The following is a 72,089-nucleotide window of genomic DNA, read 5'->3' as shown; positions in this document are numbered from 1 at the left end:
ATGAATATATAACTTCAAGACAGAAGTGATCAACTTTGCAGCAGGACGAATAGTCATAGATCATAGATCATGGGCGCGATTCTCTGCTCCCAGGAAAAATCGTGAAGGCCGTTGTGAACTCGGCCGAGTTTCACGACGGCCTTGGAACCCGCTCCTCTCACCGAATTCACCCCCACCCGGGGGTCTAGGAGCGGCGCTCCGTTATTCTCGCCCGCCGGGCCTTGACGCTTGTGTCAAGGCGGCGCGCCGAGAATGACGCAACGGCGGCGCCTATGTGACGTCAGCCGCGCATGCGCAGGTTGGCCGGCTCCAACCCGCGCACACGCGTCTGACGTCACGACGGCTGACAGCTCAAACCCACACATGCGCGGTGGCCGTCTTCCCCTCAGCCGCCCCGCAAGACGTGGCGGCTTGAACTTGCGGGGCGGCGGAGGGGAAATAGTGCGTCAGACACCGGCCCGACGATCGGTGGGCACCGATCATGGGCCTGTCCCAGCCCGAGCACAGTCGTGGTGCTCATTCCCCACCAGGCCCCCTACAAGCCCCAAAACGGGCATCTCACGGCGATTTCACGACGGCAGTGACCAGGTGTGATTGCCGCCGTCGTGAAACGGTGGCGAACAGCAGGCCGCTCGGCCCATCCAGGTCGGGGAATCGGCGGTCGCCGTGAAAAATAGCGAGCGCCGATTCTTCCAAGCGGGGGGTGGGAGAATCGCAGGGGGCACCTGGGAGTCGTGAAATTAATCGGGGGGCCCTCCCGCGATTCTGCCACCCGGCGTGGCGAGCGGAGAATCGCGCCCCATGGACTTTACAGTGTAGAAAGAGGCCATTTGGCTCATCAAGCCTGCACCGGCCCTTGAAAAGAGCACCCTACCTAAGCCCACACCTCCACCCCTTTAACCCAGTAACCACACCTAACCTTTTGGATACTAAGGGGTCATTTAACATGGCCAATCCACCAAACCTGCACATCTTGGGACTGTGGGAGGAACCAGAGCACCCGGAGGAAACCCATGCAGACACAAGGAGAAAGTGCAAACTCCACACAGAAAGTGACCTGAGGCCGGATTTGAAGCTGGGTCCCTGGAGCAGTGGTAACCACTGTGCCACCATGCCACCCGCACAATGAACAAAGAGGACATCAGACTCAATAATGGGCCAATAGCTGCGCACCTAAGAGTGCTTATTCAATCACCCTGCCTGAACAGGGATACCTGTTTATTTATGTTAATAAATTTAAGCCTTGAAGGGACAATAGAACTCAGGACAGGTGTGTGTGTATGTGTGTGTGTGTGACAACCTGGGAACCCCCAGGAGCAAACTTTACAGAAGAGGGACCCTGAGCTTGGAGCTCAGAGAAGAAGATATTCACACCGAGTGATCGTAGCCTGGCCAGTCTTCTTCACTATTATTGGTAATACCTAGAACTCAGCTGTGAGTCTCAGTGATACTCTGTGTGATCCAATTTGATGACTGTAATACCTAGATGATATAGAGTTACATTGAACAGTGTGTATTTTCTTGTGCCTGCCTAAGCTGATCGAGAAGGGTTTTCTCGGTTGACACTATAAATATTTTGAGAGGTTTAAAGTAGTGACATTGCTTGAATTACTAACCATGTTAAAGCCCACTAGGATGGGACAAAGACTTATGGTTGGGTTCTAAAAATGCATCCAGCACTTCTCCCAAGGTTAGTTCATGTCCAGCATTAGAAGGAGGTACTATATTAGATTCTGGGTAGTGAAGATAAACAATAAGGGAGGAGAACACTTGAGGTATAATTAGTAGAAATAAATAAGGCTGACAGTCACAAATCACAACTTAACACTGGACAATCACTGGAATGATGTGAGGCAGATTCTAGTAAAGGTCGAAGTTCCATCCTGTACTTAGCACTCAAGTGAAGTAAAACCACCATGGTGCCAGATGACAATAAGCTGTTTTTGTCTTTGAAGGGGAGAGCTGACTAGTTGTGACTTAACCTAAGGATCAGCATACCTCAGGCAAGGTTGAAAGGCAGGGCCTTCATGAATAACCTCTGTCAATACAGGAATTGAACCTATGCAGTTGGCTTTTCGCTATCATAAATTAGCTGTCCCGCCAACTGAGATAAACAGGCCAAGTGGTTACCTTGGAAATGCCCTCTAAAATGATCTAGCAAGCCATTCAGTTCAAGAACAATTAAAAGATGGGAAATAAATCCCGGGTTAGCCAGCGACACCCACATTCCATGAAAGAATTTTAAATAAACACACACCCTGAATGTCTGTGCAATGAACTAATTTCAAAAAGATAAAACTGGTTGTTTTGAAAGGGTAGATTTGTTTCATTTCTACCAAATAGCTTTTAAAAATACTTTTGCTTTGGAAATCCTGAATTCTCCATTCCTGATACTTAATGTTGACGTTCAAGTTGACGCTGAGTGTAGACGGCACGGTGGCACAGACCCAAGTTCAATTCCCGGCATGGATTACTGTCTGTGCGGAGTCTGCACATTCTCCCTGTGTCTGCGTGGGTTCCTTCCAGGTACTCTGGTTTCCTCCCACAAGTCCTGAAAGACGTGCTTGTTAGGTGAATTGGATATTCTGAATTCTCCCTCAGTGTACCCGAACAGGTGCCAGAGTGTGCTAACTAGGGGATTTTCACAGTGTTATGGGCCAGGGTTTAAACATTCTAAAGTATATTATGGAGTTTACCTGACCTAAAACGATTTGTTGAATTTGGCTTGGATGAGCATAACAGCCTTCCCTTCAGGTGTGATTCAACAGTCTCCCTAGTCACTTTGATTTTAAAAAAGCGTTATTCTAAGAATTTAGTTAACATTTATATCAACACACACAGCAAGAATTTTTATCAATCACAAACATAAAGACCCCACACAGCTACAGTAATCTATGTATAACACTTAATGAATTCCCCCTTAACTGTTCCAAATCAAAAGCAAAATCCCATAAACCAAAAACCACTTTTCAAGGGTGTGGCCCAGCACTCTGTATTCTCACTTGAGTAAGACTGGCTTTCACTGAGACTCTGACCCCGTCTGACCAACAGGTTTAATCCCTTCCGGAAAGCAAACTATATATTTTAAGTTATAAAACAGCAGGTAGCAATAATCAATGTTTTTTTTACAGGAACACAAATTTAAAATGAAAATAGAGAGAAACAGGCCAAAACCCTTCTTTCTCCTGTCAAATGTGAAAGTGAAACCAAAAACATCTCATAGAGCCAGGGCCCAACTCCACCCACACAATGACATCACTGAAGCCATGAGATAAGGCAAAAACCTTTCTTAAAGGGACACTCACATGACAACAGTAACTTCATTGCAGTATCAATGTAAGCTGACTTGTGAAAATAAAGATTATTATTATATTATTGCGGCCTGGGCAGGATTCATGGACTTCTATGACAGCAAATTTTGCACCACACCTGGACCAATTCACCGACCGTTGAGGGGCTAGCTGTGCTATCACGCGGGATGGAAACTGACAGCCACTGCTGTTCGCCGGGCCAGGACACAGGTGGCAGAGGTCATCAGAACTATGGCCAACACTGTCTGGACCGGCCTGTAGTGGCACACATAAATGCAAGACCACCTTAGGGCGGTCAGGATGAGTAGGCAGTGTGCCCCTTGCACTAACCCCCACCTTTCACACCTGTAACCCCATAGACCCTCACCAACCAGGAGGGCGGACGAACCCCCAGCCTGCATCACATGCCGGCACCCATACCAGCTGTCATGGCTTGGTGTCCTGGCTGCTGAAGTCATCAGCCACACATCCCCTGGGGGGCTGCATGCGCGGACCGTATAACACTGTGTTTTCTGTTTTCCAACCTCCCCACTAGAAGGCTGTGAACAACTGTCGAGCACGCGAGAAGACTGGAGGGGGATCACCAGACTCGCAGCCCCTCACCAGCCCCTCAGCAGAACAGAGTGCACTGGATGTGCATCGGGTGATGAAGAGAGACCCCGATGAGTTGCTGTTCCCCATGGTATGTGTGTCACCACCGCCCCAACCCCACACCCATACCAATCCCACACCCCTTCACCACCAGCACCATCCCTACACCCTCTCCCACCACCCCCCCCCTCCCCCCCACACAGCTCCACCACCCCCACAACCCCCCAGCCCAATATGGAATCATGCGGCTTGTCTTGTGTCCTGCTGAAGCTGCTGGTGATGGTGCGGGTCCTTCTGGTGCCCCCCGTCCTGACCCCAGCCACAAACAGAACCCTATGTATCAACGAACGACGAGTTGTCCAGGCATCTTAAACCACATCTTCAAGATGCTGAAGCACTGCTCAATCGCTCTCCTGGTCATAGCATGGGCATTGTTGTAGCGGGCCTCCACATTGGCCTGTGGCCTCCAGATAGGGTCTTCAGCCACGCCCGCAGCATATAGCCCCTGTCGCCCAGGAGCCAACCCCTCCCCCCAGCTGTGTGTGGCACCTCAAAGAGGCCAGGAACCATCAAGTGTGCCAGGGTGAAGGCGTTGTGCACACTGCTTGGGTATTGGGCACAGACGTGCATGATGCACAGCTGATGGTCAAAACTGTGCGGCGCGTTCGTCGAGTGAACCCCTTTCAATTTGTGAAGATCAGCCTGTCATTTGCAGGTGCTCATATGATGACAAGCATCCTGTCGATCACCCCCTGGACCCGAGGCCTCCATGACAGCGCAAATGCACGTGAGCACCGAGCTCTGTGAGGTTCCAGGCAGATCCCAACCCCATGCCTGAAAGGACCCCTTGGCATAAATGTTCAGGGTGACTGTCACATTGAAGGCCACCAGGACCAGGTGTCCTCCCCCATTTCTCTACAGTGTCAGGTGCGCCATGATCTGGCAGATATATTACATGTTCCCTCTGCTAAGCCAGAGTCTTCAAAGGCATGCCCGGTGTGGTCCGGTAGCTTCTCGAATGACAGGTGCTGTTGGTACACGCGAGGCCTCATGCAGCATCTCCTTTGCACTTCCTCCTCCTCAGCCTGTTGGGTGGCTGGCTGTCCATTCTCACCAGCTGACTCCAGTTCCTCTGGGGCAGGCTCCACTGCTACAAAGTCCTCCTCGAGCAGCTCCAGCTTGCACAGCCACAGAGCATCCCTCAGGTCTGAGGCACTGGGAGGAAGGCCACCTTTGCTGGTTGTATTCCAACATACATTGCTTGCAGGGGATTAAGGGCCGACATGTGAGCATGGTGCATACCCCCATGCCCAACCAGGTAGTATTGGGCAGGTGGAGCAGGATTTGCGGCAAAGCAATACCACCATTAATAATAATTCAAGTCAGTGCCCTCAGACACTTAAAGCTGGTTTAAGGACAGAGATCAACAAGTTGTGACATGTGATTATTTTTCAGACTACAGGATGGCAGTGATGTTCCCTAAGTGTTAATGCGCGAACCAATCCCTATTTTATGTAAATAAATGACTTGGATCTTGGAATACAGAACAACGTATCAAAATTTGCCAGTACCAAACTTGAAGAAGTGACAACTGTTGAGGATGATAAAAATCAACTGCAGCAGGTCTGAGAAAGCTTAGCAGAATGGGCAGACAAGTGAATTTAGCAAGAGAACTGTGAGGTGATGCATTTGGCAGGAGAGATAGGGACAGGCAATATAGGCTCAATTACACAGGCCTGAAGAGTGTGCATGGACAGAGCAAATCTGTAGATTCATATGCATTGATGCATATATTTTAGGTTGATATATATCAAGTAACAATCACACCACACTAGTGCCAAGAAAATGTGGTGTCCAACAAGTGAGAATCTAACCGACACCACTTAATAACTAATAACATTACTATTGTTGAATCCCCCACTACAATTATCTGGGCGATTACCAATGATCAGAAGCTGAACTGGACTAGCCAAATAAATACTGTGGCTACTCTTCACTTGTCTGGATGAATACAGCTTCAATAATGCTCAAGGTCTGGAAAGGAGTCCACACCGAGCCGAACATGTTGAATCAAAAGGAAAAAGGTATAATGCCGCAGAACAAGAGTAGAGAGCAGTTACGCTACCACTGGAATCACTCACAGTTCATGGCCCTCCATTTTTATACAGGATGTAGAAGGGGGTGCCACACCCCTCAGTGGGGGAATGCGTATCCCCCATAGTTTGGGGAATATCAATCCCCCCATCTCATAAGTGACCCATGACCTGCTTAAGATTTCATCAGTGTCCCATAAACTGCTTAACCCCAGGTTATGACACGTGACCCCATCCAGGACAAATTAACCTGCTTGAGTGACACCCCATCCACCACCTTAAAGGAATGACAGTGAATAGGCAATGGCAAACATTCAAGGAGTCATGGAGGAGCTGCAACAATTATTTATTACTGTCTGGCACAAAGGTAAAATGGGAAAGGTGGCTAATCCATGGTTTACAAGGGAAATTTGCGATAGTTTTCAATCCGAGGACGAAGCATACAAATTGGCCAAGAAAAGCAGCGGGCAGGATTCTCCGTTCCTGAGACTAAGTGTTGGCACCAGCACAGGATGGACTTTTGCGACAGTAAAACTGCCACCACACCTGGACTGATTCGACGACTGTTGAGGGGCTTGCACCGGCGCCAAAGAAAAATGGTGCTGGATTTGCCGAGTTCATAAGATTGACACTCAGTAGGCTAACAAGCTGCAGCCACTTTAATCCCCACATGCTCCATCCCAGCCAATACGATGGCACTGGTTGTGCTGGAGCACGTCCATCCCATTGATGAGTCAGCTGGGGCCAGTGGGCACCTGGGGGGTGGGCTGGGGGCACACCCATATGACCCGTGGAACCAAGTTCAAACTGAGCAATCAGCGGTGTGTGCAGCTGCGTGGCTGCCGAGCAGGCTGCGGCAATAGTGTTCCATGTCCGTCCACCCTTCCTCCATAACCCACATCCTGGATGCCCCCGCTACTACCCCCAGCCCTGGCAGATGTCCCCCGGCCAGTAGCATAACTATCAGCACACTATAGCGATGTTGAACACTTTCCGTACCCCCTCTCTCCCCCTCAACAGCCACGGCTCCTGTTTCCCCGATTTTTACAAGCACAAGTGAACCTCGAGAATTCCCCTCAGTGGAGGCGCAGAATCATGGAGACCCTGGAAAATACCAGGATCAGGCCCACTAATTAAATGCAAATGGCGTTGTACGTGCACAGTGGAATGCATTAATGCTGTTGTCAAGGCACTGGAGAATTGCGAATTGGCATGAATTTGGCACCCGCCACAATCTCAGCGTCAAAATCGATTCTCCGTCCAATTGAATTCCCCGATTTTGTCGCGGCTGACGGAGAATCCTGCCCAACAGCTCTGAGGATTGGAAGCAGTTTAGAATTCAGCAAAGAAGGACCAAAGAATTGATTAAGAAGGGGAACGTAGAGTACGAGAGTAAGCTTGCATGGAACATTAAAACTGGCTGTAAACGTTTCTCTAGGTACGTGAAGGCAAAAAGATTGGTGAAGACAGTCAGAGACAGAGGAATGTACAATAGGAGTCAAAGGTGTAGCTGAGCACCTAAATACATACTTTGCTTCTGTCTTCACAAATGAGGACACAAACAAGATACCAGAAATGTTGGGGAACACAGTTTATAGAGAGGGATTCACCTGAAGAAGGAGCCGTGCTCCGAAAGCTCGTGTTTGAAACAAACCTGTTGGACTTTAACCTGGTGTTGTAAGACTTCTTACTATAGAGAGGGAGGAATTGAAGGAGATCAATATTAGTAGAGAAATGGTGTTGGGGAAATTGATGGGATTGAATATTGATAAATCCCCAGGCCTGATAATCTACAGGGTGAGGGTGTAAGGTGGATAAACCTGGAATATTGTGTGAAGTTTTAGTCTCCTTATCTGAAGAAGGATGTTCTTGCTCGAGAGGGAGTGCAGCAAAGGTTTACCAGACTGACTCCTGGCATAGTGGGACTGATGCATGAAGGGAGATTGAGTCGGTTAGGATTGTATTCGCTGGAGTTCAGAAGAATGAGGGGTGTCTCATAGAAACATCTAAAATTGTAACAGGACTGGACAGGGTAGATGCAAGAAGGATGTTCCCGATGGTGGGTGTGTCCAGAACCAGGGGTCACAGTCTGATGATAAGGGGTGGACCATTTAGGATAGAGATGAGGAGAAATTCTTTCACCAACAGGATGGTGAGTCTGTAGAATTTGTTACCACAGGGAGCACAAGTGAGCCTCGCTATTGGGAATTACCCCCAGTGGAGGCGCAGAATCGCGGAGGCCCTGGAGAATACCAGGTCAGGCCCGCTAATTATATGAAAATGGCATGTACTGGACATGCGGAGTGGAGCGCATTGACGCCTCTGTTGAGACACCGGAAAATTGTGTTTTGGCGTGAACCCGGTGTCCGCCATGATTTTGCTGTCAAAACCAATTCACCACCCAATCGCCTTTCCTGATTGATTCCAACCACTTACTGGGTTTCAGAACTACGAGGATATTGTTATGATTGCTGGAGGTCTCTTCCAGTAGACTGCTGAACAGTCGCACAAAAGGTGGCTCTGCCTGGAGAACTTCGAATTAGGCCCTTTTAATATAAAAATAGGACACCAAAACACCTGCTCCCTTACACTAAACTAATCCATTCTCCCTTCCCCTAAACTAACAACCAACTGAGGAAATACCCTCAAACCAGCCACAGAGCCAGAAAAATGGTAAAACCAACTAGAGTCAGGAGAGGAAGATCCAGACCGCAGACTTGCATAACGAAGTAGAGCAGGATATGACTAACTAAGGGGGATCGCCAGCGCAAACGCTGACCCACTCATCTACGGGACAATGGATGGAGCTCTTTACACAAGAACTCTAAGGCATAGGGACTCCATCAATGAGGACCTCATGGCAGCCATGAGGTCAGTCACAGAAATCATGCTGGCCCCCTTCAAAGAGGCGCGAGAACAATCGAGCGGAGACTGGAGACCCAGGAGGAGGCAGTGTGGGAACTGTAGAAAACAGCCACAGACCAGAGTGATTGGATCGCCTCAGTTGAGGCAGAGTGGCAAGGTTGGTGATGACCAGAGAGCGCTCAAGGGGAAGGTGAAAGATCAGAAGAACAGATCTCGCCACCAGAACTTAAGGATTGTCGGACTACCTGAGGGCACAAAGTCAGAAACCTGACAGAGTACATCGCACAGATGTTCGGAAAGTGGGTCGGGGGGGGGGGGGGGGGGGGGGGGCGGCAAGCCTGCATCCTGACTCTAGTTGGTTTTACCATTTTTCTGGCTCTGTGGCTGGTTTGAGGGTATTTCCTCAGTTGGTTGTTAGTTTAGGGGAAGGGAGAATGGATTAGTTTAGTGTAAGGGAGCAGGTGTTTTGGTGTCCTATGATTTCTGAATTGGGCAAGAAACACGTGGTCCTGTCAATAGGAGGGACATTCTATAGAATCTATCAGGACATTGGGACCGACCTGGCGAAGCGCCGGGCTGAATTCAATGGGGCCAAGGGGCTTTATTCAAGAACAAGGTGAGGTTCAGAATGCTGTACCCGGCCAGACTCTGGATAACGTACAACAATAAGGAACATTATTTTAATACGCCGGAGCTTGCTGGGAAGACAAGAATAGCAGACTTATACAGACCGTGAACATTGTGTTGTCTTCGATCTCCAGGCCGAACACTTGCTCGAACTGGGAAGGGGAGAAGGTAGAGGTACATAGAGTGGAGAAGGAAGGGCGGGAGAACAAAACGGCAGAGTGTAGGGAGAGTTGCGCCCAGGGGATGCCACCACGCTGGCAAATATACTAGAGGGGGGGGGGGGGGGGGGGGGGGGGGGGGGTCCACACCGCAACTGCCGAAAGAGAGGGAGCACCTGGCAGAAAGGGAGGCAAAATGACAAATCGGTGGGAAGGGGGGGGGGGGGGGGGGGGGGGGGGGGGGGGGAGAGAAGGGTAAAGTGGCGGGACGCATGGGGAGAAGGCAACATAGGTACGGGGGTAGGGGCAATGGCAAGGGCAGAGGGGCTGAGGTGGGTAAAGGGAACTAGGTGGGCTAGAGTAGGGGGTGAGCAGAGCGCTAGTTACAACAGGTCACAAAATGGAGGTGGCCAGAACAAAGAAGACCACGGTGGCCATTTTAGATGGCCCACAAACAATAGGAAACCTCAGCCTGCTGGTGTACGCCTACGTGGCGAGTATGACTAATCCTGCAGGAGGTGCAGGGTAGAAATGCCCACCAGTTTAGTCACTTGGAACATCAGGGGACCTAATGGCCCAGTGAAAAGATCCAGAGTCATCAGCCATCTGAAAAGCCTGAGGGCTGGCATAGTCTTCCTCCAGGAGACATACCTGAGGCAGAAGGACCGACTGAGGGTGAGAAAAGTTTAGATAGGAGAGACCTATCAAGCATGCTATGCAACGAGGGTGAGGTGGGTGGATTGAATGGGAAACCCCATTGAGAGCGGACAACGGAAATCCCCCCCCCCCTCCCCCGCTCAGGTTGAGTCAACCAAGAGTCCGTAACAAACCGTGGCAAGTGAAGACCTAGACATTTCTGAGAACCCTACAACACCAGAAAAAACTGTGGAAGACACTTCAACCTCCGAACACCACTTTGACTTTGGTTCAAACAACTGCGGACATCGTCCAAACTAACCCAAAAACAACAGTGGTTGCAGTCAACATGAAAAAGCAGAGGCCTGAGATTTGCCAACGAACATGCAGAAATCGACATCCTCCAAAACGTTTAACTTATTGACAGTTGTGTTTATTAATTGTTCATATTCCAAATTTTGATTGTTAATGGTGTATTGTGTTTCACTGCAGGGACCTCTAATGTAAAAGGGGAATAAAGTGTTCTGTAGTCATGTTTGCTCTGAGCTGGAACAAGGTCACTTTAAGAGGCTGATCATGTGATGTATTGATGGTATCATCCGTTGTTTGCACAGGCATACATAAAATCTGACCTAACAGCCTGCAGAGTAAATACGTTTCTAATAAAACTATTGTTTGTTTATACTTTCATGGTCTGCAAGCCTGTCCTTTAAAAATACCACACATCCGAGCACGCGCTGGGTCGGAGAATCGCCTGGGGCACGAGAATACTGCCACGCTGCTCCGATGCCAATGGCGCCCGCACGGTCACCGCAGCGGCGATTCTCCGCGCTCGACCGAGTGCCCGCCGAGTCCTGCTGGCATGGTTTACATATGGTCCCACTTGACAGGACCTTGCGTTCTGGCTGCGTGAGCCATCCTGGTGGGGCAGCGGGGAGATCTGACTCCCGGGGGTACATCCACGGTGACCAGGCCCGTGATCAGGGGCTACCAATCGGTGGGGGTGCTCAGTCCAGGGGGGAGCCTATGTTCCTCCACGCTGGGCCCCTGTAGGGCTCCGCCATGTTGCCCGGGGGTCGGCGGGGAAATGTCAAACACACATGCGCCGGCACGGTGACGGCCGTGGCACGCATGCGTGGACCCACGCAGGCCATGCAGGGCTCGCTTTCGGCACCATTCTAGCCCCCGAAGAAGAGGAGAATTACTGGGCCTGGAGCCCTGTTGACGCCGATGTCGCTCGCGCTGGTTTTGACGCCGCCGTCAACACTTGGCCACGATATCGGTGAATCCTGGCCATGATTTCTACCTCCTTGTATTCTATTCCTCTCGATATAAATTAAGCTTTCCATTCGCCTCACTAATTATTTGGAATACCTGTTTATTACATTTTAGTGACCTCTGTATCTGGATCCCCAAGTTTCTTTGAATCTTCCCTGATTCTAGCTTTTCACCATTTGGAAAGTATGCTGTTCTGTCCATTTTAGATCCAAAGTGGATGACCGCGCGTTTATCTACATTGAAATCCATTTGCCAAAGTTGTGACCATTCACAGCAGCAGGGTTGTTGTTTCCAGTTCGATGACTTTTCCGACAAATGCTTCTGATGAAAGGTCGTCGACCTGAAACATTTCAATGGACGGAGGCCAGGCAATGTGCAATCCATGTCCTCCCATTTGGAAACGTACACGTTACGAGGACCACTGGTGCCTCACCCAAGACACCATTAACCATGACATACCGTATCCCTGCGTCCATAACCATCTTTATCACCGTGAAAGCCGTCCTCTTGTTGACTAGTATGGCCACCCCCCCCCCCACCAAGCCCTCATCCCGTAGCACAATTGGTATGCCTTTCCTGCCAGCTTTCTTACCCTAAGTCAGTCGTTCTCCCTCAGGTGTGACTTGGAAGAATATAGCATCAGTCCTCAGACCTTTTAGGTGGGTGAAGACTCAGGATAATTTCACTGGGCCGTTCAGATCCCTGACGTTCCAGGTTGTGGTGAATGTAATATATATATGTATATATGATAATTCACACTGTCTTTGTAAGCGCAGTAGCACTATCCTACCACTAGGGGGAGTAGCTCTGGGAGTACTCAGGAACTTGTACTGGGCTCCACCCTTGGCTCTACCCATGACTCCTCCCCCTAGTGCAGCTGTATAAATACCCTTGTCCAGAGTCAGCCTGAGTTCACTAAGAGTTCATCAACGGGTAACAGGCTGGCTCTGAAGTAAGTCGATTAAAGCCTAGATTCATATCGGAAACACGTGTCTGGTGAATTGATGGTTCCATCACAGGTGACTAACCAGATGGGTGGTTTCTCTCCTGCACAATTGTCCTTTTTTTAAAAAGTTTATGTTCACTGCTGCTGCTGCCTTCCCAGCTCGTGTCTGCACAGGAGCATCTACGGCCAGTGTGGTGAAGTAATATACCTTTCCCTAGAAGGTTTCCCAAAGCTTCGCCGGGTACAACACCCCAAATCACAACTTGTCTTTCTGTTGGGCCATCTTGGCTGCGTTGAATTCAGCCCGGCGCTTGGCCAGGTCAACCCAATGTCTTGGTAGACACAGATTGAGTGTCCTCCCACTTGCAGGATCGTGTGTGCCTTGACCAACTCAAGATCTCCCTGTCCCAGTACCGGTGCAGCATCGCGATGATAGCCCGTGGCTGCTCTCCCATTTAGGGCCTTAGACAGAAGTACTTGTGGGCGCTGTCTATCTCTGGGTGCTTGGGGGAGTTCACACCCCTGACCAGCTTGCCTAGCATCTGGCCATGTATCGCATGGAGTTCCCGCCTTTGATACTCTTCGGTAGGCCCACATTGTTGAGGTTTTGGCAGCGCATGCGGTTCTCCTGATCCTCGACCTTCCCTTTAAGCTTTCCTTGGGTCATCAACAACCATGCCATCTCCATCACCAGTCAGGTGGTCCTGTCACTCTGATCAATCACCACTTTCTCCCGCTCCCTGATCATTGCTTCCTGTGCCTCCAGCTGTTACTCTATCTGTAGCCTCACAAGATGGCGTTGGAGTGTGTCGGTTCTCTGCGAGCGAGCTCTCAAACAGATCCTTTTTCTTTTTAAATTTAGAGTACCAAATTCATTTTTTCCAATTAAGGGGCAATTTAGCATGGCCAATCCACCTACCCTGCACATCTTTGGGGTGTGGGGCGAAACCCACGCAAACAAGGGGAGAATGAGCAAACTCCACATGGACAGTGACCCAGAGCCGGGATCGAACCTGGGACCTCGGCGCTGAGAGGCTGTAGGGCTAACTCACTGCGCCACCGTGCTGCCCAACAGATCCTCTTACAATTGTACTAATCTTGTAAAATTTAATTCTAAAATTAACATTGTTACTAACCTTTCTCTTTTATCTTCCCGTGCAGGGTTGAAAATCCTCCGAGGCCCGTGGAGACCTTTTAACCCGACTTGACCTGACCTGGCTTCACTCCAGATGACACCACCCGACCTGGAAGCTGATGAGGCCCAAACCGGAATGTGGCCCGACCTCAATTTGGACCCGACCCGGACCTCAGAGGGCCCAACCCGGCCTAATTCCTAAAGCCAGCCCCTGGACCGCACAACCCAGTCACTGGTGCACCAGACCCGGCTCCGGCCCCGAGACCTGGCCTAACCCGACCCGAAGTGGCTAGCCCAGTGACCCCGAGAGGCCCGCCCAGCAACCCGACCTACCTGGCGATGGAGGAAAGAAAAATCCACATGGAGGCCCGACCAGGCCTACACTGAGGAGCACCCAAGGAGGGACCAGAACACGGGACCCAGCCCAACCTGCCTCAGGAAGCCTCTGTCTGCGACCCAGGACCGCCGAAACGGCGGAGACCGCGTGCGAGGACCCGAACGTGCCGCAAGGTATTCCTGTGCTCGCACCCGATCCAAACATGCCCTCCCACTACCCCACTACCTCAAACAGCGCCCGGGACCCTGCCAGACGCGACCCCTGGTAACGTGACCAGCACCCTGGTCCCCGCCAGTGCCCCAGCCCTCGCCCACAAGCAACCAACTACCTCCCACAAGGTCAGACTTCTCCCATCGGATCCCAGGACCATCCAACTGCAGCCGCCAACCAAGGAAGCAAGGGAAACGCGGTGGTCTGCAGGTTAGACTGAAGCAACGCAATTTCAAGACCCCTCTCCCCAGCATGCTCCTGACAAACGTCCAAGCGATCGAAAACAAGCTGGATGAACCTAACACTAGACTTACCTCTCAGAGGGAAGTAAGAGACTGCTGTGTGCTCTGTTTCACAGAGACATGGCTCACCCCCGCCTCACCGGACTATGACATACAACCTGAAGGCTTCTCAATTCACCGGGTGGACCGCACCACATCATCAGGTAAAGCAAAGGGTGGAGGGTTTGCAACCTCATCAACTCCTGGTGCTTGGATGTGGCGACCCTGGCGACCTACTGCTCCTCGGACCTGGAATACCTGACCATGAAGTGCCGCCCATACTATCTTCCACGTGAGTTACTTCAGCCATTATCACAGCGGTCTACATCCCACCCGGGCAGAAGTGAAGAAGGCGCTGGACGAACTGTACACAGTTATAAACAACAACGAAGCAGAACACCCGGAGGGCTTGTTCATCGTGGCCGGGGACTTCAATAAGGCCAACCTCAAGAGTGTACTGCCAAAATTGCTCCAGTACATCTCCTGTCCCACCAGGGGCGACAACACTCTTGACCACTGCTACTCAAAATTCAAGGGCGCCTACCGTTCCATCCCCCAACCGTACTTTGGGAAATCAGACCATACGATGGTGCTCCTTATGCCGGCATACAAACAGAAATTCAAGCGGGAGACTCCAGCTAAGAAGATCGTGCAGTGCTGGTCCGAGGAGACAGAAGGGGCAGCAGGGTAGCATGGTGGTTAGCATAAATGCTTCACAGCTCCAGGGTCCCAGGTTCGATTCCCGGCTGGGTCACTGTCTGTGTGGAGTCTGCACGTCCTCCCCCTGTGTGCGTGGGTTTCCTCCGGGTGCTCCGGTTTCCTCCCACAGTCCAAAGATGTGCGGGTTAGGTGGATTGGCCATGCTAAATTGCCCGTAGTGTCCTAATAAAAGTAAGGTTAAGGGGGGGGGGGTTGTTGGGTTATGGGTATAGGGTGGATACGTGGGTTTGAGTAGGGTGATCATGGCTCGGCACAACATTGAGGGCCGAAGGGCCTGTTCTATGCTGTACTGTTCTATGTTCTATGTAAGAGCTCCTACATGACTGTTTAGAGACAGTGGACTGGTCCATACATAAGAACTCAGCAACCAACGAAAATGAGTGTGCCACCACTGTCACAGACTTCATCAGCAAATGTGTGGACGACTGCATGCCAAAGAAAGCAGTACATACGTTCCCCAACCGGACACCATGGCTCAATCGCGAGATTGACACCCTCCTGAAGGACAGATCTGAGGCGTTCAAGTCAGACGACCCTGACCTATACAAGAAATCCAGGTACAACCTCCAAAGAATGATCCGGGATGCCAACAGAGAATATCAAACCAAGCTAGAGTCACAGACAGACTCTCGGCGGTTGTGGCAAGGCCTATACAACAGAACGGGCTACAAAACGAAGCCGAGCAGTATCTCCAGCAGCGCACCCCTCCCCGATGAACTCAATGCATTCTATGCTCGGTTTGAGCTGGAAACCAACGATCTGCTGCCGAGTGTCCCAGTATAACTCACTCATACCCACCATCACAGCTTCTGAAGTCAAATCGGCCTTCCTGAAAGTGAACTCTCGGAAGGTGACAATTAGGACGAATCCCTGGTCGTGCACTCAGAGCCTGTGCAGACCAGCTGGCAGATGTGTTCACGGACATCTTTAACCTGTCCCTACTCTGCTCTGTGGTCCCCACCTGCTTCAAGAAGACCACCATCATACCGGTGCCAAAGAAAAACCAGACATCGTGCCTCAATGACTACTGTCCAGTGCCCCTGACTTCAGTCGTAATGAAGTGCTCTGAGAGGTTGGTCATGAAGCGCATCACCTCCATACTTCCAGAACGCTTTGATCCACTGCAATTCGGATAACGCTGCAACCAGTCCACAGCAGATGCCATCTCCGTGGCCCTCAACTCATCCTAGAGCATCTCGACAACAAAGACTCCTGCATCAGATTCCTATTTATTAACTACAGCTCCGCCTTCAACACCAAAATTGCAGCCAAGCTGATATCAAAGCTCCAAAACCTGGGACTTGGCCCCTCACTGTGCAACTGGATCTTCGACTTTCTGACCCACAGACCACAATCAGTAAGAATAAACAACAACACCTCGTCCACAATAGTTCTCAATACCAGGGCCCTGCAAGACTGCGTACTTAGCCCCCTACTATACTCCCTGTGCACACATGACTGCATGGCAAAATTTGGTTCCAACTCCATCTACAAGTTTGCTGACAATATGACCATAGTGGGTAGGATCTCAAATAACGACGAGTCCGAATACAGGAGGGAGATAGAGAACCTAGTTGATGTGTTGGCTAGTGTAGGCTTGAGAGATGAATAGACACTTCCAACACTGATGAAGGTTCAACTCAATTTTATTAACTACTTCTAACTAACTAACACACGATGACTGGGGGTCTAAATAATGCTAACTTGAATTAGAGACCTAAGTCTTGTCCGAACCAGTTGATTCTCTCACACGTGGTGTGAGTCTGTGCTGGGCTGGATGAGTTCTTGTTACACTCAGAGGCAGCACCCAGAATGAGCAGGAACCATGGTGCCCTCTGCCTTTATAGTGTGTGTATTCTAACTGGTGATTGGCTGCGGTGTTTGTACATGTTGATTGGTCCCTGTATGTGTCCATCAGTGTGTGTCTGCACCATGATATATTGGTGTATATTATGACACTAGTAGAGCGGTGCAGCGACAACAATCTCTCCCTCAATGCCAACAAAACTAAAGAGCTGGTCACTGACGTCAGGAAGCAAAGTACTGTACACACCCCTGTCAGCATCAACGGGGCTGAGGTGGAGATGGTTAGCAGTTTCAAATTCCTAGGTGTGCACATCTCCAAAAATCTGTCCTGGTCCACTCACGTTGACGCTACCACCAAGAAAGCACAACAGCGCCTATGGGAAACTAAGGAAATTCGGCATGTCCACATTAACTGTCACAAACTTTTATAGATGCACCATTAAAATCATCCTATCGGGCTGCATCACAGCCTGGTATGGCAACTGCTCTGCCTAGGACCACAAGAAACTTCAGGGGGACGTGGACACAGCCCAGTCCATCACACGAACCTGCCTCCCATCCATTGACTCCATCTACACCACCCGCTGCCTGGGGAAAGCAGGCAGCATAATCAAATATTCCTCCCACCCGGTTCACTCACTCTTCCAACTTCTTCCATCGAGCAGGAGATACAAAAGTCTGAGAACACACACAAACTGACTCAAAAACATCTTCTTCCCCACTGTCACCAGACTCCTAAATGACCCTCTTATGGACTGACCTGATTAATACTACATTCCTGTATGCTTCACCCGATGCTGGTGTCTATGTATTTACATGTATTTTATTTTCATGTACTAATGATCTGTTTGAGTTGCTCGCAGAAAAATACTTTTTTCTGTATCTCTGTGCACATGACAATAAACAGATCCAGTCCAATCTTTTCTAAGGTTACCTTGAAGGGGGCTATAGAATCCTCAACCGCTCCCTTTACTGTTGCCATTATTTCCAATTTGATGGCATCTCTGTGCTTTCGGAGCTCCTGTTTTAAGAGCTCAATCCATTGGTTTATCGGTGGTTAGTACGGAATGTGCCTCGGCAACCCGGCCTGTTCTGCCGTGTCAGGCTCCGTCTTGCTCCGCGTGTTTGCCACTGTCTCGTTCTTTCTTTCCAGACTCTTGCTGATCCTGCCGTCACTTTGGCTGTTAGAATTATTTGCGGGCATGTCTTGGTAGCTGTGGTGATCTAGAAAGAGGGTGGGTGTGGGTTTGCAGGTTTAGTGGTCTATTTATGGGCTAAAAGGGCCAAATTTCTAATTTCCAGAAGAGATACTTTTCCGGCACCCGCTCAGTACATCCCCGTCACCAGAAAATGACATTGGCCCCTTAAGTTGCCCTAACAACAGCGGATGGTCCTGCAAGGTCAACAAGGTCATCCCAAGCCATGGGACAGCAGGGTCAGCAGCCTGTCTTCATCACATTTGCCAGAGAAGGGGAGCCACTCATAGGAGCACACATAAAAGTATTAACAGAACACATTCGGTACATTTAAGTTTCATAGGTGAATCGATAACTAAGGTGTTACTTATTGTGTTTGTCAATGTGTGTCATAAAGGTGTTGTTCAATTTGTCAATATTTTCCCATATTTTTGGACGCTACCTGGTAGTACAGAAACAACATGACTCATCCCAAGGGCTGTTTAGGAAGGCCTCAAGGGTTTGCCATTGTCCTTTTAGCTGTGTAGAAGAACCAGGTGACACTGGGTGAGGAAAACTGGGCCTAGATCTGAGGAAAATGTCAACAATGGAGGGTGAGGATGCACGTTATTTAGCTGGAAGGTTAATGTGAGAAAGATAATCTGAAATATGGATGTAAAATCGCCCCCCCCCCCCCCCCCCCCCCAGTGGTGCTTCACTGAATCCTCATTGAAACCCTCTGCAAAATCAGATGGTGCAACACGGAGCAGACAACCCCCCCCCCCCCCCCCTCCCCCAAGCCCCCACAATCTGGGAGACCCTCACCGGAGCACGTTGAAGTGCCCCAATAGAACAATCAGGCACCTGATTCATACATTCTGGAAATTGACTATCTACTCAAAGATGCCTCAGGTCACCACATGGCTGGTGTTGTATTTCTCCTCTGCTTCCCTATGATTCCTCACGTGGTATTATTAGCCATTCATTTTGTGGGTAGTCCAAGAATATAACCTTCAGGGCACATAGGTGGTTGTGAAATGCTCAGGGACGGGGGTGTCTAAGTATGGAACTGCATCCAGAGGTGATTGAGGGCAAGTTAATGAAGCGGAATCCCTTCCTGGTACTGAAGGTCATTGACAGGCCTGTGGGAGCCTAGAAGGCCACATGCATGTAGTCTATCAGACCTTGTACCTGGGGGACAATGATGGCCCCAAATCCTCTGGCTGTCTCAGGTTGACGGTTCGATAAAGGCTGGCCCTCCTGAAGTGGGCATCGATCACTATCTAGAGGCAATTGGGTCCCTGCAATAAACTGGATGCAAAGGAGGTAAGGGCCAAGGTTACCTCCAGCGGTATTGGGTGACCATCAATACGTCCACCATCATGGCACAAAATCTGTGATGCCCACTTGGGAGAGGCAAATCCATAAATGACACTGCCATTCCTGGTCGACAGCTTCCTTAATTGTCTTAGAACATAGAACATAGAACAGTACAGCACAGAACAGGCCCTTCGGCCCTCGATGTTGTGCCGAGCCATGATCACCCTACTGAAACCCACGTATCCACCCTATACCCGTAACCCAACAACCCCCCCGCCCCCTTAACCTTACTTTTTAGGACACTACGGGCAATTTAGCATGGCCAATCCACCTAACCCGCACATCTTTGGACTGTGGGAGGAAACCGGAGCACCCGGAGGAAACCCACGCACACAGGGGAGGACGTGCAGACTCCGCACAGACAGTGACCCAGCCGGGAATCGAACCTGGGACCCTGGAGCTGTGAAGCATTTATGCTAACCACCATGCTACCGTGCTGCCCTTATGCATCTTATTTGAGGATGCATCACATGCTGCAAATTGTCAATGATCCCCGTCCAGCATCATCTCCGCATTTGTTTCCTTCAGCTGTCCAACATGCTGACGTCTTCCTCTGCTGTTAATACTGATGTAAAGTTATGATTCAGTATAATTGCCATTTCCCTATTTTCATTGACAACATCATCATTATCAGTGTTTCAAGGGCCCACATTGCTCTTGGCCACTCTTTTATTCCTAATGTAAGTGTCAAGAAATACTTTGATTTCGATAACCCGTGAAGATTGTTTTCCTACTCCCTTTTGAATTCTCTCCCAAAAACTCTCCACCTCTATCTCTCTTTCATCCTTTAAGCCAGTCTTTAAAAGCTTCCTCTTTGACCAAGCTGTTCAATATTTCCCTATATTACTCAGTGTCATCGCGAAGAAGCGTCTTGTGACCCATCAGTACATTAAACGCACTAAATAAATACAAGTACTTGAAAACACAATTCACAACACCCCGACCCCCTTGAAAATCTTTTTTAAACACATTGGTAAGATTACAGAATGAAGTTAAGAACACTTCATTTCATGTTTATCCATTAACATGATGGATATTTTTCATGGAAGGGAATAATGAAACAATTTCCTGCTCTTGATCAGCAGTAACTCACTGGACCAGTCGGGAAGAAAAGAAAGAACTGCGGGCGGGATTCTCCACTGGCTGACACCCGGATCGTGAAATGTGATTGGGTGGAGAATTGGTTCTGACGCCAAAACCGCAGCGGGTGCCGATTTGTCGGCAAATCGCAATTCTCCATCACCTCGACAGCGGTGTCATGAGTTCCAAAATGCACGGACAGTAAACATCATTTGCATTTCATTGGCGGCACTGACCCAGTATTCTCCGGGGCCTCTGCCATACTCCGCCTCCGATCGGCCAAGTTCCCGATGTCCTTGTGCTTTTAAAGATCGTGATACTGGGATAATGGCTGATGAGCGACAAAGAGAGGAAGTAGGACACAGAGAGGCGCGACTGTGGGCTGCCGGGCTGGAGACTGATCGGGCTGGAGGGGGAGGGGTGGGGGTGCCTGCCAAAGTCAGTGGCTGGGGTGACCCCCACAGGACTGTGGAGGTACCAAGTCATGGGACTGCCATTGGCGGGGCCTGAAAGGCAGCCATCTTGCTCCACACCCGACTGACCACCCACCCTGGCCCCTGGTTCTGCAGAGTGACACGGCCGTATGGGTGCCCCCAGCCCCGCATCCAGCCTTCCGCCATGCCCCCCCACCTGAACGCCACCTGCCTGAGGGGCATCAGGTGGCCCATCCAAGGGCAACGCCCACAGTAGCCCCAACAGAGCGCTGGGTGGGGGCCGCGGAGCATACTGCTGGCAAGGACAGCACCAGCCGACAGTATCCCTGGCATCAGGGATGGCTGACAAGGCCAGAGGTCCCCTGGTGATGGGCACGGATGAGGCCAGGCATGCAGGGATGTGGGGGAGGTGGACATGTGGGGACAGAGCCTGCAGTGCCAACCGGGTCCACCATGTGGCCCAGTGGTCCCCGTTGGGCACAGGGGGATGCATCATGCTAACATGTCAGCATTCACCACTGCAGATAATGCAGAGTGGAATTTAACCAGCAATGTTGGCCTTCCTGCTGGTCACCATAGCCCTGGGGTATGCCGTGCGGCTGTATGAGCTGGAGCTGTTCGAGGAGAAAGAGGAAGCTGCAGCTGTGGAGCGTACAGCAGCGGAGCGTGCAGGAGAGGGACAGGAGGCAGATGCCCAGGGTGGAGAACTGGCTGCCCAACAGGCCGAGGAGGAGGAGGTGCCAAGGAGGCACCTCATGTGGCCTGAGGCCTCATGTGTACTGGCAGAGCCTGTCATTCAAAGACTCAGGCTGAGCAGAGAGACACTGTGACATATCTGCCAGATCATGTCATACCTGGCACCGTGGGGGTATGGGGGAGGGCATCCACTCCTGGTGGCCATCAAGGGTGACAGTCGCACTGAACCTTTATTTCACGGGGTCCTTCCAGGCGCCAAGTAGGGATCTGTACGGGATCTCACAGACCTCGGTGCACAGGTGCCTCTGCACCATCACGGAGGCCTTGTATGCCCAGGCGCCTCAATACGGCCACTTCAATGTGGACCGTGCCCACCAGGATGCCCGGGCAGCGGGGTTCGTCGCCATCGACGGGATGCCTCGTCCAGGGGGTGATCAATGGGGTGCATGTTCCCCTGCGAGGACCTGCAGGTGACAGGCTGCTCTACACAAACTGAAAGGGGTTCCACTCGATGAACCTGCAGCTGATATGTGACCATCAGCTGCGCATCATGCACGCCTGCACCCGATACCCGGGAAGTGCGCAGGACGCCTTCATCCTGGCACACCCGGTGATTTCTAATATGTTCGAGATGCTGGGGGGCTGGCTCCTGGGTGACAGGGGTCATCCGCTGCAGTGATGGCTGATGACACCTATCCGGAGGCCACAGACCAATGTGGAGAACCGCTACAATGAAGCCCATACAGCAACCAGGTCCGAGATCAAGCAGTGCTTTGGCCTCCTGAAGATGTGGTTCAGGTGCAGAACAAGGCCAGCAGCACGGGTTCAATTCCCGTACCAGCCTCCCCAAACAGGCGCCGGAATGTGGCGACTAGGGGCTTTTCACAGTAACTTCATTGAAGCCTACTTGTGTCAATCAATATTATTATTTTTAGGTGCCAGGACCGCTCTGGAGGGACCCTCCAGTGTGATGCAGAGAGGACCTCCTGCATCATGGCAGCCTGCTGCATTCTCTGCAATACATCAGAGGTATGACATGCTGAAGGAGGAGGGCTGGCTCCTCCAGGGGCTGGTTTAGCTCACTGAGCTAAATCGCTGGCTTTTAAAGCAGACCAAGCAGGCCAGCAGCACGGTTCGATTCCCGTACCAGCCTCCCCGGACAGGCGCCGGAATGTGGCGACTAGGGGCTTTTCACAGTAACTTCATTGAAAGCTACTCGTGACAATAAGCGATTTTCATTTCATTTTTCATTTCATTTTTCGGTGAACACCAGGCCTCGTCCAACGAGGAGGATGTGGGGCAGGGGGACGATGGGCAGGATATGGGGCCCAGACAGGCCCGGGAAGCTGCAACATGTGTGCGCCAGGGCCAATGTCCTGGTTGCCCCTGATTGCCTCCTGGTTCACCAAATAGGAGAAACGGGGGGCTGGCCAGTGGCATGGATACGGCAACACACCCCTACACCCCCTTCCCCCCCAGCCACCACCCGCCTGCACCCCCTCCCTCATACATGCCTGCTGCACTATGAGGTGGGTGTCCTGGGTTGGCAGTAACAGTGGGTCTGGAACATGGAATGGAGGATGCTGACAATCCACTCTGCGGTGGGCTCTGGTGCTCCACATCATATGACGAGGTCTGGCTCCTGCCCACGGTAGCACTTCCACCGTCCACCTGGGTGATGCCTGCATGCGAGTTGTCCATTCCATCATGTGGTGCAATCTGATTTCTGGGATGATGGTGGTGGGGACAGCCAGTGGAGTAAGGGTGGGAGCAGAGGCCGCCCACAACATCCGCACATTCCCTTTCTGGCCAACCCAGACCAGCCCACCCCTCACACCCATCAGACAGAGCACCGAGACAGGTTGTAACAGTGGTAACAAGTGTTTAATGTGAACAAATATATACAGATATGTGCCCTAGCCCCATAACTAAATTGTGCCCCGCACCCATGCCAATTTAACTGGTGTCTAACGTTCTGGCATTAGGGCCCTAATACCAGGGTCCGCATGCTCGTAGCCATGGAGCACAGAGAGTGGACCATCTCCATCTGGGGCTGCGCCACATCACCCATTGACTATGCCACCACTTTTTGGGCTTGTGTCACATCTGCCAGCAACTGCGGCAACTCCCTCTGGGACTGGGCCACCTCCCTCTGCGTTTGTGCCATGTTGACCAGCACATGGACAATGCTGCCGACGTTCCCAGCCATGGCCCGCTGTGACTTGGCCACGCTCAGGAGCACTGCTGCAATGTCCAGGTGGCTCTGGCACATGGTACCCTGTGAATCGGCAACCCTGTCCTGGACCTCGGCCAATGCCTGCACAGATTGCCCCAGACCTTGAACATGCTGATCCATAGCCAAAACCATTGCTCCCAATGCCTCCACCACGACACCACCCGTGTGGTGTTGGCCTGGGTGGCATGCTAGGGGCTTTTCACAGTAACTTCATTGAAGCCTACTTGTGACAATAAGCTATTATTATTATTATTCATGGTCAGCACCATATCCTGCTGCTGCACACGGTTGGACTCCTCTAACTGCACCTGCAGGTACCTGGATGCTCGCCGACAACCCCTCATGTAGTCCCTGGCTCTGCAACTGCATCACAATCGATGGGACTGTCTGTTCCTGATGCCCAAAACACTCTGGACGGCAGCCTCCGACCGTCTGCCCCCTCGGGAGTTCCTACCTCCACCTGCTATACCGGATCATCTGTGTGGTGCACACCAGATACTGTCCAAGGAGCCTCTTCACTAAAGTTCCCAACCAAGGTGAGTGTCTCTGGGATGGTGGAGGGTGTTGGAGACAGCTGTGATGGAAAGTCAGTGTTATCCTCTGCCGTTCGCGCTGCTCTCATCACTGCCGGCTCACGGGCAAGATGGGGGAGGGGGGTGAAGGGAATCCGTCTGTGGCACTGGCTGGGGGAGGGGACATAGGAAGGAACTGCCCCATCTCCAGCAGCTCCCGCAAGACACAAGAGAAGATGCGTTATTAGACGGCGGGCCAGGGGGTGTTGAGGATGAGCTTGTGGGTGGGGATTGGGGGGTGGTGAGGGTGGGGTGGTGTCGGGTGAGGGGGTGGGGGTGGGGTGGTGTTGGGTGAGGGTGGTGTGGGGGTGAAGGTGGTATGGGGGTGTTGGGGACGGGGGTGTTGACATATGTGTCAGGGGGAACCGCAACTCAGCAGGGTCTCACTTCCACGCCCGCGGCTGAACTCCACTTCGGCGTCCTCCCTTTCCTTCAGGCCGCTGACCACACCCAGGGTCCTCTGCTCTGTCATGGTTAGCGGCTGCAGGTCCGGCAGTCCCCCTCCTATCTTCTCTCACTCCTGGCGCTTGTGGGCGGCCTTCACCTGGCGGGGTGTAGAGTGGGGACACAGAAAACAACACTGTTAAACAATCCAACGCATGCAGCCCAGGGAGAGGGTAGCTGGTGGCCTCAGTGGCAGGGGCACCTGACCATGGCGGCCGGTATGGGTGCCGGCATGTGGTGGGGGTTCTGACGCGCTCCAAGTTGGAGGGTAGGGTTACGGGTGTGTAGGATGGAGTTTGGTGCCAGGGGTACAGTGCTGTCTACTCACACTGGCCGCCCTGAGGAGATTGTGCAGTTTTCTCAGCAGTGCTGGCCAATCCAGATGGTTTTGCCCATGGCACTGACGACCTCTGCCACCTGCGCCCAGGCACGGTGAATGGTGGTGACTGGCAGACTTCTTCCTGGGCCAGGGTCAACAGCGTCTCCCCCATGGCGTCCAGTACAGCCTCGAGCTCTGCATCCACAAAATGCGTCTTGCTGCCTTCTTGTTGGCTGGGATGGTGTGTGTGGGGAGTGAATTGTGTTTATGCGGCTGCAGCTTGTCAGCCTCCTGAATGTCAATTGACGAAACCCGCACCATAACTCATTAGAATTGATTGTGCTCTACCTGGCGCTGGTGCTAGTCCCTTAACAACCATTGAGTTAGCCCAGGTGCGACACCAGTTTTGCTATCATGGAACTCCACAAATTCTGTGCCGGTGTCAACATTTAGGGCTGGATTCTCCAATTTTGATGTCCGGAGGAAGCGTCTACTTTTACAATAAAAATGCCGGCGTCGCCCCGCACTGACTCTCCGCCCAGTGGGGGGCTAGTAGCCGCGCCACATGAACATCCCGGTATTCCCGACATAAACAGCTGGAGAATTGCCAGGTCCGTGGCCACGCGTGCGTATGGCGATGGCCTGCAACGGTCGCGCCGTACAACATGGCGCCGGCCGTGCGCGGACCCTGCCGCCCAAATAGTGTCCTGCTGGACATCCCCTCACCACCCCCTGGACACCCAGCCCTCGCCGAAGCCCTTGCCCTCTCCCCCCCCCCCCCCCCCCCCCCACCCCCGCCAGCAGTACGGCGCTTGGCACAGTCCGCAGCCGCCACGCCGGGTTTACGAAAACTCAGACCACACGTGACCCGCGCAGTCCGGCACTCGGCCCATCGGGGGGGGGGGAGCATCGGGCAGAGCCTCAAAGCGACGCGCTGACGCAGTCGCAACGGCATGCGCCGCCCGCCTCGATGATGCCGATTTGGAGGGGCGAAGCATCCGAAAAACTGCGGCGGCCCAGAATCGGGGATTCTCTGCCTGATCGCCGATTTCCGCATTGGCCAACGGAGAATCCCGCCCTTGGTCTCAGAAACGGAGAATCCCGCCCTGCATTTCTACAATCTGAAGACATCACACAATGCTTTAGGCTTTATGGATTTTTTTTTATGACTGAGGAACATTTTTAATCAACAAAAATATGACTAAACTTTACAACACATTCAAGTAACAGTGACACTGATTTAGAACTGAAGAGTGAAATTTTAATCATTATTATTGTGCAACATGTAAGGTTGAAACAAAAAATCAGAGGGTGGGATTCTTTGTCCCGCCAGACCTGTTTCTGGTGCGGTGCACCCTTGCTGGCTGTGGCATCCTCCGTCTCGGAGGCAGGCCAATGGGGTTCCCATTGTGGGTACCCCCATGCTGCCGGGAAATCCGCAGGTGAGAGTGCGCTGCCGGCGAAGCGCAAGATCCCGCCACCGGAGAATCCCGCCCAAAAATATTTTAAATATTTCAAAAGTTAACCAAACATATAACAAAGACAACAACTCATTAATGCTCTATTCAACACCTTTATGTATTGGTTAAACATCCCTGTACCTTCAGCAAAATTAAAGCAGTTTGCTGATTAAAATATAATTAACAAAAATGTGACCATCATTTTAGGTGAACTCTGTTATTCAAAACAAAGAAATTTACATTTAAGCAAAATTGTTCTTTCCTGTTCTAGAAATTACGTAACCTCAGAACAAATTTAACTTGAATAAAATGAAGACAACATCTTGTTTATAAGTGCTGTAGAATACTATAAAAATGTTATAAATATTGATGTATTTTTCTAGTACATATTTCTGCTTGTATTTTACCATCTTTCAAAGTAAGGTTTGAGGGTTTGGAACGTACTTACATATTTTAATACAGTTTTCTTTCTTCAGATATAGATTGCATAGATCAGATGACCACTTAAAATGAACTCCGTTTTATTTAGGAGCAAAAGAAACTTTGAGAAACAGGCGACCCCCTATAAACAAACTTTTAATCTAGCAAAAAAACACAGCCTGTAGATTTTCAAACAAATGAACATGCATCGTGTTTCAATTTTTCTGAAAGGTGTAAGAAATGAGCAATTCCACTAACTGCTTTGTGGTGATAACCACTGTAGATATGCATACTTGCAGTAGGGGGATGTATGGCTGTACCTGTAATACAAGTTCCTCCGGTAAGCCCCTGCCGGCTAGCTCCGCCCACAGGGAGCTTGTGTATAAATATGCGTGTGAGCCACTCAGACCCTAGTCTACAGTTGCAGCCAGAGAAATAGCATCACATAGCAATAAAGCCTCGATTGAACTTGTCTCTCGTCTTTGAGTGCAATTGTTAGCGCCACATGCTTCATGGATTGTTAATGCTTTCACAGGAAGAAAAGGCAATCAGCTAGCTCTAAATCAGGCTCTCTGTGCACATTCTGAGCCACCAAAGTTGTAAGCTTGAAGGCATATTGACATGGAGCTGGAACTCGAATCACACCTTGCCAGTTATAATAGAGGTGACATATCTTGTAAGTTAATCTTTGCACATGGTCTGGTTTCATGCTGCTGTTGTCATATACAACATTGTAGTATGTTGGAGAGACAGTACCTTGGCGGGCACATTGACTGATGAGGAAGAAGTCATACCATTCAGGGCGCGTAGCCTCGTTGTCAATCACAGTGCCAATTGGTGGATTTTGAAGCATTCCGTTCATATCAGCAAAGAATCTGCAGGTACTTTTCTTCCGAACTACAATGATTGTTACTTTGGGGCTATAGTCTGGGTTAACCATCTTGAAGCTGTCCAGTATTTGGGGCACTTCATAGTCTACTAACGTCATTAGTTGCCCATCTCCAACACCATCGCGATAAACAACAATGCGGCCAGGCAAGACATGATTCACTTCTAGCCATTTATTTAGAGCACCTCTCATGCAAACCTTCAAACAATCAGCTACTTCTACACTGGAAGGTTGGAAGACACAGCGAGACAACCATTTTGTGACTGTAGTGTTGATACTTGCCACAAATTCAACATACGTCCCCTTTCTGAGTGTGTCACGGTTAATATCAATACCGATCACCATCAATTACTTTAAGGGGATCTCCACCATCCACAATTCTCCCCCTATTTTGCAAGCCATCTGCAGAGCAATTTTGGTGACAATACTCATCATATTTGCCCTGTTTAGAGTGCGGGCACCACACACTGACTTGGAATTGGCTTTTCTACGCGCAAGAATTTTTTGATGCAGTCATAACTGCTCTTCTGATTCGAGGGTAGGGTGCACAGCACTAGCTGCGTACTGGGCTCGATGTGTTGCCTCAAAGCTTGTATGATGGATGTGGGAATTTCATTTACTTGAACCATTTTTGGATTCTCAACTGAAAAGCCCATTGGTGGTCCCACTTTTTTAAGGCAAGCCAAAAGCTTCCCAGCACTTTCATAATTTCTTTGACTGAAAACTATCAGCCAGTCTTGAAGTGGCCGACTGCCAATAATCCTTGCATTTCGAATATCCCTGGACCAGTCTACTGGTGACACTGGCTGGCAAGAATGTTCAAACATATGAATCTTCTCAGTCGGAAGGACACGGCCTACCAATGAGATTTGCTCATCAAGACGTAAATCCCAACCTTCCAACTCAGTCCGAGCGACTTTATTTCTCTGAATATTATCTATCAGATCATGAAGTCGCTGCTGCCTTTACTGAGGTGTCAGCTGTGTTTCTGCGGCCAGATCCTTCATTATTCGAAAATCAGAGTGAGCTTGGTTACTTAGCCTTGTGAGAAAGCAGAACTCTGGAATGAGGTGAGCTACACGTGGAGCGACATCTTTGACATCATTTTTACTTTTTAACTGGCTGACTAACATAGGTTGATTCAGGTCAGTGATGGAGGCATCGTAGTGCTGTGAATAATAGTCAATGTAAGTAATCTCAGTTCCATCAGCCTTTTTGAATACGTTGGTAGGTTTCACAGACCAGTGAATATCATCAATTCGATATGTTTTGTTATTGTACCTTGTAAGGACAATGAATCCCACTAATTCCCTCATACAGGTAACAATGAAACGCTGATCACCAATTCTGTTGTACAGCTCAGTCATGAAGTCCAACACTGTTTCACTGCGTAGAACCTTATGGGTTACATCAACAGACAGTAAGATCTTGGTCTCATATCTCAAGATTGAAGTGGAGAAACCTGGCCATAGAGTCAATCGATGTTGAGGAATCTGAATTGGAGTTTATGGATTATAAAAGTTTCGCCCAATTTGGTACATCGACAGCATTTTCAGAACCTTTTTAATTGTGATATTGAAGAACTGGATGCACATGGGAGAATCCTGTGGAAACTCACTGGTCAGAGTTATTACTATATTAACTATCTGGCCATTTTTCATCATGCTTGTCACTTTCGGAACTTGGTTTTGCAGTTTATTTGGAAGGAACAGCATAGCTCCATCAAATGCCCTGACTCTACCTAACAGGTCACTGTGGCTGAACAGCAGTGCCATCCGTAAACGTTTTGATTCAATGTCAGGCATGAAGGTCACTTGGTACTGGTTTAGGCACCATTTTGGGGGGGGATCTGAAGGCAAAAAGATTTGTGACGATCTTCACTGGAATCCCGCTGGAACCTGACTTAGAATCTTGCACATGTTCCATTGTCTTCCTCGTATTTACACCAAAATCGAAGAAATTCCGCCTCAGTGAACGTCCTCTCTCCATCATTATTTGTCGTTCAAAACCAGCAGACACTGTCAAACTGCATGCTTCTGATTTTCGTTGAGTGCGGTTATTTCCAACGTTCTCCATTTGTGAAAGTGAAGATGTGCTCGGATTCACAGCCAATACATTTGACCCCATCTGTCCTTCATACAGTGAAGCCTGCTCTCTTCCCGTCATCTTTTGGACTCCTACACAGATCAGGGAACACATTTAACAACTTCGAAAAGACAACTTCGAAATGACTTCCCAATTAGAGGGCTGCCGCTGCTGCTTAATTCGCGAGGTTGCACAGGCACTCCTTTATGGATTATTTTATCAAATGGTGCAGCAGGGTCGATGGGCTGAATGACTTACTCTAACTCCTAATTTGTCTGTTCGTACATGTTTTCGAACAGGGGAAACATGGCAGTCAATTTGTACATAGCGCTGGTTCCACAACCAACAATGTACTGTAGATCACGTCATTCTTTTAGGTGGTGCTTGTGGAATAAATCCCAGACAGAACTATTTTTAGCTTCACCTGCCGTTGAGATCTGTAGGGTCACACCTCTCTAATTGTGGGTTGCAGCCATTTCAGCTCTAAATGTCACACATCAACATAATTTACTGTCCTTCCTTCTCCCAGACCTTCAGATCCTCCGGCAGTCACATTGCCGGCTGTGAGCTTGTCAACGCATAGGCTATTAAAGCTTGATCCTGGAGTATCATCATAGGCAACCTACCATGATGTTAGGTGAATACAAGTCTCATGGATCTCCAGCTTCCGTACTGAGGAGAACCAACATTCACAACAATACTTCAGCCACTGCACAGAGAGCTGCTAAAGGGAACTGTGGCTGGATGCATTCCCAGAGATTTCATCACATGACTTCCCACCCCCAAGCAAAACAAACAGCCTTTTTATTCCCATTTCCCATTCTTCTTTTAACTAGTGAATGCCAGTGAAAAAGAAACATATTTTGCAACCCATATGACTTTTTTTGCTGGATTGCTCAGCAGTGTCCAATTAAGAGATGAATCCTCATTTCCTGGAATCTCCTGACAGCTAAGCCTGAAGCAGTCTGTGGGCAAATGCAGCAACACCTCGACAATATCCAGAACTGGGCTGAAAAGTAGCAAGTAACATTCACGCCACACGAGTGGCAAGCAATTCTCCCCCAGAGAACGCCGGCCTGCTTTAGTTTCACCTCCCCGCTACATCCCCGCCCCGAACATTGATCTCTGGACTGATCTACATTCCCTCCCCCCTCCCCGAACATAAATCACCAGACTGATTTACCCACTGCCCCCTAACCCCCACCCCCCCCACCCCACCCCCGCAACCCCCACCCCCCGACACAGATCGCTGGCCCGATCTACGACGCGCCCCTGCCGAACACAGATTGCTGGCCTTATCGGTGCCCCGACATAGATCGCCAGCCTCAGGGCATCGGAGCACCTCCCACAGGGTTGGCCTATAAACCCCACCCCGTCAAGCCACACCCTCATCATCATGACCTGCCGCTCCAGGCACTCCCCCTTCTAGCCCCGCCTCTTGGCAATGACCACTGGTCATTGGTCATAGCGGCGCTAACTTGGCTGCAAAGGCCTTCGAGCACCTACCCCCCACCGGCATGGTCAGCACATCTGATCTCTGGCTGTGGAAGCCAGTAATGATTGCCACCGGCGCCACATCACACTTGAAGGTAGAAATATCGCATGTTCCCAGATGTTTGGGCATTAAGCTGATTTTGAATATTAAAGTCCACTTAAATGAATGGTAATCAGGTTCAAGCCCTCCCTGGGCGTGAACCTGATTATGTCTGCTGTTCGCGCCCGGGAATATCGTGAACTGTTTGGCACCCGGCGCAAATCCCGTCTCAAGTACTTCCCAGACATAACAGAATTTATGCCAGGCACAACATGGCCAGAAAATCTTCCCCCATCTCCAACAAAAGCAAGTCTAACCGTCGCCCCTTGACATTCAATGGCATTACCATCGCTGAATCCCCCATTGTGAACATCCGGGGGGTTGCCATTGAGCAGAAACTGAACTGGACTAGTTGATGTGACCATCAATTCACTAGAGACACGATTGGAAGTAAACTGTGGTTTTAAGTCTTACAACTGAGCCTGCCTGAGACCAGAGGAACTGAGAGCAGGCTTACGGCTGCAGCACTTTATACTTCCGGTAGTGGGAGGGGCCATGGGCGGGGCCATGGGCGGAGCAAGGGTGGAGCCCTGTACAAGCTCCTCATCTCCCTCTATGGGCAGAGCTGCGTAACGGCTCACATACAGAGCCCACAAGGACATAATACAATGCAATGCTATACAGTGTGAATTACAATGCAGTATAATTCACCACATTCACCCCCTGTAAAAAAAATCAAGTCCGGCGGGGGTGACGGGTCAACAAGTTGAGCCGGTCGGGTGGACGAGTCATTCTTTGGGATCGGTGGAGTACCGAGGTTGCAGCCTCTTCGAGTGGCTGGGTGGTGACGATCGATGTGGGTACGAGGATGGACTCCGGGGGTGTTTCGGTCGAGATTCATACCTGACTGGTGCGACGGGGACCTATAGGCACGGGGGCACCGAGCGTGAGCAGGGAATCTATAGGCACGGGGGCGCAGGGCGTGGGGGGTTGGGTGGGGTGTAGTGTGAGGGGTACCTCGGCGGTGGTGGTGGTGGTGGTGGATCCTGCAGGCGCCAGGTCCCGGAGGGAAACGGTGTCCTGACGGCCATCAGGGTATTCAATAAAGGCGTATTGGGGGTTTGAATGAAGCAGTAGCACTCTCTCTACTAGCGGGTCTGTTTTGTGTGCCCGGACGTGGTTCCGGAGGAGAACCGGGCCCGGTGTCCTCAACCAGGATGGGAGCGAAGCCCCCGTGGTACCCTTAGAGAAAACAAATAGTCGTTCGTGAGGGGTCTGGTTGGTGGCGGTGCATAGGAGGGACCTAATTGCATGGAGCACGTCGGGGAGGACATCCTGCCAATGGGAGGTCGGCAGATTCCTGGACCGGAGGGTCAGTAGGATGGTCTTCCAGACCGTCGCGTTCTCCCTCTCCACTTGCCCGTTCCCCCTGCGGTTGTAGCGGTAGTCCTGCTCGAGGCGATGCCCTTGTCGAGCAGGTACTGATGCAGCTCGTCGCTCATGAAGGACAAACCACTGTCGCTGTGTACGTAGTTGGGGAAACCGAACAGGGTGAAGACACTGTGCAGGGCTCTGATGACTGTGTGGGAGGTCGTATCGGGGCACGGGATGGCAAAGGAGAAGCGGGAGAATTCATCGATGACATTAACAAAAGTACACATTTCGATTGGTCGAGGGGAGTGGCCCTTTGAAATCGATGCTCAGGCTTTCAAAGGGCCGGGAAGCCTTTACCAGGTGGGCCTTGTCTGGTCTATAGAAGTGCGGTTTGCACTCCGCGCAGATCGGGCAACCCCTGGTGATGGCTTTTACCTCCTCAGTGGAGAAAGGCAGATTTCTGGCTTTGATGTAGTGGGCGTGCCGGGTGACCCCCAGGTGGCAGAGGTCATTGTGGATAGCCTTCGGGCGGTCGTCTTGCGCGCTGGTGCACGTGCCGTGGGACAGGGCATCTGGGGGCTCGTTGAGCTTCCCCGGTCGATATATGATGTCGTAATTATAGGTGGAGAGTTCGATCCTCCACCGCAAGATTTTATCATTTTTAATTTTGCCCCTTTGCGAGTTGTCAAACATGAAGGCAACCGATCATTGGTCGGTGATGAGGGTAAACCTCCTACCTGCGAGGTAGTGCCTCCAGTGCCGTACGGCTCCCACAATGGCTTGAGATTCCTTTTCGACTGAGGAGTGTCGAAGTTCCGAAGCGGAGAGGGTTCGGGAGAAGAAGGCGACTGGTTTCCCTGCCTGATTCAGAGTGGCGGCGAGAGCGATCTCTGAGGCGTCGCTCTCCACTTGAAAGGGGACGGATTCATCCATTGCCCGCATGGCGGCTTTGGCGATGTGCTCCTTAATGCAGTTGAAGGCGGGCCTCAGCTGACAGTGGGAAGAGTGTGGCCTTAAATAGTAGGCAGGCTTTGTCCGCATACTGGAGGACCCACTGGGCATAATAAGAGAAAAATCCCAGGCACCTCTTGAGGGCCCTGGGACAATGAAGGATAGGGAGTTGTACGGTCCGGTCCGGGTCGGGGCCCAGGACTCTGTTTTCCACGACATAGCCGAGGATGGCTAGTCTGGTAGTGCGGAAAACGCATTTCTCCGTATTGTAGGTGAGGTTGAGTTTCTGGGCGGTTTGGAGAAATCGGTGGAGGTTGGCATCGTGGTCCTGCTGATCATGGCCACAGATGGTGACATTGTCCAAGTACGGAAACATGGTCCGCAGCCTGTACTGGTCCACCATTCGGTCCATTGCTCGTTGGAATACCGAGACCTCATTCGTGACGCCAAAGGGGACCCGGAGGAAATGGAAGAGGCGGCCATCTGCCTCGAACGCCGTGTAGTGGCGGTCCTCCGGGCGGATTGGGAGCTGGTGGTATGCAGACTTCAGATCCACCGTGGAGAATATGCGATACTGGGTGATCTGATTAGCCATGTCTGCAATTCTAGGGAGGGGGTACGCATCGAGGTGCGTGAACCGGTTAATGGTCTGGCTGTAATCAACCACCATTCGGAACTTTTCCCCGGTCTTGACGACCACCACCTGAGCTTTCCAGGGACTGTTACTGGCCTCTATGACTCCCTCACGTAGGAGCCGCTGGACTTCGGCTCTAATAAATACCCTGTCCTGCAGGCTATACCGCCTGCTGCGAATGGCTACGGGTTTGCAGTTCGCAGTGAGATTAGCGAAGAGTATAGAGGTCGCATTCCGCAGTTTGAACTCATTTCCCGTGGACCAAGCGACCCCATCGTGGGCCCCCGACCAGCGACTGCCCCAGGCCTGCGCTGCGCTACAACCTCATGTGGCGCAGGCCTGGGGCAGTCGCTGGTCGCTGGCCCATGATGGGGTCGCTTGGTCCATGGGGAATGAGTTCAAACTGCGGAATGTGACCTCCATAGTCGTAGCTAACTCTACCATGTCCTCCAAGTTCTTGGCCCCTTTTTCAAGTAGTCGCTGGCCCTTCAACGTATACATCATGTACAGCGAGTTCCATATGCTGGGAGGCTGTTACAGCCTGAAAATTGCAGTCCCGAGCAAGGGCTTTTAAATTGCGCAGAAAGTCTTTTAGCGACTCTGCGGGGCGCTGGCGGCGAGTTGTTAAAATGTGCCGCACGTAGACCTCGTTAATCAGCCGCACGTACAATCGGTCGAGCATAGCCAGGGCCTCAGTATATGAAGTGGTACAATTGAATTGCGTAAAGATACGATGGCTCACCCGTGCGTGCAGTAGGCTGAGTTTCTGCTCCTCTGTAGTCTCAGATGTGCTTGATTCAGCCAGGTAGGACTTGAAACATCGAAGCCAGTGTAGGACGATTTATTTAGCCTCTGAAGCCTGCAGGTCGAGTTCTAGTCGATCAGGTTTGAGGGCTGATTCCATAGTAGTTTTCTTCAAGTTTTCTAAGACTATTAAATTGATGTGACCATCAATTCACTAGAGACACGACTGGAAGTAAACTGTGGTTTTAATAGTCTTACAACTGAGCCAGCCTGCGACCAGAGGAATTGAGAGCAGGGCTTACGGCTTCAGCACTTTATACTTCCGGTAGTGGGAGGGGCCATGGGTGGAGCCATGGGCGGAGCCAAGTGTGGAGCCCTGTACAAGCTCCTCATCTCCCCCTCTGGGCAGAACTACGCAACGGCTCACATACAGAGCCCACAAGGACATAATAGAATGCAATGCAATACAGTGTGCATTACAATACAGTATGAATTCACCACACTAGTCACATTAATACTGTGTCTACAAGAGCAGGTAAGAGGCCATGAATCCTGCAGCAAGCAAGTAATTTCCTGACGCCCCAAAGACTGTCCGCCATCTATTGCTTTTAATAATCTTTATTGTCACAAGTAGGCTTACATTAACACTGCAAAGAAGTTCCTGTGAAAATCCCCTCGAGGCCACATTCCGGAGCCCGTTCGGGTACGCTGCAGGAGAATTCAGAATGTCCAAATTACCCAACAGCACATCTTTCAGGACTTGTGGGAGGAAACCAGAGCATCCGAAGAAAACCCACACAGACACAGGGAGAACATGCAGACTCCGCACAGACAGTGACCCAAGCCATGATTCGAATCTGAGACCCTGGCACTGTCAAGCAACAGTGCTAACCACTGTTATACTGAGCCTACAAGGCACAAGTCAGGAGTGTTATGGAATACTGTCGACTTGCCTGGATAAGTGCAGCTCCAACAATTGTCAAGATGCTCAACACCATTCAGGATAAAGTAGCTTGCTTGATTGGTACCCCTTTCACAAACATTTACTTCTTCCACTATCGACACACAATAAGAGCCTTGTGTACAAATCTGCAAGATAGGTGACATAGTGACACAGTGGTTAGCACTGCTGCCTCACAGCTCCAGATTCAATTCCAGCCTTGGGTGAATGTCTGTGAGGAGTTTGCACTTTCTCCCTGTGTCTGCGTGGGTTTCCACCGGGAGCACCGATTTCCTCCCACAGTCCAAAGGTGTGCAGGTTAGATGGATTGGCCATGCTAAATTGCTCCTTAGTGTCCAAAAAGTTAGGTAGTGTTGCTGGGTTATGGGATAGGGTGGAGGCATGGGCTGAAGTTGGGTGCTCTTTCCAAGGGCCGGTGCAGACGCAATGAGCCGAATGGCTTCCTTCTGTACTGTAAATTCTATGATTCTATGATTCTAAGGTACAGCAACCCACCAAGGCTCCTTGGACAGCACCTTCCAAACCCTCAACCACTACCATCTAGAAGGACAAGGGCAGCAGGTTGATGGGAACACCACAATCTGGAAATTGCCCTCCAAGCCATCCACCATCCTGATTCAGAAGTATATCACCGTTCCTTCACTGCTGCTGGGTCAAAATCCTGGAATTCCCCCACTAACAACACCGTTGGTGTACCGACACCGCATGGACTGCAGCGATCCAAAAAGGCACGTCACCAACACCTTCTCAAAAACAATTAGGGATTGTAACAAAGGCTGGCCTGGCCAGCGAAGCTCATGTCACATAAATGAAGAATTGGCAACCTATGGAAGACCACAACACATGAACACAAGATACCTGAAATACTCGGCATGTCTAGCAGCACCTGTGACAAGGAAATAGTTTACATTTTAAGTAAACTATTATGCTTCTTCAGAACTGATTATATTCGAGTAGAAGTGGAGGGCGGGATTTTCTGGGCCACCGTCACGTGTTTCAGGACAGTGTAGGTGACCTGCCATTGGTTGGCAGCGGGACCGGTAGGCCCCTTCATTGTCAACGGGGTTCCCCATTGAATGCACACCCCACCCGCCCATCGCCAGATAATCCACGATGGGGTGTGCTATCTGCGGTACCGGATGATTGCGCCGGCGTGAACGGCCAGAAAATTCCATCTGTTAACTTTATTTCTCCCTCGACAAATGACCTGCTGAATATCCCAGCACCATAAGGAAAAAAAAAGACTATAGTGGGGTGATAGAAATGCTGGTCTGAGCTGGACCCGTATACCAGTAAAACAGGCCCAAACTGGTTTTCTTTCCTGTTCTTATTTCAGATTTCCAGTTTATTTATTGAGTTAGCTTCACGCGGAAGTTATGTCAACTATTTAAGTATGAAAATTAAAGCAGATTTAAATCAGCCCAGGCAGATTTCCTAATTTCTTTCAGCTATGAGCTCTGATGAGAATCAGGAAGTACAAGTTGGGGGAGAATGCTTCTCATCTGCATACATTTGAGTTGTTTCCTGGCAACAAAACAATTTAATGACGTCACATGCAGCAAGATATAACCTATGGCTCCAGGGTTGCAATCATTTGAACACACAGACTTAGGTGTGATTGGAATGCACCTTCCGGACTTAGTAAATGGAGAGCTGTACAAACAGAGTCTGGTAAGTATTGCACTATACTTGAGCTTTCTCACAGATTACAGAGCAAAAGTACTTTTTTAAGGGGCTGTTTCGCCCAGCTTTTTGAGGGGCATTTTTAACTACAGTCTGTGTGAAGTGGGTGGAAAGTTTGCAGTAGGATTCAGTCTGCCGAGACTCATCAGTGAGACCTGAGGAAGCCAAACTCCCAGCTCTTCAACATGAACCGAAGGCTGATCTGAACCGGGATCTCTACTGTAAAAGAGCAAGTTACTGTTGATCAACTGGTGCTGGCCAGCTCAGATCTCAAAGGGCGACGTTTTGACAGCCGTCTTGACGAGTGAAAAAAGTCACCGTGAGGTTCAAAATCAGAAGTCATTCAGCGTCAGTCCTTCACGTGGATCCAAGAAAGGGAATAGAAACCTGTGGGATAGGGTTTTTTTTTGCTTTGGCGGTGAAATTGTCACAGCGAAGGCATCGTCAAGAACCTTAGAGCATGTGTGAAATATATCATCAAATGGGGCGCTGACTTTAAAAAAAACTGTTCAGTGGGAACGTTTAGGCTGAACGGAGGTAAAGTTGAGTCTTTGCAGTTCCTTCTTTGTTTATATGAGGCTGTCGTTTTGCTCAGTGATCTCTCCATGGTCGCCGTGAGAGTGTGCACTGAGACACATGCTGTGTCTTCTGCCGACAGGACGGCTGTGCATTACAGGAAGGAAGCGCCAGAAATGGTACAGCCTTCCAAAACAAGTCTGTGTAACCTTCAAAAATGAAAGAAAAAAGGGCGTTGATCGAGACTGGAACAAACTAATCTTGAAAGTGTTTCGTGGGCACGGAACTGACAGAAGCAAAGAAACCACCCCTCCCACCACCGCCTTCCCCCAACCCACCCCACACTGTAACTTTTGAGAATTATTGTTTGTGTGCCTCCATGTGTTATTTTTATCTGCTTCTCAAGCACCAGCAAGGTCAGTTAGTGTTCACTTGCTTTCTTGTATTAACTGTTCGTTGTCAGATCTGATGTGTTTGCGACTGATATTCAGAAGGAGTGATTCATGTGAAACTTGCTATCTCGTTGAGGTGAATGATACATTTTAAGGGAAACTGGATAAGTACAAACGAGGGAGAAGGAAAAGAAGGACATGCGAATAAGTAAGGTGAAGTAAGCTGAGGGGCAGAAGCAGGAATGTGGACTTTTATTGGCTGAATGTTCTTCCAATGTGCTGCAAAGTTCTGTGTAATTCCATTAAACAGCCAGTCATAAAATTATCCTAAAGTGTTTCTGTAACCTATATCCAGAACAGAGTTCCCAAATCTCCTGAAAGAATCATTCAATGTAGGCATGTAATGTGGAAGAAGGTACTACCCAGTCTTGAATCCAAAAGGTCAAGTTTGTATTTTCCTGATGAAGCATAGAAATCGTTTTAGAACATAGAATCATAGTCTCTAAAGTGCTGAATGAGGCCATTTGGCCCATCGAGTCTGCACCGATCCTCCGAAAGAGCATCCTACCCGGGCCCACTTTCCCCGCCCTATCCCTATAACCCCACCTAACCTGTACATCACTGGACACTAAGGGGCCAATCCACCCAACCTGCCCATCTTTGGACTGTGGGAGGAAACCAGAGCACCCAGAGGAAACCAACACAGGCATGGGGGAGAAAGTTGCAAACATGTCCTAGTTTCACCTCACTATCTGGTCGAGAAACTCCCACCACCACCACTGCCCCCAAATCCTACCACAACCCTCCCCCCCCCCCCCCCCCCCCCTCCTCCCCCTCCACAGCTCATTTTGTTTGATTGTTTGGTTGGGAAAGAGAATGCAAATGGAATGGGTTAATTCTCCGTGTAATGTGGGACCATTCCATGTCCAGGATCACGGCAAAATGTATAATTAGAAAGTGTAGGAAACATTAAGGAATAAACATTCACAGTGGCGATTTTGTTTCATAAAGAATTGCTGGGACATTTTACTACATTGATGGTATGTAAGTTGTTGTTCATATGAGAGAGTTTTGGGCTATATTTCCTGGAATGTTTTCACCTTGAGGAAGTTATAGATTCAACTGAACTCAGAAGGAAGCAGTTAACTCAGATTCATGTGTGATAACCATTAGTTTCTTTTCAGTGAAAAAGGGAACTGGAATTCTTGTTCAGGGCCAGTTGGTGACTCTGAAGAGTTTGTTAACATTCTTCATTAAGAACTGTGTTATTTTCTTTTTATTTGCGGGAGGTTGAAGAAAACCATATAAGTTTATGGAGGGCATGATCCAAGCCGCTAATAGATGTTGTTTGCAAATATTCAACCTTGGACCTAGGAGAGAGCCAGGGAGGCACCACGTGTTCATATTAAACCAACATTTTTCATTCATTCATGATATATCGATATCGCTGGAAAGGCCAGCATTTGTTACCCATCCTTAATTGTCCTTGAAATAAATGGTGATTGGTAAGCCACTTTTCTGAAGTGTAGATACACCTACAGTGCTGTTAGGGAGGGAATTCCAGAATTTGGATCCGACAACAGTGGGGGAATGCTGATATAGTTACAATGAGCATTGACAGGTACCCTGTTCCTTCTCCATGGTGTACCCCGTCTCAGTCTGAATCTCTTAAGATCTCCTTCGTTTCCTTTTGTTTGATTCTTTTTTTTTGTTCCTTCAGATCCTTGTGCTCTCTTTCTCTTTGTTCATTTTGTTCATTCTGCAGTTGTTCCTTCCGAATTCATCAGTTTCATCCTGACCCTTTTGTCCCCACCTGTGCTCAGAATTGCCACCATTACTCCTCTTGACTCTTTTTCACTGCTCTTCCTCCATCGTTTTAAAGTTAAGGTGTTGAAGTGTGGTTGGCACCTGTGGCATTTTACTCACACATCAGAGTGGAATAAACTGGAGGAAGCGGAGTCCGGCAGGCCCTAGGCTCTGGATGCCCTCCAGTACTTGTTATAGACCACTCAGCTCTAAAAATAAAAGGCACCAGGTTACCTCTTTTACTCGTACTCCTGTGAGCACAAATTCCAGATCAGTAAACAGATGTATCGGGCAAGCATTTTGAAGGAAATTGCTCCTAAACTCAAGCACTTAATCAGATTTCTACTGAAAGCCAGCATTGACGAACACTGATCTCTGATCCAATAACATTCATGTTTCTTCATTGACAGACTATAAAGTTTTAGAATTCTCCATTTTAGAGTGAGAAAAATTGACAGAACTCGGTCGTCCTTTCTTCACAAAGATTGCAGATAACGGTGTCCCGAGCAATCTGCCATTGGAAAAATGAAGGTTTCATTAGATGAGTCAGTGACTGGAAGGTGGATTTCAGCTGCTCCTTGGATGGCTCTTGTTTTTCCTTCTTCTGGGAAAGCACCTAACCTCCAGTCTGCGTAGCATCAAAAGTGCACAGAATTAAACTGAGCAACTTCATCATCCAGCAAGCTTATGCTTTTCTCTATGGCATGGCATCACACCTGGACACGGGTTAGCTTTCAGCATTATGTCCCAGAAGATAGGACACCAAATTCAGTTAAATACGTAACCTGAGAATTTAGTACGAGTATGCAAGTAGAGCTTCATGTATGCCCTGTTTGTAGTATTCTTGGCTTAGGGTCAGAAAATTGTGGGTTTGCGCCAAAGTCTTTGCAACACTTGAAGTGAAACTATATCATCAGAGGTGCTGTCCTATGGCTCTGGCTGAACTATTGAACCAACTGGGTTGGTTGTTGAAACAAAAAACAGGGAGTTTGTCTCCTGGCCGAGCAAACCTTTTTATATGAACCAGCAAATCTTCAGGTACACAGTTTAAATGTTTTTTTTAAATTTCTCTGTTGTTGGGCATTCTTAACTGCGCAATAGCCACTCCGCTGAAAAAAAATAGTTGAAGAACTTTGATACGTTTCAACATGTCACAGTGGCATTTATCCTAACTGTGCAGCACTGGGCAAAGATCGCTTTTGTAAACATGTTTTTTTGTGGCTTGGAGTCATAGAAAAGATAACAGCACAGTGATCTTAGAACAGACAAAATAGTGAGAAGGTATAAGGTATAAATCATTCAAGCGGCAACTTCACGAATCAGAACAGAACAGAGATCGCAAAACTGGGCGGGATTCTTCTTCCCACCGCACCCGTTTTCTGGTGCGCCACTTCCCCACCGGCAGCGGGATCCTTCATCCAATGGGGCTTCCCATTGCGGGTACCCCCACGCAGTCGGGAAATCCACTGGCATTAGTGTGCTGCCGGGTCACGGGGGATATCGCCGGTGGAGAATCCAGACCGTTAACTTAGTAACAAGATATGCAGGTCTATTTAATCATGCATGTATGGTCAAGAGGCCTCATTTGCATTGCGTTAGCTTAGATCACGATTGGGAATGCGGTAAATGGATTGAGAAAGATAATCATTTTAATTTAAAAATATATTAAGTTAATCTGACCAATACCAAAAAGAGAAAATGATGCAGTTAAATGGCTATAATTATGGTTAATATTTTGAAATTATGCAAATCCGATTATACTTTGTTGACCCAACTGTTAAATCTGCCTGTCATAGATTATCATCGAATGTACAGTGCAAAAGGAGGCCATTCGGCCCATCAAGTCTGCACCGACCCTTGGAAAGAGCATCCCACCCAAGCTCACACACCTCCACACTATCCCTGTAAACCAGTAACTCAAACTAACCTTTTTGGCTACTAAGGACAATTTAACATGGCCAATCCACCTAACCTGCACATCTTTGGACTGTGGGAGGAAACCGGAGCACCCGGAGGAAACCCATGCAGACACGGGGAGAACGTGCAGACTCCGCACAGACAGTGACCCAAGCTAGGAAGTGAACCTGGGACCCTGGAGCTGTGAAACAACTGTGCTAACCACTGTGTTACTGTGCCGCCTCACCCCTGGTCATAAAATGTGATTTAGAAATATATAATATATTATGTCATTGATTTTTCACCTGCCCTACCCTATTGGGAGTGTACGCGTCTGTCGCACCCTTGAAATAGTGTTTGCACTTAGTAAAGATTAAAGGTACATTATATATGTACCTTTGGGCAGCACGGTAGCATTGTGGATAGTACAATCGCTTCACAGCTCTAGGGTCCCAGGTTCGATTCCGGCTTGGGTCACTGTCTGTGCGGAGTCTGCACATTCTCCCCGTGTGTGCATGGGTTTCCTCCGGGTGCTCCGGTTTCCTCCCACAGTCCAAAGATGTGTAGGTTAGGTGGATTGGCCATGATAAATTGCCCTTAGTGTCCAAAATTGCCCTTAGTGTTGGGTGGGGTTACTGGGTTATGGGGATAGGGTGGGGGTGTTAACCTTGGGTAGGGTGCTCTTTCCAGGAGCCGGTGCAGACTCGATGGGCCAAATGGCCTTCTTCTGCACTGTAAGTTCTATGTAAATATGATGGATAATGTCAATAGCCTTTCGTAACAGAGCTGACTACCTTAGTACCCAGTTATTTTTAATTACTTAACTTTACACAATAAAGTGGATCAAAATACTTTGCATTTATATCACACCTTTCAGTTCCACAGGTCATCCCAAAGCACTCTACTGTCAAAGAAGCCCTTTGAAGTGTCATCTGTTATAATGCAAGAAATCCAGTAGCTAATTTATGCATAGAAAGGTTTTTTAACAGATAATCTGCTTTATATATATATATATGTATCATATCATACATAGGTATGTGTATTATCGATATAAAAAGTTTGACGCTAACGGTTTGATGTTATCAATGTGGACTGTTATGTAAATGTAGTGATATACTGCCATCAGATATGCTGAACACCACCAAACTAGCTCATTCTCCTTATATTAAATTCATTAAGGCTGGAAAAATTGCATGGAGAGGCTGGGCTCATTCCAGCTACCCCCAGGGCAGCACGGTGGCGGAGTGGGTTAGCCCTGCTGCCTCATGGCGCCAAGGTCCCAGGTTCGATCCCAGCTCTGGGTCACTGTCCGTGTGGAGTTTGCACATTCTCCCCGTGTTTGCGTGGGTTTCACCCCCACAACACAATTTGTGCAGGTTAGGTGGATTGGCCACGCTAAATTGCCCCTTCATTGGAAAAAATGAATTGGGTAATCTAATTTTTTTTTTAAATTCCAGCTACCGCATTTATCTGTAGAATCTTCATTTGACAATTGAGGAGAGAAGGAAAAAATTCTAACTTCGGGCGGAATTTTCCCATCCGGGACAAGGTCCCATGGTGGGGGTGGGGAGTGCTTCCCACTGGAGAGCCTCATGGGACATCCTACAGTATCTTCAGGCCCTGGCTCAATCCTTACTGAATGCCATAAGGCGTAATTACATACACCCAGTGGAAATCAGCCTTTTGTAAACTTCTGCGGTGCAATATTAGGTAACTGTTAAAACTTTATTTGCCGATATAAATTGGTTTCTTCTGAAATAATTTTTGAACAGAAACTCAGTTTCACATTAACAGAACTTATAGAAATTTAACGTCAATTAGCAAAAATTTTAGGAATTTTAAGTAATTTTCGACAACGTTTTGGCTACTTGGGACTGTAAGTAACTGGAAGTACTTTGTGAAGACAATGACCCTAATCCTATCTGCAGTTAAGCCAAAGACAATCTCTCCATCTGGTCAGAATTTGTGACTGCTTTGATAACCTCAGTTTTGCATTATTAATAATAAAAATGTACATCTCTATACGTCTTCCTAGGATCTAAATTCAAAAGGAAGTGGGATTTATCCGGAGGGAAACATGAGCTTGACTGAACATGCACGATACAGCCACGAGCCCTCCTTGGACCTCCCTACCTGGGGCAAAAATATCCTGGTTGATTCCTCCTACACTACAAGGACTAGTCCTACCAAACAGAAACTGACATCCAATGAAGTCCAATCAAGTAACGATTGGAAAAGTAACAGCTCAAAAGAAAGCAGAGTGGGCAATAAATTGGAGGTGGAGTGTGGGAGCAGGCAGGGGTGCGAGGACTCCCCACTGTGTTCACTCGACTCTTCTGAATTACAGATGAAAATTGACTTTTTCCGCAAGTTGGGTTACTCAACAGAACAGATCCATGTGGTTTTCCAAAAGGTGGACAGCAATGCCGATACCAACACCGTACTCGGAGAGCTAGTGAAGGTACAAGGAACTGTGGAAAAGGACAATGTACCAGAGGAGGTGCCAGTGCCTATCCTAGTGTCTCGTGGAGGTCCTTTAGTCAAAGCCCCGAATAGTGGGCCAGTGACTGAAGAGGTGCAGGAGCAGGAAGTCAACTTGCGAACGATTGTGATCGATGGCAGCAATGTTGCTATGAGGTAAGATGCTGTTATTGTGTTTTTAGCCTATTCAGTTTGTAGGACAATGGCGTCAATCATTGCTGCCTTATTGCTATAAAAGGAAGTGGAAGGTATGTTGCCAGATTTTTGTTTAGATCAACTGTAAGAATTTCAATTTTGATTCATCACAAGGTTAGAAATGGGGGATTATTTGAAAAGGATCTTGGATCCACTATCTTCAATGCCAACCTGCCAATGTGCCCACCTGAAACCAGCATAGTGCTCTATGGACCCACACCAGAAAATTAGATATTGGGTCATGTGATGAAAGACCGTTCCTCCCCCCCCCCCCCCCCCCCACCACCACCCACCCCAATCCTCTGGAGAGAATTCCATGTACGTGGTCAATGGTCCACAACTGGTTCTCAGCTTTCCCTGTCTTAGAGTCATAGGCCACTCAATTCCAAACATCCCATTATGTCTGAGCCGGGAATGGTAAAGGGAATTTCAATGATTGTAAAATAATTGTCTCCAAACTTTACACAAGCTTCAAATTGATGAGAGAATTCCTGGAACTACTTGACGTTCCGGGAATCTTGCCCGTTTCCTGTATTGATTCTGTACCTTTGACCCGCTGGTGACTCACCAGCTACACATATCTTCATGTATAAACCTTTTATAAATCATATGCAAATAGGTCTGCACTTCCTTCTGAGGGGAATTTTCAGACTTGGCACGGCCTGCAGTGGAGAACATATTGCTTCTGTCACCAGATGCTACATAAGCTGATGGTTGTGTAATTGAAGGGTTCCAGCGAGAGCTGCCTGCAATACACTGAAATGCTTATAGTCTCACGGGGTCGGTCCATTTTAACTCATACACAACCGGCGAATGAGGGTCAATGAGGTGATTAAGTGAACAAATATGCAAAAACCTGACCTCAACCTGCCACTAACATGCCAGCTTGCATTATAACTGTGTGGGTTTGAGGGAGCTCTCCTGGTAAATTGCTTTGATATGGATCCTTCAGTATAATATTTAAATAAGGCTCCGATCCTGATATCTTGGCCACCGTTTAAATTTGATGCTGACTGGTCAGGTTTCTCACGGGGCAGGCAATCAGGTGGCTGAAAGGAGAGGTAAGTGAGTGCTTTTTTCAGTCTTGCCTTTTTGGTAAGAGGAGCAGGAGTGATTCCGCCATCCCTCCCCCCAGCTCCTCATGACATTTCTCACTCCCCGTTTCGGGCGGTCGAGAGGGTGGATTTGGAAGATGCTGCCGAAGAATCCCCCCCCCCCCCCCCTCAAAAGCTATGGCAGATTGTCAACCACCTCAGCCATGACCCATAGTCAAAACAGCTGTTTTAAAAATATTTCTAATGGGTGTTTCCATAAAGAACGGAGCAAATCTGAACGGTCCTGATCACCTGTGAATCAGTGAACTTGCTGTTCTGTGAGACACGCTGCTCTGAAACAGCACAAGACTTTGAAGCTGGACTGTTTTTTGAGGTTTCTAATTTCAACATTGAGAGCAATCGTCAAGCTTCACAATGAGGGAAACATGTGTAAACTCAACACCAAACTAACTTCACTCAGTCCTTTTAGGACTACCTCAGAGCAGAAATTAATTTTTAGGCAAATTAGAAAGCAGACCAAATACTGAGATTAAGGCCTGTATGACCCCCAATTTCAGAATTTCAAATCTCTCAGACAAATGACATCTTTTCTTTCATGGAACAATGTCTAAAATTTAAACTTACCATTTTCATATAGAAAATAGAAAATTGTAAACGAGCATGGACCCTTAAGTTTATTTATATTTTTATATAACATTTCAAACAAAGTTGAACAGTTAGCTGTGTGTGTCAGAACAACCCACCCAAAACTCTCCTCCAAAGTCATCTTAAAAGTTTCACTTCAGCAAACATGAAGCAATCAAACTAAAACACATATGCTGTTGTTTGCAATTAAATTGAACATACAGCTGAACTGGTTGTTCACACACCCTGCAACGTAAGGAAAAGATTTGCATCACAGTGATTCATAAAGGCGGTACACTTCTTAAAGGTGTGGGGGCCAGTTTAGCCCAGTTGGCTGGATAGCTGGTTCATGCAGGGCCAACAGCCTGGGTTGAATTCTTGTATCAACTGTGGATATTTATGAAGCTGAAGTTATTCATGAAGTCCCACCTTCTCAAACCTTCTCATCGTCTGAGGTGTGGTGATCCTCAGGTTAAATCACCACCAGTCAGCTCTCCCCCCTCGAAGGGGAAAGCAGCCTATGGTCATCTGGGACAGTGGCAACTATACTAAACACTCTTTAAACAATTCCGACTTATAAAACAAGATAACAAGCAATGCACAATTCATTCCATTAATGTTCGAACATGGAGGAACTAATCAAAGGCAGCTCGTGGCTGAAGATGAACAATTGTGACAAACAACAGCAAATTGAGAGGCTTGCATTTATCCTGTAATAATAAATGGTCCTGGATCTGAATATGCTCTCGAACCATGAACTCGGGATATGAGTCCAGTGTTGGTCTGGCTGGGCATGTGTCAAACTCACATGGACACGCCAGTATGAGACATGTGCCAGTCCCATTACCATCTGGCAAGTGAGCTGATACCTGATTCTAATAGGCTGGAATGGGATTAGAAAGCCACCAGCCAGGGATCCCTGGGAAAAGTCTTTAGCAGTGAGGAAGAGGGTTGTGCGAGCAATCTGAGGTCACCAACACGAGGGAATCTGGCAGGGGGAGTCAGTGGGGTATGGTAACCTGATGCAGGGGAGGAGGCTTTGGTTTCCTACTGCGGCCTGAAGCAGCTCCCTGTACCTCCTGGCTCACAAGAAAGCCCAAAGGTATACAAACAATCTTCCTGGCCCTATTCTGGGCTTGTTCCTGCCCCTGCATTGGTCAATATTTCTCTGGCAGCTCAGCCTTCGGGTACGACTGTACATTAAAATTGTCTCTGAATTCCCTTTTGGTCATAGGATGCCAACTATTTTTTTAAATTTGAAGTACCCTTTTCTTTTTTTTCCAATTAAGCAGCAATTTAACATGGTCAATTAACCCACCCTGCACATTGTTGGGTTGTGCAGGTGAAAGCCATGCAGTCATGGGGAGAATGTGCAAACTCCACACGGACAGTGACCCAGAGCCGGGATCGAACCTGGGACCTCAGCGCCGTGAGACAGCAGTGCTAACCACTGCGCCGCTGTGCTGTCATTGGATGCCTGCTTTTGTAAATTTCTAATAATTGTTATATAATAATCTTTATTCTCACAAGTAGGCTTACGTTAACACTGCAATGAAGTTACTGTGAAAATCCCCTAGTCACCATATTCCGGCACCTGTTCGGGTATGCAGAGGGAGAATTCAGAATGTCCAATTCACCTAACATCACGTCTTTCGGGACCTGTGGGAGGAAACCCGGAGCACCCGTAGGAAACCCACGCAGATATAGAGAGAATGTGCAGACTCCACACAGACAGTGACCCAAGCTGGGAATCGAACCCGGGTCCCTGGTGCTGTGAAGCCATAGTGCTAACCACAGTGCTACCGTGATTTACCAGACCTCCACACATTGGCAACCAAGGAAGAATGCACCTGATCAAATAGTAACAAGTAGGAATGCAGCAGGGACATGAGTGATAGGATGGAGCCTCAACTTTAATGTCTGTACCCTGTTCTCATTGGACCAGGAAGGAGTTAGAATTGGTATTTATATTTCTAAGGCAGTGTATTGAGAAGATCTCCCCAATATCTGCAGGTAAAATCAACAATAACTGTAAATTCACTGCTTCAATGAGGATACTTTTGTTCTCATCAGTGATCTTGGTGATATCATAACTGCTATAAATTTGGAAACCACTTTAAACTTTTGGAGGGAATGGCTGTTTCCTTATTGCTGACCTGTTAGTGTCAAATTATCCTTACTCAGCTGTGCCCAGTAGCGTAAGCTGAATATACTGACAGCTGTGCTTTAACTCCATCCTGTCAACAACATTCTTATAATTACACAACCTAAATATTGCGATGATTGCTCCTCCTGAGGAAACTGAAGAAAATGAGAAAAGCCACTTCTGGTTTAGGTGACGCCATTCAGGACTGTGCTTAAAAGGATAGTCTGAGCACCCTACAGACACTGCGCAGTAATTATAATAGTTGGAGGTTAGGAAATTGTTAGGCTTTGTAAACAAGTATCACTGATGTAGATATTTTCTACTTCCTGGCGTGGGTGTTGTGCCGCGTGACATACAACCTCAGAGGAAACTGTTTTGTGATGCAGGACGTCACATTGTTTCAGCCACCGCTTGTTTGGTTGCGCCTGATTCAGAACGTCATGGGTTGAAGTCGAACTCCAGAGACTTGAGCACCAGTTCTAAGCTGTTGCTCCAGTGTTGAGGGAGTGCTACACTTTCGGATTGCACTTAAAAGCTGGAACATTAAACTAAAGCACTGGCCGAAATTTGTGGGTCATTGCAATTCAATTTTCCCACCAGCAGCGAAGGCCAGTCAACAGGCTTCCTGGCAGTGTGGGGTGATTACAATGGGAAATTTCACTGACAAGCAGTGGGAAGACAGAATTCAGCCGCCAACGGACGGCGCGCCGCCGAGAAACACGTGTCTGGTGGACCGGAGAATCCCATCCACCATCAACCCTCTCAGTGAGACATTAGAACGCAAGGGACTATTTTGAGGAAGAGCATGTGAATTCTCCTCAGTTCCGTGGGCAATAAATATCCCCTCAGCCGACCCATTATATGGTTATTATCAAATTACTGTTTATGGGACGTTGTTGTGCACAAACTGCTTATTACATATTTCACATTACATCAGTGACTACACTTCAAAATTATTTCATTATTTTCAAAGTGCTTTGAGATGTCTGAGGCCAGGAAAGTCTCTAAAAATAGAAGTCCTTCTTAAAATTATTCTTGATCTTGAATTATTACAAAAATAAATCTCTCTCTGCTTCACATTGCAAGTTGATGCCTGTTAAGTATTTATTCTTCTTTTGTTGGGGCGGAATGGTGGCACGGTGGTTAGCACTGCTGCCTCACAGCGGCAGGGACGCGGGTTCAATTCCAGCCTAAGGTGACAGTCAGTGTGGAGTTTACGCATTCTCCCCATGTTTGCATGGGTTTCCTCGAGGTGCTCCAGTTTCCTCCCACAGTCCAAAGCTGTACAGTATAGGCGGATTAGGCCATGATAAATTGCCCCTTAGTGGGATGTACTGGTTAGGTAGGTGACAGGGATAGGACAGAGAAGTGGGAAGAAGGTTGGTGCACACCCAATGGGTCAAATGGCCTCCTTCTGCACTGTAGGAATTCTATGATTCTCTGATATTTGTGTGCAATATGAAAGAAACAATGGTTTCTAAGATGCATGAAGGTAATCTTGAATTCAGTAATTGGAAATATTGCAGGAAGAGATCATAATCATCTTAGCTGTCACTGGAATAAAATATCATACAAAAAATGGAATATAAAAATAGGTGATGAGGCCTGTGAGTGACTTAGAGTATTAATCCAATTAAAGTATTTTCAATCACCTTCTGAAATTAACAGACATTGCTGATTTGAATCGAATTGAGCTATCATCTGTTGTAGGAACGTCATATCAAAACTTTGCACTGGTCGTTTAATTATTTACTTAAAAGATACATTTTTAATTGCTTGGCATAGGCGAAAAGTTATAACTAATATTATAGCAGAACCTGTAGATAATAATCTTTATTCATGTCACAAACAGACTTACCTTAACACAGCAATGAAGTTACTGTGAAAATCCCCTCGGTGCCTGTTCGGGTACACAGAGAGAGATCAGAACGTCCAATTCACCTTACGGTACATCTTTCGGAACTTGTGGTCGGAAACCGAAGCACCTGGAGTAAACTAATGCCGACATGGGGAGAACGTGCAGACTCTGCACAGACGGTGACCCAAGCCGGGATCCCCGGCACTGTGAAGCAACAGTGCTAACAGCTGTGCTACTGTGCCGCCCCATATGGGCAACATTTCTTTGAAATATCCTTTGTACTATTTGGGCTACAAATGCCTCTGAACACCACATTTTGTGCCCATGGGCAGTTTAAATTTTCTTTTATAAATTTAGAGTACCCAATTCATTTTTTCCAATTAAGGGCCAATTTAGCGTGGTCAATCCACCTACCCTGCACATCTTTGGGTTGTGGGTGTGAAACCCACGCAAACACGAGGAGAATGTGCAAACTCCACACGGACAGTGACCCAGAGTTGGGATCGAATCTGGAACCTTGGCGCGTGAGGCAACAGTGCTAACTACTGCACCACCGTGCTGCCCCCGGCAGTTTACATTTTAAAGATTAGGACTTATAATTATGCTGGAAATTTCTCTCAATAAACTGACCAAGTTGTCACCAACCTATTTATTTTAAAACATGGTATTTCCACAGCCATGGGCACCTTAGAATAAAATGTTGCATGTGGGGTCAAGTTTTACCTGTGTATTTGCAAGACTAGATTATGAGAAATTTCCCTCCCTCTGAACTGAGTCAGAGTTCAGTGAAATGTGCCTTCTTCCTTCCCAGTTACAGTAAATGACCATACTGTAGTTATTGCAGCAGTACCTTGATGACAATTTAACTCACCTAGTGTACAATCACAGATTGAGCTCCAGTGACTCATTCAAATTGAGCTCCATTAGAAAACTGAAACTTAGCCAATTCATAGTTTTGCAGTCATATGTGTAAATTTCATTGAAATAGTGTGACATGCACATCTGAATTCTCCCTCAGTGTACCCGAACAGGCTATGGAGTGTGGCGACTAGGGGCTTTCCACAGTAACTTCATTGCAGTGTTAATGTAAACGTATTTGTGACAATAATAAAGATTATTATTATTATATATGTGCATATATGGAGGGGAATTTTCCATGCCCCCACGGCGAGATTGGAGGCAGCGTGCCATTGTCCACCTCCTGTCAATGGGATTTTCCACTGTCTCCACCCCCCCCCCCCCCCCCCCCCCCTCAGACACACACACTGCCGGGATCCCATGGCAGGGGCTTCTCCATCAGCAGGACCTAAAAATATCAAATGATGTGCCGGTTAGGTGGATTGGCCATGTTAAATTACCCTCAGTGTCCAAAAATAAAGGCTAAGTGGTGTTACTGGGTTACAGGTGGAGGTGTAGGCTTATGTAGGGTTCTCTTTCCAAGAGCTGGTGCAGACTCGATGGGCAGAATGGCCTCCTTCTGCACTGTAAATTCTGTGCTTCTATAGTGATTCTATGATTCTCTCATCCTGCTGGTGTGAATGGCCGGAAAATCCCCCCATAACTACATACAAACACGCATACACATACAGGAATCTCTGACCCATTCTTCTCATCTAATAAGAGGGTTATTTCTAGTGACCTATTGATTGATGTTGGGTAAGGTCATGAAAATTACAGCAGTCAAGTATGTTGAGGTGCTAGTGATCTGAGAAATATGGTCAATTAGAAATATTGAAATATTATGGACACGGTTTTTCAAATCTGATCCTCATGGGCACAATCCCGTTATGGCCTCCAAATCATCCGGGAAGGCTATAACAGGATTTGCGCCAGGGAGATCTCAGTTTGAGACTTTCCCCAACGCCTGCTAATGACGTGATCAGGTTCATGCCCAAAAAGGGCATGAACCTGATTACTATGAATTTTCATTGATTTAAATATCATCAAATGGCTTTACGCCATAGCATCTGGCCCCGTGTAATATTCCCTTCTTGCGGACTGATGTCCAGGAACCCAAGGTACCTGGAAGCCCAGGGTTAATGGACATTGCACCCAGCACCCTGGCGGTGCCCATTGGCATTGACCCTGGAGGTGGTGGTGGGTATGCCTGGTGCACTGTTCCTTGCTGACAGGATTCTATCTTCCCGCCGCTTTTCAATGGGACTTCCCATTGTAGCCACGCTTTGCTGCCGTGAAACCCGCTGGCGAGGATGCGCTACCAGCAGGAAAAGTGAATCGTAATGAATTTGTAAGTGGCTGCATACTTCTGGCTGTGTGACTGCTGGCACACAGAGTCATGGGCTGGATGAATTCATGTTCTCATTTATCATTCCCTGCAATGAACCTCAACCCAAACATGCTACTCAGGCAATTGAGCAAAAGAGAAGGAAAATCAAAATTTCAGCAGGAGACAATGGGAAAGAAACTAGTTGGAAGTGTATCATTTTTGCACAGAATTCTTAATGTAGCAGGCGAGTCATCAGCACTATAGTACAGTATCAGTTAGCAGTTTGCCTGATGTGCATGTAAAGTTTGTCACTTTCATTCCATAGTCACCCAGCTCAAACTTTTATCCCAAAAAATCATGGTGCAATTGCTGTGCAATCTCAGCAATTGCAAATGCTGTCAGACTACAAGATGAAGCGATGAATAGAATGCAATTCTGAGTGTATCTGCTCTCCTTTTTCAGTCATGGGAATAAAGAGGTCTTTTCCTGCCATGGGATTCAGCTGGCTGTAAACTGGTTCCTGGAGAGAGGTCACACAGATATCACTGTCTTTGTCCCATCTTGGAGGAAGGAACAACCAAGGCCCGACGTGCCGATCACAGGTATACACATGTTCCAATTAATCAGCTTGCGGTGGTTTGACTCTTTTGAATGAACTGGGTGACTGGCTGGGCCATTTCTGGGTCAACCACATGCAAAACAGCAGATCTCCTGCCCTGAAGGACATCAGTAAACCACATGTATTTTTTATGACAATCAACATTGGTATTATGATTATCGTTAGACATTAGAATTCCAATTCTAGATTTTTATTGAATTCAAATTTCACCATTTGCTTTGGTGGGATTTGAAGCTGGGTCCCAGAGCATTGGTCTAGTTCTCTGGATTACCAGTCCAGTGAAAATACCACTGCGGCACTACCTCCCCTTATATTTCCTTGCTTTCCCATTATTGCTGAATGGTAATATTGCTGATAGCTTTCAAAGAAACTTTCAACATCCCAGTTTCTCAGGCCTTGTTGGGTCCGAGGCCAGTGATCTTAACACAAGAGCATCTCACAGCTTCAGCTGTTGGGTGACATAATTGGGACAATATATTTCAGTCTATCTATCGATCTTATAGAATCCTTACAGTACAGGAGGCCATTTAGCCCATCAAGTCTGAACCCATGAAACAGCACCATACCTAGGCCCATGCCCCCACCCTGAGCTTGTAACCCCACCTAACCTTTTTGGACATGAAGGGGCAATTTAGCATGGCCACCCCACCTAACGGCTGCGATTCTCCGCAACCACGATGGGTGGGAGAATAGCAGGAGGTCCGCTCCCGCACCTCCCGCTATTCTACCACCCCCCCCCCCCCCCCCCCCCCAAAATTGCGTGTCCGGTTTTCCGACATGCCGCTCGGAGAAACGCGGGCGGCCGTTTTTCACAGCGGCCTGCGATTCTCCGACCCGGATGGGCCAAGCGGCCTGCCGTTCCCGACCTGTTCACGATGGCGGCAACCACACCTGGTCGCCGCCGTCGTGAGCATGGCACGCCAGGTAAGTGCGGGGCCGAGGGGGGGGGCGGATCGGGAATCGAGCACCACGACCGTGCTCGGGAGGGGACTGGCCCGCGATCGCTGCCCACCGATCGTCAGGCCGGCGTCTCAAGGGGATGCACTCTTTCCCCTCCGCCGCCCAGCAAGATCAAGCCGCCACGTCTTGCGGGGCGGCTGAGGGGAAAAACGGCAACTGCGCATGCGCAGGTTTGAGCTGTCCAACCCGTGCATGCGGGCTGACGTCATTAGGCGCCGCCGCGGTATCACTCCTGGCGCGCCGGGCCTTGAAGCCAGGGACAACGCCCGGCCGCCGAGTTTCCCGGTTCGGCCCGCCTATCCCCCCGGGTAGTGGAGAATAGGGGGCCGGGAGAGGCTTCCGACGCCGTCATGAACCTCTCCAGGTTTCACAACGGCGTCGGGCCTTGCGGAGAATTCCGCCCAACCTTTTTGGACATGAAGGGGCAATTTAGCATGGCCAATTTAGCATGGCCACATCTTTGGACTGTGGGAGGAAACAGAAGCACCTGGAGGAAACCCACGTCGACACTGGGAGAATGTGCAAACTCCACACAGACAGTCATCCATGGTCGGAATTGAACCCAGGTCCTGCCGCTGTGAGGCAGCAGTGCTACCAGGCCGCCCACTTGGTCTGGATCCAGTTGCTGCCATTAAATGCACATTTCTTTAAATTATAAATGTAAAAAAAACTCTTGCGAATGAAGTACACTGTACTTGGGGATGTGATACTGAATTGACAAAGACTAATTATTTCCTCGTTGTTTTGGATTATGTAACATGCAGAAGCCTGGATTATTATTGCAGATGTGTCCGTATTACAGATGCTCTGGTCATTTATCTCATTGTCATTTGTGGAATCTTGCCGTGCATAAATTGGCTGCTACACTTCTGACAGTTTAATAAATACTTAGTTGGCATCAAAGTGCTTCTGGATGTTCTGAAGTTAGAAAAGCTATTTTCTAAAATTCAAGAACCATCTTTCCTGCAATACTGTGAGTGCCTTGCGCGTGCACATTCCACACCAGAATGCATTGCCTGTCATATCGTTAAAGGTTCCTCTAAAAACACCCAGGGGTCATGTTTGAAAAAGGTTGTTAGGCTCTTTGCACATGTGAAGGGGAGGTCGAACACCCGTTTGAGGTCCAATTCTGAAATATTTTAATGACTGACCACACTATGGGCTGGATTCCCCGGTTCCCCAGACACGTGTATGTCGGCAGCACATCATTCACTGCCACCGGGATTCCATCTTCCCATTGCTTGTCTATGAGATGTTTCATTGAAACCACGCCATGCCGCTGGGAAACTGTAGACAGGGATGCACTGCAGGTGGGAAAAGTGACCCGCGATGGCCGGAGAATTCCAGTCTCTGCCTCATGTATTCCGCAGTCAGTATTCTTTGGTGCATGGTGGACAAAACAATGGTTTTCTTGCATCATTTAAATTTGTGGGTTTTTGTCAGCTGTCAAGGTGCCCCTCTCTCACCACCAAAACTCTCCCCGTGCTGCTGATCACCTTGGCCAGCCTCCAAATGAACCTATTTCCAGTCTTCTCAGACCCATTGGCTAATTTTTCTTTTAGTTTTCATTTCCAGATTGCAGTGCAGCCAATCATGGCATTCCCACTGCAGCTTTGCCGGGGATCAGCTGCCTGAGTGCAAACCAGAGATTGACTTTCTGATCTCTGTGGGCATTGGACAGTAAAACAGAGTCAGCTTTACAACAAGCTTTTACACTGCCCGGCAAGACACCACTGTCTTCCAGTTATGAACCTCAAAGTGATCGACATCTAGGCCGTTAGTGAAACTCAAAACAATTATCGGCAGGGTGTGACTATAATGTATGCAACATTAATTTTGCACACAATACATATTGTATTTGGTTCAGCCGAGCTTCACATGGTCCTATCAGTCCCCTACAGATGTATTGCTTCCATGAAGAACAGGCACTCCTTCCAAAAAAGGGAATAATTAATTGCACAATCTCTGATTGTTTTTCTAACTTTATGAATACGGAAGTGATGAAATTCTAAATCTAACTGTCGGCATCTTTCTGTATGGACAAATGCTAACAACAGAACTGAATTGAGTCATGAATAGTTAAAGTAATTTCACCACTGCAAGTAATCATTTTGTTGATAAAACCTGGCTGCCAATTACCCAGAAAAAGCCTCTAATTTTCCTATTGTTTTAATTGCTGATCCATCACTAATTCTCATTTAGACCAGCACATCCTTCGAGAGCTCGAAAAGAAAAAGATACTTGTCTTCACGCCATCGCGGCGAGTCGGTGGAAAGAGGATCGTCTGTTATGATGACCGTTTCATTGTCAAGCTGGCATATGACACTGATGGCATCATTGTTTCAAATGATACCTATCGGGACCTGCAGAATGAAAAGCCCGAGTGGAAAAAGTTCATCGAAGAGCGTTTGCTGATGTACTCATTTGTGAATGACAAGTAAGTCAACCTTCAGCAGAAACCCACTGGGCTCAACATGTTTCTTGCAATTAATTCAGGCTGACATCTCCTGTTTATGAATAACTCCAGCTTTTATGACATAAACTTGGTATCCTGTAAGCACAATTTCCAGATTTACCACACCTTATTTCCTAACATTTCAACCACACTGATATTCTAATTCAAGACCTGGATTGTTAATTTTATTTCTCTCTTATTTTTTAAAAATAAATTTAGAGTACCCACGTCTTTTTTACCAACTAAGGGGCAATTTAGCGTGGCCAATTAGCTGATCCTGCACATATTTTTGGGTTGTGGGGGTGAGACCCACGCAGACACAGAGAGAATGTACAATCTCCACACAAACAGTCAAACAGTGATCCAGAGCCGGGATCGAATCCGGGTTCTCAGTGCTGTGAGGCAGCAGTGCTAACCACAGCGCCACTGTGCTGCCCCTTAATTTCTCTCTTAAACAGGATAAATTTAAGCTGATCTTGATTTTGCTTTATTGCGACTCTATCTCAAGATGCGCCTGTCGCTAGCAAGATCAGCATTTATTGGCTATCTTCACTTTCTCGGAGAATTGGCCTCCTGTCTTTGTGGCAGATTTTTGAGGGCAGTTCACCAAACTTTGAAATGGGATTGGTGAAAGATGTAAGCCACACTAGGGTGGGACAGCAACCTGCTTACCCCAAAGGGATTACCGAGTCACTTGGGTTCTTTCGACAACCTAACATTCACCAATACAGCATTTTATATTTTTTAAATAGAATTCAAATTTTCAAACTGCCACAGCAAGATTTAAGCTGTCATTCTCTGTGCAGGTGAGGTGAACTGGCCATGTTAAAATTGCCCCTTAGTGTCCAGGGATGTGTGGCTTAGCTGGGGTTATGGGGAAAAGGATGGGGAAGTGGGCTGAAGTAGGGTGCTCTTTCAGAGCTTGGTGCAGATTTGATGGGTCAAATCACCTCCTTCTGCACTGTACAAATTTTGTGTTTGTAAGCCAATAGGGTGAAGTCCAATCTCAAGATGAGATTTACATTAAGATTGTGCTGCACTTTGAAACCAAAATCTTTGATTTTTACTTCGGATGATTGGATACTGTGTCTGACAATGCAAACCTTTCTAAACTTTAAACCAGGAATTGGATCTATTTGGGGTTAAGGTTATTCTGAATGTCAATGGGAAAGTCAAAACCAATCTAACTATCTGTAGATACCATCACCAATCTTTCAACTACATGCGCACAAAATCAGAGAGGAATATTTCCTCTCATTAACTGGTACTGACGGCAAAAGCAAATCTTGTGTTCGTTTAGCTGTTCCTGCCAGGCAAGTGGGTCAGCTGAAAGGAACATTGGGCAAGAGTGTATCATCCATTCCCTATCCAGCAGGGATGGTTTACAAAGTGACCCTTGCAAATCCTGAGTGTTAGCACTCAACTGAATTTCTCACTGACATTTTGAACCAAAATAATTTGACATCCAGCCAACACTGTGAACAGTTGACTGAAGTTGGCTCTGTGTTTCCATTCTGCACGTCCTGGACTGTGCACTGACCTCGAACACTAACAAACGGAACTACTGGAACAGAAAGAAGCTATAAACAAGCCAAAAAGGACAGTCAGCATGCTCAGCTGGTTGAATCAATTAATTCTCTTTTTTTCATTAAAATTCAACAAATAATGCAAAACCCAGCAAATACGGCTGAATCCAAAGACCGCTGAGCAGTAGTGGCGTACTTATTCATATTGTAACGTTTAGGGACAAGAAACCAGTCTGCGTTTTATCAGTAATCAATTTGGAAAATGTCCAATGAGTAAGAACACATTGCAAGTTTCAAAATTGTCCAGGTTATGTCAACCATGAAGAGAGAGCAAGGTAATGATTAAACATGGTGCTAATGTTCTGGAGTGGCTCTTACAATTCAAATTCAATCGTTTCTCATTTGGTGAATGTTTGAGTTCATCACAATGACATGTCACAATCAAAGAGTGGAACATATCTCTTGCTTGCTCACCCAAGATCAGTATAAAGCACTCTCAGTTTCATTGCTCTCTCCATAAAATGGCAACAAAATAACGTAGCCCAAAAGGGCAATTATTCAGCAGTATTCCATCGTAATCATCTCTTTTGCATTTGTGAGTGAGATTCCCATTCTGTACCAAATTGTGAGCAGCTTCATATTGAAGATTCAAACTCGTTTGAGAACAGGAACTAAATGGCAAAAGACGGGGTGGGATCTACCAGTTGGGTTGTACCCAAAAAGCAGTGCGGCACGCGCAGATCACCTGGTAGTACCGGGAGATCCATTGTGAGTGGAATCACTTTCTTTCAAATCGGCATATTAGAGTGAGATGGCGAGTCTCACCCTAATAGGTCTTCTCGAGATCTAACAAAGATGGCACTGGCAGCTGGCACTATTGCGTGGAGGTGATCAAGCCACCCTGCATGGGTGTGCCGGGGATGCGGGGTGGAGCTTGGAGACCTCCTTATAGTGAGTTGGGTTTGGAGGGCGGGGGCCAATACGAGGTCACATTGGGGGCTCAAGAGATTGGGACGCCATTTTAAAATGGTATCCTAATCACTCGCTGCACTGATGAGTTCTGACGAGAGGATCTCCTCAGTGCAGAAAATGGGCCTAAGTGCAGCCTTGTTGGGGAGTTCCCCGCTGAGGCTCATGATTTACCCAAATGGGTTCTACATAGCGGGTTGTTTCTCGGCACTCCGAGTACTAGGAGATGCCCGGCTAATCTCGTGCTACAGGTCTCTGTCCCCATTCGGGGAGATCGCACCTTCACTCTCATTTAGGATGCAGAGAGGAGAACTTTCTTTTCCCAGTTGGGATTGGATACAGAGCCAAGTGCCAGAGGTGACATTGACTGGCATTCTCCAGCTATTGCGATTCACGTTTCCCGCCAGCGGCATTTCACAGCCCACATGTTTCCCAGTGGTGTGGAATGGCTTCAATAGGAAACCCCATTGACAAGAGGCGGTGTGTAGAATCTCACTGCCAGCGAATGATGTTCTGAAACACGCGGCTGGGGGACCAGAGAATCCAGCCCATTGTATTTTGGACCATATTGGCTCCCAGTTGCCCCTTGATGCTACAGCTCCATTCTTAAAATTGGGCAAAATTATGTTGGCTTCAACGATCTTAACCATGTTTGATTATGTCAATCTGAACTTGTCCTGTGAAACTTTCCTATTGCAAAATGTTTTGATTATGTAATGATGATTAATCAGTTGTCCCTTTATAATAATGGCTTTCTCCTGTTGTGTAGGTTCATGCCCCCCGATGACCCCCTTGGGCGTCATGGGCCTAGTTTGGATAATTTCCTGCGGATAAAGCCTGTAATGCCAGAGCATAAACGACAACATTGCCCCTATGGTGAGTACTTTGCTTTACAATATGCAGACCTTTCTCGACCATTTTCAAGTTTAAGGGTAGGATCAATTTGTGATTGAGGTCACTACAAGATGACACTGTGGAAGTTAACCTTCTGTGGACTTGGTCACCAACATCTCAGCCACAGGGCACCGACAATCATTTGAACTGCCAGCTTCTATTCTAATGAAACATGGAGCAGCAGACCTGGCAATGGGGATATTGATAGTTAACAGTCAGTTTTAGATAGAGTTTCAAATCAATAGTTTTACAAGTGGTGTGTGCCTAGCTGCACCAAGTTCCCTCTGGAGCTGGATGCTACATGGTGTGGGCTGGTCAAATTTCGAGAGGACTCCTGTGGGCACTTGACTCTGCCAATCTGTCCTAAACTCTCTGGATTTAGGTAACTGAAGTGTTTTCCGGTGGGAAACCATATTGTGCAGATGCACATTCCAGTAGCTTGGTATAGGACAGAGAAATAGAGGGGCTAAGGCAGGGTTGGAAAGTTCTGGAAGGAAGCAGAGAGAGAAAGAAAGTTACATTGTAGCATTAGTTGAGATGGAAAGCAAATAATCCACAGACGTGCTAATAATGATGATAAACAGAAATGACTGGCTAAGTATAAATGATAAAGTATAATGGGTGGATCTTGCTGGAATACCTTGAAAGGGATTTGTTCACTGCAAAAAAGAACACTGCAATATTATAAGTAAAAGTAATAAAGTCACATATGTTTGCATGCTATGCAACTGCACTAAGGTTAGAACTGCACAGTGTGCATCAGATGTGAATCTCGAGAAAATCATTGTTTTTCTCACTTTTTTTTCCACCTTGATTCATTGTCAACCTACCCAGCTGACTGATGGGTTGTAATATGTTAGTGTCTATAGGACGATTGTTGCACTGATTACTCCCTACAGCTTCTATTAATTCCCAACAACAACATCGCTAGAATCAAGGCTTCACAGTTTGAGAATACAGTAGCCCCAATCTATGCATCATACAATCCATTACCACAACATGGTGGTTCTTCAGCATCATGTGACTGTCCTTTGTGCTTCATTGATTGCCTTCTATTATAAATTGAACCCTGAATTTGTTTAAAACCTGCATTGTGAGCATTCAATTTAAAGTCCCAGAAAGTTCACCCAAGAGCACAATGTAATAATCCACTCAGCTGTGTGGACCTGGAAAGTCACAAGTTTCTTACACTTGGTTGGACTGACTGGGGCAGACCCAACAATGGAGCTCAGTACCCCAAGTTAAGAAGGGGAAGATACCAGCAAGGGTTCATCATCATTACTCTTATCCAAAAATGCTTGCTGGGAAGTGTACAATGCACATGATGGTTGAGAATGAGACGGGATTTGGCTCTTCATGGCTGGACAGGGTACATGAGCTTGGGGACCAGTGAGCAGTTGGTGCCAGTAAAATGATGGAGAAAAGAAATTTGGTACGGGAATTGAACCCACGATGGTGGTATCACTCTGTATCATAAACCAGCTGTCTAGCCAACTGAGCTAACCAACCTCCCAAGTACAATTATACCCTGGCCTATGTATCACCACTACCAAGGAAGCAAGGAACAAAAGTAAGAAATAAATATATTATGATGTTTTTTTGAAGGATCAATAGTATGGCTTGATTATCTCAATAACAACATCACTTGCATATATATTGCACCTTCAAAATAATAAAACATGCTGAGGTACTTCAAAGGTCCATTACCAAGCAAGATTTGACACAAAGTCGCATAAGGTAGTCAAAAGCTGCGTCAAAGGAGTAGCGCGGTAAAGAGATGGAGATTTACGGAGGGAATTCTGAAGCTTAGGATGGGAGTTTTACATATGTAGTAGATTGTCTCTCAAAGAATTTAAAGAAATGACTGAATTTTTATCTTCTAATTCTTTGTTAAAGGTAAAAAATGCACTTATGGAATCAAGTGTAAATTCTATCACCCTGAGCGAATTAATCAGCCCCAGCGTTCAGTGGCCGATGAACTCCGTGCTACTGCCAGGTCCTCTCCAACTAAGAACCTCAACTCTGCAAGTCCGCATAAAGAAGAGAAAAAGGCCTGTGTGCAAAAGCGATTGCCGTATTCCGATAATGGTTCATCCATCTTTAATCAGGGTGATAATGGCTCATTGCAGAGACTGAGTCCAGACAGGCAGTACCCAGTACAGAATGCAAACCCACCTGAGAGCAGTGCAATATCAAAAGGAGCTATACCAACAAAAAGGTCACCTCCAAACACAAACACTGAGTGGTTCCATCGTGCAGGCTTTGTCAATGCCCCAACCAATTCATTGTGTTCAACCTCGCATAAGAGTTACGATGAAGGCTTTGTGTCATTTGAGAAAGAATTTTCTGATATGTGGCCTTCTAGATCTCAAAGCCACAGTGAGCCATATTCTATAAACAATGGACAATATTATTTACCAACCCACAGCTTAGAACATCATCAGTACAGTTACCATTCACATGAGTCAATGCCATCACTAGGCCCTTGTGGTTACCCTCAAAACCCACCCAACAGTTCTCCGTGCTGCATGGTGATGGGCAGAATGTCACAGTTCAGCCACAGTCTACCAAGTGACTTCAATTCACCCGGTTCCCAAAGGTCAAGGAGCTGCTGGCCTGATTCATGCCATACCGCACCTAACAGTAGATCAAGCAGTCTTCTAGACCCTCATGTCTGGGCGGTGAAAAGTTGTGACCCACAAATCCTGGATCCCTACTGGAAAAATAGCCAGTGGTCATCACATGACCATTGCGGAGAGGAATGGGAAACTGTCCGCATGAAGCTGTGTGCCATCTTCCAACCCCACCTCGTGGATACTGTTATGAAGCAATACCCACAGCTTTTAGACCCCCAGGTGTTAGCTGCCAAAATACTGGCTTATAAATCCAGAAGCCATAATATTTAAGGCACTGACATATTAAAAATAAGCCAATGTGTGTCCAAAAAAGCTGCAAGCAACCAATGTGATAATTAATTTGAATCAAATGGATTGTAATGTACAAATTCTACTTGCATTAACGTATGTAACATTTATAGATGGGTTCTTAAAATTCAGTTGTAATACAATTAGTTTTATGGCAGTCGCTCTGGGGAATAGTTCAGTGAAAATACTTTAAGCCCAATTTCTAGTCGATGCACTGTATCAGACTGCACAGTACAATCTCAGTTTAATATGTAAGATATGATGTAAGTGCCTTTGTAGTTCCAAAACAACCTTGTATTTTATTCTTTTGTCAATCAATCATTTAAAAAGCGTTGAACATAAAAAAGGTTTTTATGAAAGCACACACGATATTTTATAGATTTAACTTTAATGATTTGTACTGTAATCTGTACTGTATTGTATATATTGTAATCTTGCATAATATCATTGTATATAGTGTAATTGGTATAGCATAATGCATACTTTAATCTGTACATACTATGCAATGCATGCTGTAAAGCATATATACTGTCCTGTACATCCTGAATTCCATACATTTCATGTCATTGTTGTTGACTCCTGTATAGTGCTGTCCTCAGAGCTAATTAAGTGCCATTATTTTTAAGCATTGTTTGTGACCTTATTTGGAAGCGCAGAAGTAAGTGTTTCCTGTTCCACTTGAGGGGATGCAGAACCTGTAACCTCTTCTGCATATGTATGTATCTGCAATCGAAGTTTCAAAAAGAAATGCCTTGCGGGTCTTGTGTAAAGTTACAGCGTGAAGCAATTGCATCTCTCAGCTCGCAAGCCGAATACGTTGATACATATTGTATCTTTACTGAATTGTTGCTTTGATCATGTCGCCTGAAATCTTTCAAAAAAGATTTGTTTCAGTGGTGACTGCAGAAGGCTCATTTCAGTCATTGAAAAAAAATTATTTAATGCCAATGCTGGAAATAGTCTACGCTATTAAATTTGTTACACGTTCAGGAGCAGGATTTTAATCCAAGTAAAATTTTCACATAGCTAAAGTCCTCACGATGCAGAAGATAGGCCTGAGGATGTGAACTGTGCTTTAATATTGCAAGTTCTTTCTTAATTGGAAATCCTAATTCACAGAAAGCAGGAAGGTGCTTTATTGGAGGAGATGAAGGGAAAATAAAGAGACTTACATTGAACCTGAGTTGGAATCTCCTTGGGAGTGATTGACAATGAAACTAGGCCATTCCTGACACCATTCACAGTGCAGGACACAAATTCAGCGATGCCATCAAAAATAACATTTTAATTGTAAATTGGCTTCCCCATCTAATGTTCTTTGCAACTGAACTAAATTTACAATGGCACCGGCCAGCCTAGTTCTCCTTGATGCTCTTGATCTATTTATCTGTATCCAATGGTTTAATAGTCATTCTTGGAGTCAATTCTGCAGTTACCACCGAATGGCAATTGAAATTGGCTGCATTGGCACTGTGTGTCAGTCTGCAGGTTGTAGGGATTGCTCACCTGGTGTACCTGAACCTTGTGTAAGGGGCACCTGAGGAATTCAGAACTACAAAATCACTTGTAATGGTTTTGTTCCAGTTAAGCAAACTGCTTACATTTTTAAAAATTGTATGATAAAACTTGTATTTTTAACTTTTTATAAAGCATGTTTCTCTCTGTAATATTTACTGCATTGTAAAGTCCAAGTTTGTGTTTAAGTTGAATTAAATGCTCTATGCCAAAAATGCTGAATCTTAATTGGACAATGTTGCCTGGTGAAGTGTTTCACAAATTTATTTGGTCTTAGTCGCAGGGAGTATAACCATGTGAGGATAGATTCCCCTTGGTTGCTTAAAGGAAATCTTCCCAGCTTCCTGGTGTTGCAATCATAGAGTCATAGAAGGAAGGAAACCAGAGCACCCGGAGGAAACCCATTCAGACACGGGGAGAATGTGCAGACTCCGCACAGACAGTGACCCAAGCCGGGAATCAAACCTGGGACCCTGGAGCCGTGAAGCAACTGTGCTGCCGTGCTGCCATATAGTATCACCTAACAATTAAAAACTTGTTAGCACAGTGCTCGTTGCAATCATGTCGCCTACACTGAAAAGCGCCATGATGGAGGCCAACAGCTTGAAATTTGGAATTCTTCTGTCCCCAGGTCTGAACATGCCCAAATCCTTCAATATATCAAGGGCATTTTTCGGTTCGGCTTATAATTATTTGTTACCAACATCATCAAGAGCTCAAATAAATTAGGAAAAATCCATGAGAGCACATATAAGTTCCTGACAGGCTCAATCTAAGGATCACCAACTTATGTTTCTGTTTTTTCTAAATATTGCAAAATATCTTGCAAGAGAACAATTTTCTTTACTCAGAACGACAAGATTATTGATTGCTAAATGTTTAGTGATCACTACCCTTGTAGTTCTGAGTAAAGAAAATCTGCAACTGGAATGGTTCAGTAAGATAGAAGTCAAAGGAAATCAATAAATAGTAATGCATGTTTAATGTGCTCCTTTTTCTTAATGGTTTCTGAAATGCACCCTTCTTATTCTGACAAAATCAGGTTGCAAACTTATGCAGTATATGTTATTTTTCCCAGCTTAGAAAAGAAGTGTAAATAAGAGAAAATGTTGAAATGTTTTAAAGAACAATAAAGTTTAGCATTATGCAAAGCCATCCTGTGATGTGGTGTTTCTTTCAGTTATTTTATAGGTTTTCCTATTTGCAATAAATCAAACATCTCAGTGAAGGTGCTGGCTGTGGCCTATTTGGCACTGCTGTCGTCACGGAGAGTCAAAGGTCATAGGTTATGGTGCCACTCCACAGACTTGGGCACTTCAGTGCAGTACTGAAGGAGTGCTGGACTGCTGGATGTGCAGACTTTTGAAAGATGTTAAATTGATGCCCCATCTGCTCTTCCAAGTAATTTGTAAAACAAATCCCATGATTACTTTAAAAAAAAATTTAGAGTACCCAATTCTTTTTTTCCAATTAAGGGGCAATTAAGCGTGGCCAATCCACCTACCCTGCACATCTTTGGGTTCTGGGGGTGAGACCCACGGGAGAATATGGAAACTTGACACAGACAGTAACCTGGGGTTGGGATCGAACCTGGGTCAGAGCCGTGAGGCAGCAGTATTAACAGCTGCGCAACCGTGCCACCCATCCCATGACACTACGATGAAGAACATTGGGGGAGTTTTCTTCACTGATCTGACCAATTTTTATTCCTCAATCAACATCTCAAAGACAAACATCAAATGCTGTTGTAGGATCATCAACTCGGTGCAAGATGCACCGAGAATTGGGTACTCTAAATTTTTTTTTTAAGTAATCATGGGATTTGTTTTACAAATTACTTGGAAGAGCAGATGGGGCATCAATTTAACATCTTTCAAAAGTCTGCACATCCAGCAGTCCAGCACTCCTTTAGTCTGCCCGCAACTTGTTGATCTTCCAGTGCAAAGAGTTGTCCTCGACCGAGTCATAGAATCATAGAATTTAATGTGCAGAAGGAGGCCATTCGGCCCATCGAGTATGCCCTCGCCCTTGGAAATAGCACCCTCCTTAAGTCCACACCTCCACCCTATCCCAGTAACCCCACCTACTCTTTTTGGACACTAAGAGCAATTTAGCATGGCCAAACCACTTAGCCTGCACATCTTTGGACTGTGGGAGGAAACCGGAGCATCTGAAAGAAACCCACGCAGACACGGGAGAACGTGCAGACTCCATACAGACAGTGACCCAAGCCGGAATCAAACCTGGGACCCTGGAGCTGTGAAGCAACAGTACTAACCACTGTGCTACCCTGCCACCCTCCACTGTGCTACCGTGCCCCCAAGTGTTGCTGACTGACATATTTCAAGGTCCGTGGAGGACTACGTGCTGAAGAAGACACTTAAGCTTGGGGCAGCCGCCACCAAAGCGCAACCGGGAAACGCCCCTGTGTAAGATATTTTAATCAATGTAGTCCAAGGGACTGGTAACCGTGTAAAACCGCTCAGAATGTGTGCCTATCCCAACCGTCTGTAACTGAATTGAAGCACCGCAGAGTGCAACATTTCCAATGTGTATAGTGTGAACAAAATTGTACTCTCTGTAATGATTATATTGAAATGTTTGGATTGCTCTCCTTACTGAATTGAAGCATCTCAGAGTGCATCTTGATCTCTGGAAAAAATGTGAATATCATTGCTCTTGCCTGTTATGACAATTTAAAATGTTTTGTCATATCTCTTTCAGATATTTAATAAATAAAGTATATCTTTGCAACAAGAAAAAAATACTTTTATAGCTATAGTTCATGGCACGGTAGCACAGTGGTTAGCCAATTGCTTCACAGTTCCAGTGTTCCAGGTTTGATTCCTGGCGTGGGTCACTGTCTGTGTGGAGTCTGCACGTTCTCCTTGTGTCTGTGTGGGTTTCCTCCATGTGGTCCGGTTTCCTCCCACTGTCCAAAGATGTGCAGGTTAGGTGGATTGACCATGCTAAATTTCCCTTAGTGTCCAAAAAGATTAGATGGTTACTGGATTACGGGGATAGGTTGGAGGTATGAGTTTAGGTGGGGTAATCTTTCCATGGGCAGGTGCAGACTCAAGGGGCCGAATGGCCTAATTCTGCACTGTAAATTCTATGATCTATGATCTGTGAATTGGTCGCAATTTAGACTCTACCCCACAGACAGGTATATACATGCCTGGATAGTAGGCTCTTATAGTGAGTAAATCCATCTGTTGACTTGTGGAACACTTTTGGGTTCTGGGTGGTGAATGGCAAGTTCAGACAAATAGATGATCATCGAGCAATTGTCTGGAAACATGATAAGAAGAGCCTGGTTGTTCCAGTTTAGCGGGTAACTGTGGATTTGGGTTGCAACATAAAAAATTGCTATTGTTGCAACATTCCTTAGTCTAATGTTTGAACATTAGTTCCCTTGCTGCCCTGGTGGTGATAGGAGTCCAACGGTGATAGCTACTCAACCATTAATGATGACCTTCGGGATTTGTAAGTTGTGCTAATCCATCTTAAATTTACCCTAATTTATTGTACAGTAAATTATTGCAATCAATGAAAATGTTGGTGCAGATGCATTTATTTATCAGATGCAAATACCTTTAGGTTACAAAGTACTGAATAATAAATCAATGGGAATATCCCACCCATCACATGCCCCAGCTTGTATTGCTTGTTATGGATGAATTTGTGCATAGGTCAAACATGCCAGAACTCCATATTCAGCCACCAAATATCCATCCAGTTTTGGCTATGGCATAAGATAGCAACTGTCAGTGACAACGAGCGCAATTCTCCGGCATCGTTACGCTATCGCTCAAGGGGGAAGGGCCAAAACGAGAACCGCGCCAGGCGCCAAACAGTTTGCAATGCAACCAGCCTGCTCCTGTAGGCAAAATCTGGATCTCGCCGTAACGTGGCGAGAAACCAACCATTAGCACTTAAGCCCCATTTGCATACAATTAGCGAGAGTCACGCCATATCCAGTGGCCTCTCATTCAGCGGCCTCACCAGCAAGTGGTCACGCTGGCGCCAATTAGTACTCCTTTTGAAAAACGTGAACCTGGTGGAAGGGCTTCAATGGGAAGCTAAGGAGGTGAGTAGTCATATTTTCTCACAGGCTAAGATCCTAGGGGTGCAGGGCTTGCCACCCCAATGCTCGGTGGGGGGGGGGCCCTCCGCAGGGTTGGGCTACCATAGGAGGGTGGGGGGAGGTGCTGGGGGGGGGCAATCGCTCATGGCACCACCATGCCAACCCCTGGATCGTTTACCAGTTCTGGGGCAACCCTTGTCCCTGCCCGTCTGCCCCAAAGACCACCCATAACCCCAGCAGATGGCCAAGGCCTCTGGCCATGCAGCTGCAGGTACTTGCTAATAGGGAAAGGTGGCTGTCTTCAGGAAACTTTAACATTGGCACTTCGAATCTAGAAATTGACCACTAAATCGACAAAAAAAAACCCTACCCCCCCCCCCCCATCTGAAACAAAATGAACAGCCATCCAAAAGAAATTTGCCAAGAAACAAAATAAAACGCAGGAGTTGATAGAGCCAGGAGAGAAGGACAGAGAGAGCAGACATGAGGAGTGAAACCGATAGAGCACAGCAGATGAGGAGGGATCGTCAATGCGACCAGCGGCACCAACCCATCCAACGACTGGAAATGGGATGAACTCCTGGCACAGGAACATCAAAAGCTGAGGGATTCCATCAAAGAGTTCCTCATGGAGACCTTAAAGGTGGCCATATCGATTGCTTTGGCCTCCGTCAAAGGGACCATAGAAAAGACAGAGTTATGGTTGGAAACCCTGATAAGAGACAGTGAGGAAACTGAAGAGATTTGCAACTGACCAGGGTGTCAGAATCACCACTTTAGAGATGGAGGTGCCAAGGTTGGTGGCAGCCCAGGGAGCACGCTCTTTACTGAAGTCTCTCCCACTCTCCACGCTCTTCACTGAAGTCTCGGCCTCTTTCTCCACGCTCTTTACTGAAGTCTCGCCCTCTCTCTCCGCACTCTTTACTGAAGTCTCGCCCTCTCTCCGCGTTCTTTACTGAAGTCGTACCCTCCCTCTGCGCTCTTTACTGAAGTCGCACCCTCTCTCCACGCTCTTTACTGAAGTCTCACCCTTTCTCTCCGCACTCTTTACTGAAGTCTCTCCCCTCTCTCTCCGCACTCTTTACTGAAGTCTCGCCCTCTCTCTGCGCTCTTTACTGAAGTCTTGGCCTCTCTCTCTCTCGGGCTCTTTACTGAAATCTCTCCCTCTCTCTCTCCGTGCTCTTTACTGAAGTCTCGGCCTCTCTCTCTCTCGGGCTCTTTACTGAAGTCTCGGCCTCTCTCTCCCTGCGCTCTTTACTGAAGTCTCGCCCTCTCTCTCCCCGCTCTTTACTGAAGTCTCGCCCTCTCTCTCTGCGCTCTTTACTGAAGTCTCGGCCTCTCTCTCTCTCTGCGCTCTTTACTGAAGTCTCGTCCTCTCTCTCCCCGCTCTTTACTGAAGTCTCGGCCTCTCTCTCTCAGCGCTCTTTACTGAAGTCTCACCCTCTCTCTCTCTCGGGATCTTTACTGAAGTCTCGGCCTCTCTCTCTCCGTGCTCTTTACTGAAGTCTCGCCCTCTCTCTCTCTCGGGCTCTTTACTGAAGTCTCGGCCTCTCTCTCTCCGTGCTCTTTACTGAAGTCTCGCCCTCTCTCTCTCTCGGGCTCTTTACTGAAGTCTCTCCCTCTCTCTCTGCGCTCTTTACTGAAGTCTCGCCCTCCATCTCTCCGTGCTCTTTACTGAAGTCTCGCCCTCTCTCTCCGTGCTCTTTACTGAAGTCTCGGCCTCTCTCTCTCCGTGCTCTTTACTGAAGTCTCGCCCTCTCTCTCCCCGCTCTTTACTGAAGTCTCGGCCTCTCTCTCTCCGTGCTCTTTACTGAAGTCTCGCCCTCTCTCTCTCCGCGCTCTTTACTGAAGTCTCGGCCTCTCTCTCTCCGTGCTCTTTACTGAAGTCTCGCCCTCTCTTTCCCCGCTCTTTACTGAAGTCTCGGCCTCTCTCTCTCTGCGCTCTTTACTGAAGTCTCGCCCTCTCTCTCTCCGTGCTCTTTACTGAAGTCTCGGCCTCTCTCTCTCCGTGCTCTTTACTGAAGTCTCGCCCTCTCTCTCTCTCGGGCTCTTTACTGAAGTCTCGGCCTCTCTCTCTCGCCGCGCTCTTTACTGAAGTCTTGCCCTCTCTCTCGGGCTCTTTACTGAAGTCTCGCCCTCTCTCTCTCCGTGCTCTTTACTGACGTCTTGCCCTCTCTCTCTCCCCGCTCTTTACTGAAGTCTCGGCCTCTCTCTCTCCGTGCTCTTTACTGAAGTCTCGCCCTCTCTCTCTCCGCGCTCTTTACTGAAGTCTCGGCCTCTCTCTCTCCGTGCTCTTTACTGAAGTCTCGCCCTCTCTCTCCCCGCTCTTTACTGAAGTCTCGGCCTCTCTCTCTCTGCGCTCTTTACTGAAGTCTCGCCCTCTCTCTCTCCGTGCTCTTTACTGAAGTCTCGGCCTCTCTCTCTCCGTGCTCTTTACTGAAGTCTCGCCCTCTCTCTCCACGCTCTTTACTGAAGTCTCGGCCTCTCTCTCTCTGCGCTCTTTACTGAAGTCTCGCCCTCTCTCTCTCCGCGCTCTTTACTGAAGTCTCGGCCTCTCTCTCTCCGTGCTCTTTACTGAAGTCTCGCCCTCTCTCTCCCCGCTCTTTACTGAAGTCTCGGCCTCTCTCTCTCTGCGCTCTTTACTGAAGTCTCGCCCTCTCTCTCTCCGTGCTCTTTACTGAAGTCGCACCCTCTCTCTCTCCGTGCTCTTTACTGAAGTCTCGCCCTCTCTCTCTCTCGGGCTCTTTACTGAAGTCTCGGCCTCTCTCTCTCGCCGCGCTCTTTACTGAAGTCTTGCCCTCTCTCTCGGGCTCTTTACTGAAGTCTCACCCTCTCTCTCCGTGCTCTTTACTGACGTCTTGCCCTCTCTCTCTCTGCGC

At 47.7% G+C, this 72,089-nt stretch overlaps 1 protein-coding gene and 1 pseudogene across 6 annotated transcripts; one reads left to right on the top strand and one right to left on the bottom strand.

Moving 5' to 3' along the window:
- Positions 1–27,650: 27,650 nt before the first annotated feature.
- Positions 27,651–30,917, bottom strand: LOC119968580 (annotated as a pseudogene).
- A 6,975-nt stretch (positions 30,918–37,892) lies between these two features.
- LOC119968513 (ribonuclease ZC3H12A-like) lies at positions 37,893–66,278 on the top strand. 6 transcript variants are annotated; one of them, XM_038801203.1, is made up of 6 exons: positions 37,893–38,602; positions 44,711–45,312; positions 53,724–53,863; positions 57,043–57,277; positions 60,560–60,666; positions 62,581–66,278. In XM_038801203.1, the coding sequence occupies exons 2-6, from the start codon at positions 44,753–44,755 to the stop codon at positions 63,588–63,590; spliced, it is 2,052 nt and encodes a 683-aa protein (XP_038657131.1). In that variant the 5' UTR covers positions 37,893–38,602; positions 44,711–44,752; the 3' UTR covers positions 63,591–66,278. The 6 variants fall into 6 exon arrangements, with proteins under 6 accessions (XP_038657131.1, XP_038657130.1, XP_038657128.1 ...); XM_038801202.1 differs by having other exon boundaries at positions 37,893–38,997; XM_038801200.1 differs by having other exon boundaries at positions 37,981–38,053.
- Positions 66,279–72,089: the final 5,811 nt, after the last annotated feature.

The sequence above is a fragment of the Scyliorhinus canicula genome, chromosome 1, assembly GCF_902713615.1.
Source record: "Scyliorhinus canicula chromosome 1, sScyCan1.1, whole genome shotgun sequence".
NCBI lineage: Eukaryota > Metazoa > Chordata > Chondrichthyes > Carcharhiniformes > Scyliorhinidae > Scyliorhinus > Scyliorhinus canicula.
This window is presented reverse-complemented; position numbering and strand designations above follow the sequence as displayed.

Bases quoted from the DNA above. Each gene is read 5' to 3' on its own strand.
- LOC119968513 (XM_038801200.1), top strand. From the start codon at position 38,006: ATGCACCTTCCGGACTTAGTAAATGGAGAGCTGTACAAACAGAGTCTG. The intron at 45,313-53,723 runs GTAAGATGCTGT...CTCCTTTTTCAG, and splicing joins GGCAGCAATGTTGCTATGAG to TCATGGGAATAAAGAGGTCT. The intron at 53,864-57,042 runs GTATACACATGT...ATTCTCATTTAG, and splicing joins GCCCGACGTGCCGATCACAG to ACCAGCACATCCTTCGAGAG.